Source organism: Helianthus annuus, chromosome 3 (assembly GCF_002127325.2).
Source record: "Helianthus annuus cultivar XRQ/B chromosome 3, HanXRQr2.0-SUNRISE, whole genome shotgun sequence".
In the NCBI taxonomy this organism is placed as follows: Eukaryota; Viridiplantae; Streptophyta; class Magnoliopsida; order Asterales; family Asteraceae; genus Helianthus; species Helianthus annuus.
The window spans coordinates 173,783,932-173,856,020 of NC_035435.2; the positions used below are offsets into that span (position 1 = coordinate 173,783,932).

The 72,089-nt window shown below is 37.1% G+C and overlaps 5 protein-coding genes across 6 annotated transcripts; 1 reads left to right on the forward strand and 4 right to left on the reverse strand.

Annotated features, from left to right (window-relative positions):
- Positions 1-627: 627 nt before the first annotated feature.
- On the reverse strand, positions 628-2,129 carry LOC110930977 (LRR receptor-like serine/threonine-protein kinase GSO1). Its single transcript, XM_022174367.2, has one exon. It carries the CDS (start codon positions 2,042-2,044, stop codon positions 773-775), a length of 1,272 nt encoding a protein of 423 aa, XP_022030059.1. The 5' UTR covers positions 2,045-2,129; the 3' UTR covers positions 628-772.
- An 8,771-nt stretch (positions 2,130-10,900) lies between these two features.
- On the reverse strand, positions 10,901-12,082 carry LOC110932639. Its single transcript, XM_022175960.1, has 3 exons — positions 11,527-12,082; positions 11,345-11,472; positions 10,901-11,203 (listed from the first exon to the last, which is right to left on the reverse strand). The coding sequence occupies exons 1-3, from the start codon at positions 12,080-12,082 to the stop codon at positions 10,901-10,903; spliced, it is 987 nt and encodes a 328-aa protein (XP_022031652.1).
- A 26,311-nt stretch (positions 12,083-38,393) lies between these two features.
- On the forward strand, positions 38,394-44,195 carry LOC110930978 (DNA-directed RNA polymerase V subunit 7). Of its 2 annotated transcripts, XM_022174370.2 has the most exons (3): positions 38,405-38,549; positions 42,790-42,872; positions 43,316-44,195. In XM_022174370.2, exon 3 carries the CDS (start codon positions 43,335-43,337, stop codon positions 43,863-43,865), a length of 531 nt encoding a protein of 176 aa, XP_022030062.1. In that variant the 5' UTR covers positions 38,405-38,549; positions 42,790-42,872; positions 43,316-43,334; the 3' UTR covers positions 43,866-44,195. The 2 variants fall into 2 exon arrangements, with proteins under 2 accessions (XP_022030060.1, XP_022030062.1); XM_022174368.2 differs by lacking the exon at positions 42,790-42,872 and having other exon boundaries at positions 38,394-38,549.
- Positions 44,196-45,426: 1,231 nt separating this feature from the next.
- Positions 45,427-46,325, reverse strand: LOC110930979 (PRA1 family protein D). Its single transcript, XM_022174371.2, has one exon. The coding sequence runs from the start codon at positions 46,141-46,143 to the stop codon at positions 45,616-45,618; it is 528 nt and encodes a 175-aa protein (XP_022030063.1). The 5' UTR covers positions 46,144-46,325; the 3' UTR covers positions 45,427-45,615.
- Positions 46,326-52,798: 6,473 nt separating this feature from the next.
- LOC110930980 (auxin-responsive protein IAA14) lies at positions 52,799-55,400 on the reverse strand. The gene is made up of 5 exons (XM_022174372.2): positions 55,046-55,400; positions 54,053-54,294; positions 53,433-53,568; positions 53,290-53,351; positions 52,799-53,154 (listed from the first exon to the last, which is right to left on the reverse strand). The coding sequence occupies exons 1-5, from the start codon at positions 55,264-55,266 to the stop codon at positions 53,117-53,119; spliced, it is 699 nt and encodes a 232-aa protein (XP_022030064.1). The 5' UTR covers positions 55,267-55,400; the 3' UTR covers positions 52,799-53,116.
- Positions 55,401-72,089: the final 16,689 nt, after the last annotated feature.

The following is a 72,089-nucleotide window of genomic DNA, read 5'->3' on the forward strand; positions in this document are numbered from 1 at the left end:
TGATCCAAAATCAATCTATTCAGTGGCGGATCTTGCCCGTTGAAGGTATCAGGGCCGAAAGACACGGACACTAAAAAAAGCCCGGGCGTAGTATATATAAAAAAATTCAATTGAAATGTGGAAAATTAGCACTACGACCGACAAATTTGCCCGGGTCGTGGCCCTGCTAGAACCCTTCTAAGAACCGCCCCTGAATCTATTAAAGTATGAATTCTCCCTATATAGCTTTTATTAGGGGTGGGTAAATTAAATGTCAAAACTGATAACCAAACCATAACAGAACCAATTTTAACCAATAACCAACATAACTAATGGTTATGGTTATGAATCTTGTTTAACCGACCAATTAGTTATGGTTATGAAGCTGTAATTAACCAATATAACTGAAACTGAACTGAAGTTATATGTTGAGGCTATGTAATAGAATTTCGTTTAACACTAACCATGTAGAGGTTTTGAACTTTAGTCAAAAGTTAGTTTTAGTTGAAGTTTTTGGTTGTTAACCGAAATAACCATAACCTAATTCATAACCCGATTACCTGTAATCAAAGTTCGACTATGATTAATGATAAAAGCCGAACCAAACCAACCCAGACACACCCCTCGGCCACTTGCCAAAAAAACATCTAACAAAACACACTTCTTAATTAATATAACAATAAAAAACCAAAGCCTAAACAATAACAATAACCAAACACGTATCAAAAGAAATAAAATTATACACTATATATGTATGTTATGTATAAACAAACACCAACACATAATCATAATACTACCCTATCGTATCCCCACTCTTAAACAAATCACACTGTCTTAACGGTCTCGTTACCGGTCCACCTGCACTAACCGGGCACGCCGTTAGCCCCACGGCCGGTGGGACCATACAATTATAACTCAAACACAATGCCACACCATCCGGCAACGCCGTTCCCTCACCGTCCCCCATCGGAAACGCCGTTAAATAATTATGCTGCAAATACAACGTCCTCATCATCCCATCAAACACATTGCTGACGTAACTCTCCGGCACCTTTCCAATAAAATGATTATTATTTAAAAACAACGTTTCAACGCTGTTTAAATAGTTTGGTATGTTTCCGGTGAGGTAGTTGTGGCTGAGATCAACGGTGGATCCGGCACCGTAACCGGAAAATGATAACGGTAGTTGCAACGGTAGCTCGCCGGAGAAATTGTTCCGTTGGAGGTACATTGATGAGGTGCAGGATCTTAGTAATGTGTCCTTTATTGGCCCACTGAATTTGTTCATGCTTAAATCAAGATACACTAAATACGCTGACGTCACCCAGTTCACTGGGCCCCACAGACCGTTACTCGATAACGACAAATAACGAAGTGTCGCCGGAATCTTCTCCGGCAATGTTCCGGTCAACATATTGTTTCTCAAATCCAAGTGCATGAGCTCCGACTCGTCGGAAAATTCTGGGATTTCTCCGGTAAGCTCGTTGTCGGATAGAACCAGTACTCTTAGTTCCGGTAACGCTGACGTCAGCATTGCCGGAATTTTTCCGGTGAGTTTGTTATGACTCAGATCTAAAGTGTGAAGGTTTTGAAGCTCCGATATTGACTCCGGGATAGCTCCGGTGAGTCTGTTGTTAGTGAGTGATATCACACGGAGGTTTTTAAGGCGGTGACCGATTTCCGACGGGATAAATCCGGTAACAATTCCGGGAAACAAAACAAGCTGAGTCAACTCAGTGAGCTCGTATAACCCAGTGTCGGAAATCGTTCCGGCGAGTCCTGGTGAGTCGGAGAGTCCGGTACCGAGATACAGAGACACAACTCGTAAGTTATTATTAACATTGGCGCAAGTAACTCCGGCGAATGAAGAACAGGCATTTTCCGGCGAGGAGAAGTCCCAGGAGGAGAAAAAACCGCCGGTTTTGACGTCGGTGAGTGAGTACATGAGTTGGTGGAGTGCATTGAGATCGGTGGTGGTGAGTTGTTGTTGGGTTGTGGGGGAAATGGTGAGGAGAATGGTTAGGAAGAGTGTAAATGGTTGCCGGAAAATGTGACAGTGTAACATTTTTGACGTTTTTAGATACGGTAAAGATGAAGGGGAACAGAGGGTATGAATATGATGGTAAGAAGAGCGTTTGTCTGTTTGGTCAAAATTGGAAACGGAGAGCCACAATTTTTATTTTGGAAACTAACTAAAATCCAGATCTCTATATGTATATAATAATGACAATTTTTTTTAAGGAGTAAATTTGGATTGTTCACGAACTATGGGAGGATTATACATCATCCGATCATATTCATTCTGTAGGAAACCAAATAAATATGACAAAAACTACGTATGAGAATCGAGCATAGGACCTAATAGTAACTAAGTCTTATTTCAACCATAAGACTTCAATAGGGTTATTTTTTAGATTTGTTTTGAAATTATCTGAAATCTGAATACATGATTTAATAAAATACAGGAGTTATATAGAACAACATAAAATATTCATGAATCAACATCACTATTAATATAACTAGTGTTTTTTAATGACGCGCGTTGCGCGAAAGGTATTGGTGGTTTCGACCGTGGGGTATGATGGGGCGGGGGTTTGAGGCATGGGTTGACACGTGGACTTCGAGCCCTTCCGCTGGTGAGTGACGTGTTGGGTCGGTATGGCGGGGCGTAGCTAGCCCGCGTGGGTTGGTGATGGAGAGTGTGAAACATGAGCCTTAAGTGTATTATCATGTGTGAATTAATGTGTTTTATGTGATTATACGTTTCGAATGTGATTACTGCGAGTGTTTGTGTTATTTCAGGTAAAATGCGTAATTCGGTGAATTTAAAGATGTTAGAGACGATGCGGAACACCCGTGGATGATAAACATAGCGAAAGGCGTTATTCGGAAGTTAATTCGGGTTAGAAAATGGCTTAGAGTCGAAAGAAACGAGAAGGAATGAAGTCCATGGGCCATTTGGTAATTAAATGAAAGTTGCTAAGCATACAAAAATGTAGCTTATGGAATATACGTCGTAAACTACGGCCAAATAATCCAAAAGAGACAGAATGTTTCAACCGTAAGCTACGGGTGAAAACGTACCCTACGGTAGTTATATGGAAGTGTCACGTGAATTATTGAGGGAATTAAAAGAAAAAAAAACAATAATCTAATGGGCCGAGATATGAAGGGCGGCTGACTTCCTCTTAGGGGGTGTGTGGACTTTGACTTCTCAACCTAATCATCATCACACGCATACATATATGCTGGACAAGAGGAGTAACATACACGCAGACTAGGAGAATCACAATTCACAAGGAATCAATCATCATCATTATCTCGACGGCAGGGAGGAAGTCAGCGACTTTCTGAAGGATACGAAGATTATCAGTTAACCCAGATGAGCGGCTAGTCTTTTATGGTTTCCTCTGGATGGAGGGTTTTTGTAAGTTAGTTGAAACTATGTGTTTGACACAATCGTTTTAATTTGGTGATCTAAGCATTCGATGCTTTTCACCATTGATTTGATTTCTTGATTGTAAACAGTTACGTTTATTTAAACCTTAATTTCTAAGCATTCAGTTCCCGAGAGTTCTAGTAATTGGGATATATTTGACATGGGGTTAGGGTTTGTAAATTGTAATTGATAATCATTCGATAACCTCCCGTTATGTATTGACCGGAGTACTTAGTCATTGGTTATCACAATTAATTAATCGAGTTTAATACCTATGTCTATGTAGGTCACGATTAAACACATAGTGGAAATTAACTGTAAAACCTGAAATCTGGAGGAACCATTGTTTCTCTATTGATTCAAACCTTAGTTTTAGTTTGTAATTTTTAGATAATTAATCAAACCCAACAATTGAGTTTTACTTTTTAGCAATAGTTAATTAATACTTAGCATCGTGACACTTTCCACAATCCTCCTCTGGTTCGATATCCGACTTATCCTATCTACGTAGTTTATTTCGGTTTTTGCATGTCACTAACGACAGACATCAAAATGGCGCCGTTGCCGGGGAGGCGTGCGCAACGTGTTTAGTGTTAAGTTTTTAGTAAAATAGAAAGAAAAAAAAATTTTTAAAAAAAAAAAAGAAAAATCCAAAAATAGTATTTTATTCGTCACATATTCCACTGTTTGCTTTTACCTTGGGTATACTAGTTTTGTCTGTGCAGATTTATTGCAGATCTTATTATGGAAAGTGCTTACTGGTCATGCCGAGGTTGTGGTAGTCCATGTCACACGCGTGACGATTGTCCTGTGTTCCGGAAAATGTGTGAGGACGAACAAAGGAGAGCAGATGAGTTGGATTTTTATTCTGATGATGATGTCCACCCATACTATTCTTATTCTGATTCGCAGCGAGTTGCATATGATTACCAATCAGATACAAATTATTGTTATGATGAGCAGACATGGTATGAGAGTAGATATGATCCGGGGATGGTACAAAGCGTGAGTTACCAAGAGGAGTATGACCATTGTTATAATGAATACTCTCAATTTTCTTATGAAGACCATCCGGTACACTATCAGGATGCCTATCATACCCAGTATACAGTTGATCAGGGTGAGTCTGAATGTGCACCCCAGTCAGATAGTTACTATCAATCACCTCAATTTAGAAGTCTTATGGAATATAGGAGAAAAAGAGAGTTGGCATACATTGAAAAGGAATTGGCAAATCCTGACCTGTCAATAGAGGACCAGTTGGAGATGTGGATTACGAAGTATAACCTTTTGATGGCTGAAGTGAAGGATGATGGGCCAAGAATGACTCCAATGGAAAAACGCCAAGCCAGGGATAAATGGGTGTCTCTACAGATGTCTTCTTCTCAAGTAAGGGATGAGGTTGTGGAGGTTAATACCACACCGGTGATTCCCCTAATTGCTGAACAGTCAGATGGGGAGAAAATTGTTGAAGGTGATGAGGTAAAAGAAGACATTCCAAAAAATAAGTGTGGGGATGCACATATAGAGATGAGGAAGGTGAAGGTGAAGGACATCAGACAGATCATCATAAAGTGGTTGTGCAATAATCCAACTTATCTGCTGATATTGAGTAAAAAGAAACGCATGTGGAGAGTTGACTATCGAGTGTATGTTGGGAACTCGATAGGAAAGTGTGGATTGAGGCCGGATTGTAGTGCTTCAGTGGACATCTTGATAAAAATTAGACCCCGCTGGATCAACGATGTCAGGTACTGTGCATTCATGGGAAATACAAGGGGTAAGTGTGCATTGAGACCACCATAGCGCATATCAGGTACGGTCTGGCTGAAGACCTTTAAACTTAGCGCTCTCGGGAGGCAGCCCGAGGATGTAGAGTTTGTACTTTATTTTGGTTTCGTTTTGGTGTGTTTGTGTTTTGACAGGTGCCTACGTTCCATCTTCACGGATGCAATGAATCAAGTGTGGGGATGTTTGGCAACATCCCCCGGTGAGATCTCAAAGAATCCATGAGGGGTGTATGTTCCGGTTAGATCGCAGCAACTACACCGCCACAGACACTCACTTGTTTTCTGATCAGGTGCATGTGTCTATCTATCTTGTGTTTTATTTGTTTTTGTGTATTTGGTGGTGTGAGTTTTTGTGTTGGGAGTGGTTTTTATGTGTTGAGTCATCTAGGTGTTAGCCGTTCATGGTTTGTGGGTGGTATCTCTCGAGTTTAGATTATAAATTGCACTATACATTGGGGACAATGTATCCCAAGTGTGGGGATGCGGTAACTCGAGAGAGGGTTGGTAAGATTGTGATATTAAATGCTTGAATTTGTTGAAATTGGCTAAAATTGAAAAATTTTGAAAATTTTTGTTTCTCGAGTATGCTTGAACTACATGAAACCCAACATTTTCAATCGCTAAAGGGTTCCTACTGATATTAAGCTAAATTAGATCCCTAGTCATGGTTGTCCCTTTAAGTTTCATGAGAGTATTTCTGACAAGTTTTAGAACATAGTTGAGAAGAGATGCCTAACTAGGGGTAACATGCTTTAGGAATTACACATGCTACGTGTCGGTAACCCATATTCCTTTTATTCGGTGAGATATTTGAGCCTACTAGTTGTTAGATGAATTTGCAATAAATGTTCATTTGCTGAGTGTAGGCCATATGTTGCTTTGTATTAGAACTTGTGTGGTTTGATACGTGCTGAGACTGTGCTTTAGCGTTTACACATAAATGATAAAGGCATTAGGATCCATTCATTGTTCTATATGTTGATTGTTGATTCCACCCACCTTAGTTAACCATGTTGAGCCTTTTACCCTTCGTTTGTTACACCTTGTTTAACCCGTTTGATTACCAACCATGAGTGGCAATTGTGTGTTAGATATTTGTTGAAAAAAAAAAGAAAAAAAAAGAAAAAAAATGAAATGAAAAAAAAGAGAGAGAGAGAAAAGAAAGAAAAAAAACAAAAATCATGTTCGTGTTCAATAAATGGGTCGAAAATACCCAAAGTATTAGTAGTTATTGTGAATAAATTTGTCATGGTTTGGTATTCTTTTGTGTTCGCCAAATAAATATAAAAAGCCAAAAATATTTCCCTACCTTTACCTTAACCCAAAACCCGAAAGTCCTTTTGATATGTGTTACGTTATTTGATACGGTGGAGGTTTGATTGCTATACAAGCTTATGATTGCAAAGTAGCGTATTTGGTTTTGAGTGAATTATATACTAGCACATTACACGCTAGTCTTGAAAAAACCGAGAGGAGCGATTATTGTGAGGGGCGTGTGACATGTGTGTAATATCATAAGCATGTTAGTTTTAGTTAGGTAAGTCTTGTTTTAAATGTGTATCACTTGTTCGTCAGATTGTCAATCTCGATTGTGTCAGTCTATGGGAAAGGTATGACTTGGGACCTTAAATTGTTAATTCGGTAAGGGATTTAATGGTGATTTGTTAATAAGGGGAGTAATGTTTGTAATGGTTGCTTGAGGACAATCAAGGTTAAGTGTGGGGATGTGATGGAGAGTGTGAAACATGAGCCTTAAGTGTATTATCATGTGTGAATTAATGTGTTTTATGTGATTATACGTTTCGAATGTGATTACTGCGAGTGTTTGTGTTATTTCAGGTAAAATGCGTAATTCGGTGAATTTAAAGATGTTAGAGACGATGCGGAACACCCGTGGATGATAAACATAGCGAAAGGCTTTATTCGGAAGTTAATTCGGGTTAGAAAATGGCTTAGAGTCGAAAGAAACGAGAAGGAATGAAGTCCATGGGCCATTTGGTAATTAAATGAAAGTTGCTAAGCATACAAAAATGTAGCTTATGGAATATACGTCGTAAACTACGGCCAAATAATCCAAAAGAGACAGAATGTTTCAACCGTAAGCTACGGGTGAAAACGTACCCTACGGTAGTTATATGGAAGTGTCACGTGAATTATTGAGGGAATTAAAAGAAAAAAAAAACAATAATCTAATGGGCCGAGATATGAAGGGCGGCTGACTTCCTCTTAGGGGGTGTGTGGACTTTGACTTCTCAACATAATCATCATCACACGCATACATATATGTTGGACAAGAGGAGTAACATACACGCAGACTAGGAGAATCACAATTCACAAGGAATCAATCATCATCATTATCTCGACGGCAGGGAGGAAGTCAGCGACTTTCTGAAGGATACGAAGATTATCAGTTAACCCAGATGAGCGGCTAGTCTTTTATGGTTTCCTTTGGATGGAGGGTTTTTGTAAGTTAGTTGAAACTATGTGTTTGACACAATCGTTTTAATTTGGTGATCTAAGCATTCGATGCTTTTCACCATTGATTTGATTTCTTGATTGTAAATAGTTACGTTTATTTAAACCTTAATTTCTAAGCATTCAGTTCCCGAGAGTTCTAGTAATTGGGATATATTTGACATGGGGTTAGGGTTTGTAAATTGTAATTGATAATCATTCGATAACCTCCCGTTATGTATTGACCGGAGTACTTAGTCGTTGGTTATCACAATTAATTAATCGAGTTTAATACCTATGTCTATGTAGGTCACGATTAAACACATAGTGGAAATTAACTGCAAAACCTGAAATCTGGAGGAACCATTGTTTCTCTATTGATTCAAACCTTAGTTTTAGTTTGTAATTTTTAGATAATTAATCAAACCCAACAATTGAGTTTTACTTTTTAGCAATAGTTAATTAATACTTAGCATCGTGACACTTTCCACAATCCTCCTCTGGTTCGATATCCGACTTATCCTATCTACGTAGTTTATTTCGGTTTTTGCATGTCACTAACGACAGACATCAGTTGGCCAGTTTTATAAAAATTAAAAAAAAAACCTAAAATTAAAAAATACACACAAAATAAAAAAAAAGCCTAAAATTATTATTAAAAGTCCCTAAAAATTATAAAATTCTAAAAAAAAGGATTACAAAATTAAAAAAAAGCCTAAAGCGTTAGGTAGATTTCGAACAGGGCGATCTTGTCAAACGGCTTCCGCTCCTTACCCCGGAACTCGATGTTGGCCACCGCCACCCGGTCTTCGTGACTTATATCACCGCCCGGGACACTATCGTAGTAGGCTTTAAAACGGTCGAGCTTCGGTTGTAGCTCGCTCCACTTGTGTTGGCACGCGTTTAAATTGTGTCGGTAGCTAATGAAAGCTTCCGGCCACTAACGGGTCTCACCGGGTTGGCGGCCCTTCATCGCGTTGTGCCGGTATCAAGTGTGGGTAGCGGGTTCGGGTACGTGGAGTGAAGGGTTGGGGTAGCGACGTGGACAGGCGGTGGGGTTGGGGGGTTTTTTAGTGACTTGGGTGAACCGTTTGGCTTGGCCAAATAGTTATTTTTTAAAATTTAAACCTAGCCGCTATGGCCTAGCCAACCCAGCCAATAAGAGCCGGCCACGGAGGACCGCTAGGCATGCCCAACGCCCGGGCTGAAACTCCGCCCAAGGGACCACGCCGAAACCCAAGCCCACCCGGAATGGTGACTTGGGCATTTGTACCCAACCCACACCCCAACCCTCGCCTCATACCCCATAGTCTAATAAATGAATATAAGGTATTACACAATATAAAAAAAATCATATAATAAAAAATTAAAAAAATAACAAATCACTGTTCATTGAGTTTTCGTTGAGTTTTCATTTTATCATATAGTAATAATTAGTAAGTATTAACCAACGATGGATATACATGAACTTGGATTACTATTTTGAGGGATTTGAGTTATATTTTTGAATCAACATCAATGTAATTTGTAATTGTTAACAAATGATGGATATACATGAACTTGGATTGCTATTTTGAGGCAGGGGGTGTGGTATAGCGTATCTAGCCATATCATACGTGTTAGCGTCCTATAGCGTCCCCACCCCATTCGCTACGCGCCAGGGGCCAAGGGCGCCATCGATGCTCCGCCATTGCAGTAACGAGCGTTGAAGGGAAAAACAGGTGAGGCCTCATTCTTTTCAACCAACCAAATCTTTTTTTTTAATTTTGTTTAATAGGGACTTTAAACTATTTCATGTAAGTTAAAGGGAGGGGCTTTAAAGCCCCCTGTGTGACATGACGCTTTAAAACCCCTTAGGGGCTTTATATCACACCCTCCAACCTTAGGATCAAATAAAAAGGAAAAATAAATGAGAAAGCTAAGAATGATTTTGGTCAATTGATCTAAAATTTTGAATGGTTGAGATTAGTTTTAAAGAAAAGAAGATAATGGAAAGGTATAAAAAGATTCATACATTTATTTACTTTCTCTCTTCACATGCAAGGCATATGTCAATTCCCCCGTCAATTTAAAACTTTCATAACTTTTTGCATATGATATTTAAAAAAAAAATCCACCATAATAATAAACGTTTTTTTATCTTTAATATGAGTATGATATTGCTATATGATAATAAAACAAAAATTTTCATATTTACTGGGTTTTTTTATCTTTAATATGAGTATGATATTGCTATATGATAATAAAACAAAAATTTTCAATTTTGTTTTTAATCTACTTTTTATTGTTTTTTTAGTTTGATACTCATTTTGTTATACATTATGTCCATTGTGTCTTTTATCTGTTGTCATCGATTGTGTTTTATTTTACTTTCCATTGTGTTTTTAGTTTAATACTTATTATGTTTTACATTATCTTCACTGTGTAATAATTTTGTTTTGAAAACTATAAAAATAGGGTACTCATTTTGAAGATAAAAATACGTTCGATTTTATGGTATAATTTTTTTTAGTAACAAATGATGTATAAAAAGTTACAGACATTTAAAAAGTGATAGGGAAATAGCATGTCCATATTCTTTTTGTTCTCTTAAACAAAATTTCTCTTCACATTTTATGATTATTTCTTACCTTTCTTATTTTTAAATCCTTTGTATTATAACTCAGTGAGATATTTAAGTTTTCTGAAAGGATATAAATGTTTGATTTAAAATATAATTTTATTTTAGTGTTTTTGAACCGTTTATTGAATGACGTATTAAATTGATATCATTAAATGGGGGTGGTATGGAAGTGCTTGAAAACTCGGTCAACTATAAGATCTAAAATCTGACTACATGTAATAATGGGTATGGTTTGAAATTAGTTGACTACATAAGGGTATAAGGAGTGGTTAAACACTTTAAAGTGGCAAAACAAAAAACCGACCAATCAGAGCGTGCCATATCAATTTGGCAAAAGTGTTTAAACTTTGCTGAAAAGTGTTGGCATTGGTTTAAACACTTGCTGAAGTGGTAAACTTTTATTATTATTTTTTTTTGCAATAATTAATTTAATATAAATAAATTAAAAACAATAAAGTTTCATAAATTAAATTAAAAACATCAAAGTTACACTAAATTAAAAAACAATAAAATTACATTAGCATGAAACAATTTAAACTAGTCTTCGTCGGAATCGGCCAAAAGATGGGGTAAATCTTGACTTGCGAGATGATCTATGAGATCGTGTTTGAGTCTTCAATGGGTGTCTTCATTCAACAACTCGCCCAACACCGTATCGTCTAGAGCCGGCTCGACCGGAGGATCCCGAATGTGCACCGGTGCTATCGCCTTTCCATCGTCTTTCAAAATCATGTTGTGTAAAATAATACACGTGTACACGACATTCCTATTTTTTTTAACCGATCTTGCTCGCATCGGTCGACTCAATACACCCCATTTCCCCTTCAAAACACCAAAAGCCCGTTCGACGTCTTTTCTTGCCGCCTCATGTTGCCTCTTGAATTTCTTTTCGTTTACTTCGTGAGGGTAAGGGATCGACTTCACAAACACGGACCACGAAGGGTAGATTCCATCCACGAGCAAATAACCACGTTTGTATAAATGGTTGTTAACGTAAAATGGACATTTTGGCGCGGTTCCATTTCGTTCCGTTAAAAATAACGGAGATTGTTGTAGAACATTGATATCGTTTTGAGAACCCGGTGGACCGGCAAAAGCATGCCAAAACCATAAGTCTTGAGAAGCAACCGCTTCGAGCATAATAGTCGGGTATCTATGATCTCCTCGCATGTATTGGCCTCGATACTCTGTCGGACAAAAACGCCAAACAAAATGGGTGCAATCAAGGCTACCGAACATACCTGGAAGGTGATGTTTTTCCTCATGAGCTTGGTATAAAAGTGCCATGTCGTGGCTTGTCGGTCTACGTAAGAACTCTGGACCATATATTTTGCAAACCGTGTCACAAAAATATTCTAGGCACTCGCGGGAAGTTCTTTTGGCCATATGCAAGTACTCGTCGTTCTCGTCTGGAGTGTTTCCAGTTGCGAGCTGTTTAATAGCCGATGTCACCTTTTGCAAGGGCGTAAAGCCCTTCCTACCTCGCGCATCGGGGGCCTCTACAAACCACGGGTCGTTCTCTTCCACATCGGACACAATTTTTAGAAACAAACGTTTCGACATACGGAACCTATGCCGAAAGATATCTTCGTTGTACTTCGGGTCTTCGACAAAATAATCCGCCATGAGTGTCTCATGCCCCTCCTCACGTTGACGTTCAATATATCTCCTTCGGTTAGATGTGCCGGTATCTTGAAGTTCGGCTTCTTCGATGAGATTTTGAAAAAAAAGAATGCTACTATCGGATGAATCGTCGCTACTCATGGGTGGGAACCATAACGGGAGTTCATCCGCCATTTTGTAAGGTAAACCTTTAGAAGGAATTCGTTTGTATGAGTATAGCTGAATTGGAAAGTATATGGTTAAATGGTTTGTGATATATATATATAGTTTAATTTTAAAAAAAAAATTATTTTTTTTAAACGGTCATATGACCGTTGGAGTGCCCCCCCCCCCTTTTTCCATTTCTTCTTCTCGAGTCGGCAAAGGGTCACCGAGTTCAATGTTTTGCCGCGACCAAACTTGGTCGGCGGCGGTGTTTGCCGCGCGGCAAACGGCTTTGCCGCCTGGATCTCGCACCCACACCGTATCCCCTAACTTAATAAAAATGCCAATGAGTGGTAAGGAGAAGATTTCGTGTTTTAAAGAACCAAGTTCGATTTCTGACCCTCTCCATTATTTTCTGCGACATCTAGTGATGACGGGAGACTAGGCGAAAAGGTGGAGATCGCTAGTTCGATCCTTGAACTGAGTGGATTTTATCTCACTGCATTGTCGTGTCTTCGGGCGAGTGTTCACGGGCTTCGGCCCTAGGTGAGTGTTTTCCCTGGTTCGGAGACGAGTGTATCTCGATATGATGAATTTCACTAGTAACTCATTTGGAGGATTCATTAGCCGTTAAAAAAACATAACATAATAAAATATGAGATTTCTTTAAAACAATGCAGTATATTCATAAATTAATATTAATATTATTATTGATGCCAATGTGGAAAGTAATAGACTAACTCTGATATGATTTAGTCTTTTATTATGTGAGACAAGATTCTTAATTTGTTTTCTTTTAGTATCGGGTCTCTTAACTTGTTGACTGATTCAAATAGTAATAGCTCGAATATGATTTTCAAGACTTGTGTATAGAAGGACTTATTCCCTAGTGGACGTTGATTCATCCATATGGTATTCATAAATAGTAAAACTTATATAGATGGCTGTTCAAGTCTTTTATACATGACTTGTGTCTCAAATAAGGTCATCATTCAGACCCATGTCTAAAACTAGGTATACATGTTTGGAGATGGGTATCTAGTCCTTGTGGTTCGAGGATCATTTTACCTTGAGGTAGTGAGTCAAAATTGTACCTAAACGTATGCCTAAGAAGCAAGTATTTGCCTCCTATATATAGGTTAGTATCCAACCCTTAGACTTGAAAAGTGTTATTGGGATGTGATTGCTTAGGTTAGAGCCCACATGTATATAAAAAATATCTAAAGATAGACTCAGAAATGCAACAATTACTCCGAGATAGGTGCTTAATCCCCTGGTCTTGAAGGTCATTCCATTGGAAATTGCAGCTTAGGTTGAAGTGTTGGATCAGTTCTGTTTAAATGTAATGGAAAACATGAATTAACATACCTGTTACAGCAGACAGGCCAGCAGAGAATCCAGTCAGAGATGCAGCCATAGAGTTCGACATGATTGTCAGGATGATTTGGTTCCTCCTTAGGGTGTAAGTTAATGATGGTGATGAACCGAAAGTAGGGTAGTTTCGGTTATGGGGAGAGAGAGACGAAATATTGATGTTATGAGGGTTTTTGATTGTGTAATGTGTGTAACCCTTTAACTCTCTAATAAGCCCCTTATTTATACACCCAAGAGGAAACCCAATTAGTTAATAAGGGTAATATGGTCCATCAACAATTACCAACTAATTATTAATGGGTTATTAATATATTTTGATCTAATATAATATAAATGATTATATAGGCTACAAGATTAAATATTACATTTATATATTTAATCTCACATTCTCCCACTTAGCCAAGTAATCATTTATCATGAGTATTAGGTAAGCCTGGCCAGGAGTTAACACTCATTTTAGCTTTAAACCAAGAACTATAGCAGAGAAATACAGCCGTTGAATCATCATTCGACTCAGGACCCCCATTAATCATACTATAGCCTCAATTTAAAACCTAATAGTTACGATCAAAATATGTATAAGCCATTTAGCGTCTGATTTGTATTTATATTTGTCTATATGTCATTACACCGGCAGAACATATGTTAGAGACATACAAAATCAAACTGAGGAAATTTTATTAATTAAAACATAAGCTAGTACAATATGCCATTAAATAAGGTCTTTAGTAAGTCCCATATTCGATACATGTTCTTCAAAAACTTTAGGTAGGAGACCTTTAGTCATCGGATCCGCTAGCATATCTTTAGTACTAATATACTCAATACAAAGATTATTTTCCTCAACTCGTTCACGTACGAACAAGTATTTTGTATCGAGATATAAACCAGCTCCAGTCGAACTGTTACTGTTCGAGAAACTAACGGCAGCTGAGTTATCACAGTAAAGCTTCAATGGTCTAGAAATGGAATTAACGATTTTGAGTCCAGTGATCAGATTTCTAAGCAACATTCCATGACAGGTTGCTTTGTAAACAGCAATGTATTCTGCCATCAATGTGGAAGTTGTAGTTAACTGTTGTTTATGACTCTTCCATGAGATAGGTCCGCCTGCTAACATAAAGATGTAGCCCGAAGTGGATTTCTTGTCATCTTTGCATTTGGCAAAGTCAGAATCAGAATAACCTACCACTTCTAAGTGATCACTTTTTCTTTAAGTCAGTTTATAGTCTTTCGTCCCTTGCAGATATCTGAGGACCTTCTTAGCTGCTTTCCAGTGATCTAGGCCAGGATTAGTCTGATAACGGCCTAGCATTCCAGCAATATAAGCGATATCTGGGCGAGTACAGACTTGAGCATACATCAGGCTCCCGACTACTGACGCGTAAGGTATCTGGCTCATTTGCTCCTTTTCAACCTCTGTTGTCGGACACTGGAATGAACCGAAAACATCTCCCTTAACTACTGGAGCGACGGAGGGTTTACACTGTTGCATGTTGTAACGTGTAAGGACACGATCTATGTAAGTCTTTTGAGACAATCCTAAGATCCCTTTGTGTCTATCTCGGTGAATTTCGATGCCAATGACGTAAGAAGCATCTCCGAGATCCTTCATGTCGAAGTTATGCGAGAGTAACCGCTTCGACTCATGCAACATGTCTAAACTATTACTTGCCAATAGAATATCATCTACATAAAGGATAAGTATAGTAAAATTACTCCCATCTTGAGGTAGGTGCATTGATCCACTTGATTCTTCATAAAACCTTGCCTCTTCATGACTTCATCAAACTTGAGGTACCATTGACGTGATGCTTGTTTTAACCCATAAATGGATTTCTTCAACTTACAGACTAGATGCTCCTGACCTTCAGGTTTAAAGCCTTCAGGTTGTTTCATGTAAACATCTTCGTCTAAGTCTCCGTTAAGGAAAGCAGTTTTGACGTCCATCTGATGCAACTCTAAGTCAAAATGAGCTACTAGGGCCATAACGATCCTTAATGAATCTTTACGAGAGACAGGTGAAAAAGTCGCTTGATAATCAATTCCCTCTTTATGAGTGTAGCCCTTTGCAACCAATCTCGCTTTGTAGCGTTCAACGTTCCCATTCGGATCTAGTTTTGTTTTGAACACCCATTTACAACCTACAGGTTTGACACCGTTGGGTAATTCTACCAAATCCCAAACGTCATTTTTCTTCATGGATTCAAGCTCATCAATCATTGCTTTGTTCCATTCAGAAGACTGATCACTGCTAATGGCTTCATTATAAGAGATATGATCATTGAGCTTTCCAGCATCCATTTCAGTCAGGTAGGTAACGTAATCATCCCAATTAGTAGGCCGTTTCTGCCTAGATGACCTCCTGAGCTGATTTGCGGGTTCAGCGTTGTCTTGGTTTTGAGCATTTGATGTGCCTTCGTTATGAGGTATGATGGGTTCTGGTTGTGGAGATGGAGTTTGTGTAGTGGCTTCAGGGGCAGTTGCATGGGGTACAAGAGGAGTAAATGGAGTAATGGTAAGCGACGAGTCTCTCCCCCCCGCGTCTTGTACTTCTTGCAATTCTTCGTAAGGGTTGGTACTGCTCCCACTGACCTTGAAATCCTCCAGGAACGCAACACGCTTGGTTTCAACAATACGAGTGACATGGGAAGGACAATAGAAACGATAACCCTTTGAATGATCAGGATACCCGATAAAGAAGCAGGTAACTGTTTTAGGGTCATGTTTCCTTAGGAAAGGATTATATAATTTTGCTTCAGCAATGCAGCCCCATACTTTCATATATTTAAGACTCGGTTTCCTTCCTGTCCAAAGTTCATAAGGAGTTTTAGAGACAGACTTAGAAGGAACTCTATTAGTGTTGGCTAACATACTGCGCACCATGTTCATAAGGGTACGATTTCTTCGTTCAGCGACACCATTCTGCTGAGGTGTACCAGGCATGGTGTATTGGTTCACAATCCCCTGGCCCTTACAAAACTCATAAAATGGACCATGAGCTTGACCCACATCAGTATGTCTTCCATAATATTCACCGCCTCTGTCTGATCTCACAACTTTAATCTGACGATCTAATTGCTTTTCAACTTCAGCTTTATAATCTTTAAAAGTTGTTAGAGATTCAGACTTTTCCTTTATAAGATACAAGTACATGTAACGAGAATAACCATCAATGAAAGTGATAAATGAAGCATGTCCTGTGATGCCAGCGATTTGATAGGGACCACTAATGTCAGTGTGAATGAGTTCTAATAAATTAGAGCTCCTAGTGGCACCTTTCTTATTCGCTGATGTCATTTTGCCTTTAAGACATTTGACACATGTTCCAAAATCAGTGAAATCGAGAGGAGGTAAGACTTCATCCTTTACGAGACAATTTAATCGTTCTCTTGAGATGTGGCCTAAACGTTGATGCCACAACATAGATGAAGTCTCTAAGTCTCGAATTTGTTTCTTTTCCATCTTTGTGAGTGATTCATTTATATTATATGACAACAAAGATTTGGAAAAATTATCATCTAGTTCTACTCTATAGAGACCACCATCCAGAATGCCATTACCATAAACAACGGAATCATAGAGAATAGAGAGTTTGCGATGACCATGAGAAACGACAACACCGTCCATGTCTAACTTTGGTCCTGATACAATGTTCCGAGTTACCTCAGGAACATATAAGGTATCATAAAGTTTAATACATAAACCAGTTTTCAAAAATAATTGTAATGTTCCTATGGCCTTCACTTCTAATTCTCGATCATCCCCAACTTTAAGTGTTCTTTGGTTTCTTCCCAGCTTCCGGATTGTAAGGAATCCCTGAAGTGAATTGGTAACATGAACCATAGAACCAGAATCAAACCACCAAGAATTAGCAGGAACATTTAAATTAAAGGACTCAAGTATCATGAAAAAATCGTTACCTTTCTTAGCCAGCCACTCCTTGAAGTCAGGGCATTCCTTTTGCTTATGTCCTGTTTTCTTACAGAACTTGCAATAGGGTTTGCCTAAGGAGTTCTTAGAGCTGGAAGGTGCACTTGTATTAGGATTTGGATTTGGCTTTTGAACCTTAGAAGCATCCTTTCTTTGATAAGAGTTCTTCCTCTTCTTTGAGCTGGAGGTGGTGAAGTTAGCAACATCAGTAGTGCGATCCATCTTCATACGCTCTTCCTCCTGCACGCACATAGCGATCAGCTCACTCATCGTCCATTTGTCCTTCTGAGTGTTGTAATTGATCTTGAATGCTTCATAGGATGAAGGAAGCGAAGTGATGATGAAGTGAACAAGAAAACCATCACTGATTTCCATCTCAAGGCCCTTCAGCTTATTGGCCATGTCATGCATCATCATGATGTGTTCGCGAATGCCGCTCCTCCCATCATATTTAGTTGTCACCAGCTTGAGGATAAGAGTGCTTGCGTGTGCCTTTGATGTTCCCTTGAATTGATTCTCCACAGAAGCCAAATAGGTTTTAGCATCTTCAGAATCAGGAATGGCCCCTCTGATTGAGTTATGAATAGACTGCTTCATGAACATGAGAGACATGCGGTTACACCTAGTCCATTTATCATGGACTATCTACTCAGCAGCAGTACTTGTAGCGGTAAGGTCCGCTGGCTTATTCTCTCTTAAATCATAATCAAAGTCTAGCAATCCTAGAGTAAGCATGAGAGCATCCTTCCATTCAGCAAAGTTATCACCAGTTAAAGGTGGAATCCCGCAATTGGTGCTGATAGAGGAAATAAGATGAGCAAGTTATGATACAAAAGAAGAAGTCCTAATGTGATCTAATGGGCTTGTTATACTAAGGCAGGCATAAATAATGACCATTTTAATTATGAAGCTGTGATAATGTCTATTACTAACATCAAAATAATAGACTTAGTTAAAATTCTACTTAAACGAAGACAAATCAGCTTTGGCCAGAAGTGTAATCATTTAAGTATGTGTGCAAAGTAATCGTGACAAATCAGCTTTGGCCTGAAATGAGACAATCACTTTAGTTATGCACTTGTCAAGCATGCTAAACATAAATGAATTAAATCAGCTTTGGCCAGAATTAAGACATTTCAGGTTTGTAATGAATACTCAACATGGCTTTCATAATACTTGAACAATAAATAGATGTATTAAATCAGCTTTGGCCAGAATTAATACATCAGAAGCTCATTCAAGTAAAGCTATTTTGGTTTTGCAAAAAATTATCTGATTCTGATAAATTAATTAAGTGTTAACAAAACCAAGTATTTAATAGCAAACCACCTGTTAGCGCGGATCGAACTCCGTGGTGAGTTCGCTGGGGGGTGCGGGGGACAGCGTGCCCCCGCCCGGGTCATGGTCTCGAGTCATGGTTTCGACTGAGTTTTGAGATCTCGAGTTAGTTATGAGGTCACCAGTCGCAACCTTAGTCTCGAGTTGTAGCCTTATTATCTCGAGTAGCAACCTTGGTTTCGAGTAGCAACCTTGGTCTCGAGTAGCAACCTTGGTCTCGAGTAGCAACCTTATGGTCTCGAGTTATGACCTTATGGTCTCGAGTAGCAACCTTATGGTCTCGAGTAGCAACCTTGTTAACAGCTGTTTTGTGATGATAACTGAAAACTCGAGATTTTAGGGATTGTGGGATAATGTTTCCTGTTTTAATGCTGATCTAAACTTATCAAAAGATTTCGAAAATAATAACTGATTATCTTTTAACAGTTTCCGAAATTTTTAGTAGATAAAATTCAGATCAAAACCAGTAAAACACCCACTAATCCGAATTATATTCCAAAACTTAATGAATTTTTCGAGTTTTCTTAGAACATTATGATGAACCCTAAAAAAATATAAACATAATCCTGGGTTTCGAAATCTAGATTTTAAGACTTCAGTTAACAGATTTCGGATATTATTATCCCGTTTATGGTTTCGAGTCAAGAATTATTAAACTTATTTTCCGAAAGCAGGGATTTCGGCTCATTAGGACTCGAAACAGTTTTGATTTTAATGACTTAAAAACTTCCGTTTTCCAGATTTTTGATCCCAGAATAATGGATACGAAAACAGAATTGATTTATCAACATATGCTCTGATATCACATGTTGGATCAGTTCTGTTTAAATGTAATGGAAAACATGAATTAACATACCTGTTACAGCAGACAGGCCAACAGAGAATCCAGTCAGAGATGCAGCCATAGAGTTCGACATGATTGTCAGGATGATTTGGTTCCTCCTTAGGGTTAAGTTAATGATGGTGATGAACCGAAAGTAGGGTAGTTTCGGTTATGGGGAGAGAGAGACGAAATATTGATGTTATGAGGGTTTTTGATTGTGTAATGTGTGTAACCCTTTAACTCTCTAATAAGCCCCTTATTTATACACCCAAGAGGAAACCCAATTAGTTAATAAGGGTAATATGGTCCATCAACAATTACCAACTAATTATTAATAGGTTATTAATATATTTTGATCTAATATAATATAAATGATTATATAGGCTACAAGATTAAATATTACATTTATATATTTAATCTCACGTGAAGTCCAAATGCATATACCACATGTCTGGAAATAGGCACTCAAGTCGCGAGACTTGCAATTATAACACATGTTCGAATATAGGTGCTTAATTGTTGAGGCTTAAATGCGATTTCCCTAAGAGGTGGTGGCTTACCGGCGGCTTGATCCCAAAGTTTATAATACGTGTCCATAGAAATCAAGCCTTGGGTGTATGCATCTCAAGAATGTGATAGTATATTACCGACATGATGGGTCCCAAATGATAGTGGCGATGTACCAAACTACCCCACAACTTAATCCTAGCTATTAATAGAGGTAATTTCTTAGAGTTGCTGACCCATTCCTTTTCTACCCTCACTGGAGTGTCATCGTGACTAAATTAAGTCATACCTCAAAAGCATTGACAAACTCTTAGGCCATCCGTAGTCATAAAGCCCCTTGTGGGGCGTTATGCGACACGTGTCGTGCCACGTCACACAAGGGCTTTATGGGGCGTTATAACACTAGAGCCCGTAGTCATAAAGCACCTACCCATCATTACATAATTATTAATTTTTGTTTTTATTAATTAATTATAAAAACCATTCTTTATTTTGATTGGTCAATGGTTGAAAAGGAAAGGAGATAACGCCGTGAAATATATAGCGCCGGCCCCCATTTTTTCCCCCATAGCGCCGGGGGGGGCGGTGTTCAAGGCGCCATAATGGCGCTATGTCCATTTCTCGCGCCCCATAACATATGACCTTATATTTGGCATGGGTGTTCTTGAAGTATGCAATTGCGAATCACCTTTTCTTTCTTTATCTAACTTTTCAAGAGTGAACGGCGAATGAATAATCGTCAACAATCATTTCATTTGACATAAACAATGGTTGGCAAATCGAGCTCTCAAATATTAACATCCCGAGACAACCAAACTTACACAACTGATAATTTATGGAAAACATATAATAATATATTGTTAAGGATACCCATAAACATTCTGAGAAGTCTAAAGAGAGAAATCAATTCAAATACTAAGTATAAAAGGGTTGGAGTTAAATGTCATTTTAGTCTCTGTGGTTTGGGTCATTTTGCTAGTTTAGTCCAAAGGTTTCATTTTTCTCTGTTGGTCCAAAAAGGTTTCACCGTTGCCATTTTAGTCTACTGGGTTAACTTCATCTATTTTTTCTGTTAACGAGAAGGGCAATTCGGTCATTTTATATGTAATTCTGTTAACTAGAAGGGCAATTCTGTTGGATATAATGTTCAATTGTTGATTATAATTCAACGTTGCCGTCAAGGTACGACCCAAAGAGTTACACTTTGGGCAACGAACATTTAACGATGTTTTAATCGTTAATCACCGGATCACGAAATAATAAGCGTAATAAATGAAACGGGTAATTATTTAGAATAATTACGGACAGCCGGATTAATATTATAATTAATTTGTTAATTATCATATATATATATTATTAATTATTAGATAATTAAGTATAACTATAAGATAATGATGAAAAGATTTGTAATTGGATTACAATTCTTTTTGTTTAGTTTTAATAGTAAAAGATATATATGCATATCTTGAATAACTTCTTTGAAGGAATGCCTCCATGTATATCTGATATACGGCACATGGATTCCAAAAGACTTTTGGTCTGCTAAGGTTTTTAAAAAGCAAAAATAGCTTGCATATTTTGAGAGAGACGACAAAAACAAGGAAAAAAAAGTTGAAAAACTTGTTTCCCTCTCATACCCATAAGTCGGAGATTCAAGATTCTGGTGACGAGCAGAAGCAAGTTTTTGTTTCTTCGTTTACGCAAAAAGGTAAGTAAAGTTTTGAATTTTATTTTCTTTAGATTAAGGTTTCGTTTGAAATCGTTTCAAACGAACATTTATGATTTCGTGGTCAACGATCATCTAGCGAGATCGTTCGTTGAACCAAGGTGTCTTTCTTGGATGTCACATTCTTTAATTTTATTATAACCTATTTTGATTGTAAAGAGATCACTGGTGGAAATGGTTTAGAACCGAACCTCGTGTACATGTTTTCCGCTGCGTTCAGTTTGTTTGACAAATTGACTAAAATTTTATTTTCTAAAAGTTACACGAAAATTCCAACAGTGGTATCAGAGCCACCTTACAAATCAAGTAGGTTATTTTATAAAAGTGTTATAAAGTAGTTTATAGAATTGCATGCTTAAAATCGAGTAGATTTGGCATAGGAATTTGTCACGCATAATAGTTATAGGCAAGTTTTTATTAAGGCCAAACATGAACACTTGTCAAAGTCCACTTTGACAAAATAATTTTTGGCCTTAACCTATTTTGTTTAGCTTAATGATCGTACTATGCAAATCCGGGTCTAGAATCGGTTTTAATATAACACGCGTACTAAATAAATTTTTGGAGCTACGCGCGTTACACACAAAAAATAAAACCGATAATATTAAAATAATGATTTTAATATGAAAATTTATATTATTATTATTTGTTTTTAAATTATCAATAATATTTAGATTGATATTAAAAAAAACGAAAAATTAGTATTTCGTAACAAACTTTTATTTTGAAGATAAAGTTAAAAGTTTGTTCCGTTTTTTTTTTTGTTAGAATATTTAAAGGGTATTAAGGTTTTCTTGATATTAAAGTTTATTTTTTTAATTGGATTGGATCTAAAATTAAGTGGGAGCACAAAAGGGTTTGTACTACACTTAATAGGCTCGGTTCATGTTCTTGGGCTCGAACGAACCGAACATATTCTGAACCCTGAATTGCATATTTATTTATTTTGCGTTTTGCCATGAGATGTTTATTACGCCATAAAATTAATAACTAATACACGATCATTAAAACGACAATTTTAATAAAAGGTTTATTAAGTATTGGATAGGTAATTAAAATAAACAGTTTATTTTAAAATACAAAAATCAAAATTGGTTTTTCAAAAATTAAAAGTTAATTTGAAAATCGTAATTAATAAACGTTATTAATTAAAATAAATTTGCGACACGACCAACTTAGATTAAACAGGGTATTTAAAATTAATCGGTCGAGTGATTGAAAAGTGTTTCAAGTCGTCACAAATTAAAACGTAAAATTGATTTTTACAAAGGAATTGTATAGCCTATGTTCATGCCATAGGCCGTACAAGTATTTTAAAACGACCCAAACTGGTAATTTTAAAATATAACCCAAATTAAAATCGATATTCTACACCACCCTAAATTAAGAACACTCGAACTGATCTATCCGAACCCCTGGTGCTAGTGTTTACCCTGCATCCAGGCCTACGGTTTTGGTTAGGGGTAGTTCCGCGATTTCCATGCTTACATGGGCCGGGCTACAGTTCTGATTTGAGGACAAATATCACCTTTGCGACACGAGAGCGAATGTTAGTGTTTACCCTGCATTCGTCTTCTACGGTTGTGAAAGTGGGTGTAGTTGGGGTTAACGCACCAATGCTTGACAACACTCGTCATGCGACCCCAAACCGAGAATTGTGTAGTTGACACAATTGGTGATCGTCACCTACCCTTCAATCTATGCCAGTGAAGAGTGCTAAGTCCATTCACTGTGTTATGGGGAGATGGGATCTCATCCTAATTCCTAAAATTTTGTATATCTTGGGTCAAAATTGAATTAGGTTAAATGCATGAAAATTACTAATAAAATTTTTTTCTAAATTCTACAGATGTCTACAAACAATTCTGATAACACCAAATTCTCGCTTAAGTCCATCCTTGAAAATGCTAAACTTGATAATTCTAACTTCATGGATTGGTACCGCAACCTGAAAATTGTTCTCAGGGCGGAGAAAAAGGCTTATGTCCTTGAAGGACCAATTCCCGAAGCACCTGCTGCTAATACGGGTCCAGCCCGCAGGACATGGGAAAAACATGTTGATGATTCCCAAGATGTGACATGTCTTATGCTTGCTATGATGATTCCAGAACTTCAGAAGAATCTGGAAAACTTAGGCGCATATGAGATGAGTGAGCAGCTGAAAAACATGTTTCAGCAGCAAGCTCGTCATGAGCGTTTTGAGGTGATGAGATCTCTCATTACATGTCGCATGCAGGAAGGTACTTCGGTCAGTGCTCATGTACTGAAAATGAAGTCTTTCGTTGATCAACTGGAGCGTCTGAACGCACCCCTTAGTAATGAGTTAGCTACGGATGTGATCCTTAACTCGCTACCCAATTCATATCATCAGTTTGTAATGAACTATAACATGAATGGGTGGGAAAGAACAATCCCAAAGTTGCATCAGATGCTAAAAACTGCTGAGACAAACATCCCAACTAAGGGCAATCCAGTGCTGGCGATCAGGGAAGGAAGAATTACCAAGAAGAAGCAATCCAAGGGAAAAGGTAAGGCGAGTAAGCAAGACAAGGGCAAAGGCAAAAAGGTTGCCACTCCGAAGGCAAAGCCTCATAAAGATGCCAAGTGTTTTCACTGTGATGAGATCGGGCATTGGAAGAGGAATTGTCCCAAGTACCTGGCTGAGTTGAAGCTTAAGAAGCTACAAATAGGAGAATCCTCAGGTATACATGTTATTGATCTATTTTCCTTTTCGAGCAAATCTTGGGTGTTTGACACTGGATGTGGTTTTCACATTTGTAATGATTTGCAGGGACTAAAAAGGATTAGGAAGCTGAAGCAGGGTGACTTAGAGCTGCACGTTGGGAACGGGCAGAATGTTGCTGTGAAGGCAGTTGGAGAATTTATTCTTGAATTACCTTCTGGATTGTTTATTACTTTAGACAATGTTTTTTATGTTCCTAGTTTGACTAAGAATATTATTTCTGTTTCTGCTTTAAGAGAACAAGGTTTTAATTATGCTTTTGATATTGTTAATGGTAACATTTCTGCATTTTTAAATGGTGTGTTCTATTTTGAGGCTAAGCCTCACAATGGTGTCTATGAAATAGATACTTCTAACAATAGATCAAATAATATGGTATGCTCTCTTTCCTCTAAACGTGTTAAAACTAGCTTTAATCAAACATATCGTTGGCATTGTCGTCTTGGCTATATTAACATCAATCGCATGAGGAAGCTCCAGACCGCAGGGATTCTAGAATCCACGGGTCAGGAGACTTATGATTTATGCGAATGTTGTCTAAGTGGCAAGATGACTAAGGCCCCTTTTACCGGAACTAGTGAAAGGGCCAAAGACCTGTTAGGACTCATACATACTGATGTATGTGGTCCATTCAGGACTATGTCAAGGAACGGGGAAAGATACTTCGTTACATTTACTGATAATTATAGTAGATATGGATATGTTTATCTTATGAAGTTTAAACATGAAACCTTTGAAAAGTTCAAAGAATTCCAAAATGAAGTACAAAATCAACTAGGGAAAACGATTAAGGCACTTCGATCCGATCGAGGTGGTGAATACATTAATCAAGAGTTTGATGAACATCTCAAGAAGTGTGGGATTATATCCCAACTAACTCCACCCGGAACACCACAACTCAATGGTGTGTCTGAGAGGAGAAATCGAACCTTATTAGATATGGTTCGATCAATGATGTGTCGTACAAACTTACCACACTCCTTTTGGAGTTATGCTCTTGAAACTGCTACACGTCTTGTAAATATTGCTCCTACTAAAAAGGTAGAAAAGACACCATATGAGATGTGGCATGGTAAACGACCTAAAGTCTCTTACCTTCGCATATGGGGATGTAACGCTTATGTTACCAGTGAGTCTTCGGACAAACTTGATCCTCGCGGTGAAAAAGTTGTTTTCATTGGATATGCATATCCGGTTGGTTATTATTTCTATAATCCTGCTGAAAATAGAGTTTTCACTAAGCGTCGAGGAACATTCCTAGAGGATGAGCTTATGGCGCGAGGAATTGGAGATAATCTTGTGGATCTTGAGGAAATTCGAGAACCACAAATTAATCAACCAATAGTCGAATCTGCCTCTCAACAAAATGTTGTTGGACCTGAACCTGATAGGATTCAGGAATCTGATGTAACACTAGGCGTCCGCAGAAGTATGAGGGATCGTCATGAACCTAATCGGTATTCACCTGATAGGTACGTCTTGATAATTGATCAAGAAGAGCCCTCAACCAACAAAGCTGTGATTTTCAGGTAATGAATCTGAAAAATGGCTCGAAGCCATGGGCGTCGAGATGCAATCCATGTATGACAACCAAGTCTGGGATTTGGTTGAACTTCCTCCCGAATGTCGGACTGTAGGAAGTAAATGGGTTTTCAAGTTGAAAACAGACATGGATGGAAATGTGCAAACCTATAAGGCTCGATTGGTTGCTAAAGGTTTTACTCAGACTCAAGGAGTTGATTATGAGGAAACCTTCTCGCCAGTAGCCATGCTTAAGTCTATTAGGATTCTACTTGCCATAGCCGCGTATTATGACTATGAGATATGGCAAATGGATGTCAAGACCGCGTTCCTAAATGGACACCTTACAGAAGATGTCTATATGGAGCAGCCTGAAGGTTTTGTAAATCCTAAGAATCCTCATAAAGTTTGCAAGTTGAATAATGTCACGGCCCCCGACCCGGTTTGACCCGTTTCAGGAGCCGCGGGACAGAAATCCTGCGGTATTTAATTTAGGCGACAACGGAAGTCTTTTTAAAACAGGATCTTTAGTATTAAAACTACTCGTTACATAATTTAGGGATAAAATCCCAGTAATTTACAATAATGTGATTTCAATGGAAATCTTTATTTTCAAAACATGTTTCTTTATTTATTTACACTGAGCCACTTTTCTAAGCTGGTAGTGCTTTCTGGCACTTTTCTTTGCTCACAACAGATTACCTGAAACATGTTTGAAAAAAGGTTTTGTCAGCGGGGAAATACTGAGTGAGTTCATTCAGTTTTTAGGAAATGACCCATAGTTATAAATTACAGCATAAGAGCGATTACAATGGTTCATATCTTATTTTTATCTGGCTTTCTGTCACAATGGTGACAAGTCACAATGGTGACGATGGTCATACCACTATTAGGTCAATGAACTCTAATAGTGATGTTTCTCCCTAGTAGGTCAATGAACCTAACTGGGAGAAATAGTAATGTGCACAATACCCCACTAACCAATAAATCAAGATATCCACGACTTAGTCCTTGTAATTATAACACTTTGAAAATAATTTGAAGTATTGTAAAACAGTTTGATAAAAAAGAGAATGACTCACATTGCAGATTTAACGAGCAGTGTATAAGCCTACTGATTAGCCTTGATTATTCCTAATTTAACAATAATGCACACAAAACAGGGTTAGTGATCAATACAGCAGTTACGATAACTCACAAGATCAAATTCTCACAATGAATGACAAAGTGCAATACTTCAACTCATTTATCGTATTAACGACAAACGACAAAGTATAATACTTCAACTCATTTATCGAATTATCGACAAACGACAAAGTATAATGCTTCAACTCATTTATCAAATTATCGACAAACGACAAAGCATAACCCAATGTGGGCGGCACTTAGACATTCTTTGGATATATTGATCCCGGAAATGAATCGTAATAGCGATCGAGTTATTACCCTGATTGCGGCAGCGTTTCGTGATCGGTGTGTGTTGTGTGGTAAACGAACGATATCTCTGTGTATATTTTGAGTTTTTACGTCGAATTAACGGCAAACTTCAAGTGCCACTGCCCCCTATTTATAGCTGAAAAATGTCCTCCCTCGCGTGTCACGACAGGGAAACCTAGTCCTGGCGCGTGGCGCGAGAGGTCACTTTTAATATGAGGTAGCCACGCGTCTCAGTAGCTTGGGTGAGTCGACGGTTTGTTAAAATTCAATTTCTATCGAAAACAGTTTGGATAATACTAACTAGGAAATACCCCCCCTGAGTTTTAGGGGCCCTGATCCTGATTCTGAAAATTCTGAAAATTTTAGGGTTTGTGTGGAATCACTTGGGTGTCTCAATTAGGGTTTTCTTAATAGATAATTAACATTCTAATTATTAATTTTTATGAGAGTTGTTACATCCTCCCCACCTTAAGAAAAATCTCGTCCTCGAGATTCACTGAAATAGATGAGGGTGCTTTCACTTCATCTTTGATTTCAGTTCCCAAGTGTACTCTGGTCCTCTCCTGGATTCCTATTTGACTTTTACTAGTACTAGTCGTTTTTGTTTGAGAACTTAATCTTCCGATCTTCTATTTGTAGGGGTTTCTCTATGAATTTTAGCTTTTCATTTACCTCTATATCTTGAAGAGGTATTTATCAGGGATTCGTCTGATAGACATTTCTTGAAATTGGATACATGAAACACATCATGTACTCCAGCTAATTCTTCTGGTAGTTGTAAATGATAAGCTACTGGTCCTATGCGTTGGATTACTGGAAATGGTCCTACGTATCAGAGACTTAGCTTCTTCTCTTACCGAACTTATAAATTCCTTTCCAAGGAAATACTTTCAATAGCATTTTGTCTCCAACTCGAACTTTGACGGCTTTTGTTTATTATTTGTATAGTTCTTCTAACCGTCTTCAGCCTTTCCTTCGTGATACTAAATATCACAGTCGTAATCACCGAGGATTTCCTTTTCCTCATGTTTAATTCTTGTTGCTCAAATATGTATCTTAAATTCTTATGACCCGTATGGATAGTAAGCTTGCTTAGATAATGTTTCCTAATCTTAAGGGTAACTTGTGGTTTCTAATTTTTTTTTTAAGCTTACAAGTGGTAAGGCTTTCTTCGTGCTTTTGCAATTGCCTTGATGCATACACAATTACCTTTTTGTGTCGCATTACCATACCTCCAAATTCTAACTTTGAAGCATTACCGTATACTTTAAAATCTTCTGTTCCTTCTGGTAAGGCTAGCTAGAGGCTTCTTTTTGTTTGGGTTCTTATTTAGAATTAACTGTTTTAGCTTAGTTAAGGATATACCTATTTAAAAGAATCCTTAATAAACTGTCTATAGTATCCGGCTAAATTTACAAAATTCCTAATTTCCATTTAAAGATTGCGAACTCTTCCATTATTATCTTAGCAGGATCTAAGTGAATATCTTCATGATTTATCATGTGACCTTACGTGGTTTATTTTCTATAATCATAAATACTTCTTCGGCGGGTACCTGGATTTTCTATAAAGTTCTTATCACAGAGAATTCGAGTAGGGTTGGCTACTAACCAATCTATTTCTCACACAAAATCAAACTCGGCGAATTTCATAGGAATTAGGTTAGCGAAGAATTATATGACCTGAGAGTTCTATATTTTCCTTTTTGCCTGTTTTGAGTGTAAAGATTTGTCTAAGTTAAGAGTTTGACAGAATGAAGTATTTATAAAACTTTGGTGTGCATCAGAGTCAGTTAATACTTTTTGTGTAAACGTTGTAACCTAGGACGTACCGGCTATTACATCTGGAATGAGCTCTGCTTCCTGAGCAGTCAATTGAAAGGCTCTTGCATTCCTTTTTGCTTCTTCTGCAGGTTTGGCTTTAGTATCAGATGGTTTGTTTAGTTTTGGACAATTTGGCCTAAGATGTCCAGTTTCTCCACAGTTGTAACAAACTGAAAATTTCTTCCTCCTGCAGTCTTCTTCCTGATGCCCCGGAATTTTGCAAAAATTGCAGTATCCTTTGCATCTTCCAAAATGCTTTCTTTTGCAAAAATTGCAAAATGGACTAGTAGAAGATTGCCCATTCCCTCCTTTCTTAGAATCGTTATGGTTATCCGAACGGATTACCTGGGTAATCTTTTGGGCTACTTCCTTCCTTCTATTTTCTTCTCTTGTCCGTACTAGTTCGTCAGTCAGAGTATTGGCTAAATCCACCGCATCATCAATCGTGCGAGGTTTCGCAGCCTTGACGATGTTACGGATTTCAGAAATCAATCCCCAAATATATCGAGAAATAAGTACTGGTTCTGGCGAAGCCAGGGTTGGTACTACTCGAGCATATTCGAAGAATGTCGTAGTATACTTTCGACAATCTACATCAACCATTCGGTGGGTTAAAAATTTGTTTGTCATTTGTTCCTTTTCATATTCGGGACAGAATTTTCTTTCTACCAAGCTCTTAAATTCTTCCCAGTTCATAGCATACGCCATCCTTCTTCCTTTTGATTGTAACACCGTATTCCACCATTCTAGCGCTCCTTCTTTAAAAAGATTTGACGCGTACATGACCTGATCATCCTGAGCACATTTACTTATGGCAATTACTGCCTCAGTTTTCTCTAACCAACGTAGTGCCGCGGTCGCTCCTTCGTTGCCTGCAAACTCAGATGGTTTACAAGCAAGAAATTCCTTGTAAGTGCAACCAGGCGTTGCAACTTTCATTTTCTTAGGGAGCGGCGCTGGTTGTGGTTCATTGTCATGATTAACATGATCATTGCCTCCGTTTACGCTATTACTGAAGTTATCTTCAGAAATACGTTTGCTAGGAACGAGTTGTTGTGGTTCTATTGGATTTTTAACAGCAGCAACGATGGCTGGAATAGCGTTGGCTATCCCTTGAGCTATCATTGTTGGAATAGTGTTGGCTATCCCTTGAGCAACGATATTTTCTATATCCTGCCTAGTCATATATTGATCCCCCGGTTGTTGCTCAGATTGATTAACCTCATTAATTGGTTCATTATTAGCGTTTTCCATTTGACAACTAATTTATAGATAAATAATTAGTATACAAGAAATAATCCAATATCATACTTAATTGCACATAATCACGTATACGAACAAAATTTATAAATTTTCTAAAATTTCATGCTTCTATATACAACCGTTTTATTATTTATCTTACACATACTGATTTTACTATTACTATTACACAATAACGGTTTCATAAATCCCCTATCCTTTTGTCAACGATTTTCTAGTAACTGTGTTCCCTCTTATCATATTTCCAGGAGATCTGTTTCCCAATTTCTTGGATCCTATTCCCAACATTCATTAGTTTTTGGTAAAAGTGGCGGAGTTCAGTTATATTCTTATTACTTATTGGGAAATTTTGGTAAAGGTTCTAGATGGAACTTGAGGAAAAAGCTTATAGGGATGGTTTTGTAACTGTATTTCATTAATTAACCATTCGGCTATTTGCGAGTGGATTGAAGGGTTTGGAATAGCTGGTTCTAAGTTCATTGGTAGTTGTGTTTCGAGAAAGCGATTAAAAATATTTTCATTAACAGGCTTAATAGTATTATGGCTTGCCATTATAGAATCTAACTTTTCCTGAGATGGTAACTTTTCAATTTGCCTGGAACTTTCCCCAATTTCTATTTCCTTGGGCTTGGGTTTCTTGGGAGGTAAAGCATCGAACTCTATAGGTTCTTCTATATCTGGTATATACCTATTGAAATCTCTAGAAACTTCTACTCTAACTGGATAGAGATTTAAATTCTGAAGAGCCTCAGACAAGTTACTCATGCTGTTTAGCAGAAATAGACATAGTCAGAAATCATAAAATTTATAGAAAACTTTTTAAATATTAGTTCCTACTGGGTACTATTGAAATTTACATCACACGAGGTTTTATTTGTAAATTTTATGATTTTCTTGATAAGACTTCTAGACTGTAGATAATAAAGGTACTAATATTTGAGTCAAATTATTTAAGAATTTACTTACTACATTGACTAGCATATAAAGATCTGCTCATACTGTACAAAATTATTCAGATAATAGAACACATAATCACAAAATAGCAATTAAAAAAATTAAGTATTTTCTAAATACTTAATTGGCTTAAATCAGTGGCTTGAGAAGTGGCTCTGATACCACCTTATTTCTGTCACGGCCCCCGACCCGGTTTGACCCGTTTCAGGAGCCGCGGGACGGAAATCCTGCGGTATTTAATTTAGGCGACAGCGGAAGTCTTTTTAAAACAGGATCTTTAGTATTAAAACTACTCGTTACATAATTTAGGGATAAAATCCCAGTAATTTACAATAATGTGATTTCAATGGAAATCTTTATTTTCAAAACATGTTTCTTTATTTATTTACACTGAGCCACTTTTCTAAGCTGGTAGTGCTTTCTGGCACTTTTATTTGCTCACAACAGATTACCTGAAACATGTTTGAAAAAAGGTTTTGTCAGCGGGGAAATACTGAGTGAGTTCATTCAGTTTTTAGGAAATGACCCATAGTTATAAATTACAGCATTAGAGCGATTACAATGGTTCATATCTTATTTTTATCTGGCTTTCTGTCACAATGGTGACAAGTCACAATGGTGACGATGGTCATACCACTATTAGGTCAATGAACTCTAATAGTGATGTTTCTCCCTAGTAGGTCAATGAACCTAACTGGGAGAAATAGTAATGTGCACAATACCCCACTAACCAATAAATCAAGATATCCACGACTTAGTCCCTGTAATTATAACACTTTGAAAATAATTTGAAGTATTGTAAAACAGTTTGATAAAAAAGAGAATGACTCACATTGCAGATTTAACGAGCAGTGTATAAGCCTACTGATTAGCCTTGATTATTCCTAATTTAACAATAATGCACACAAAACAGGGTTAGTGATCAATACAGCAGTTACGATAACTCACAAGATCAAATTCTCACAATGAATGACAAAGTGCAATACTTCAACTCATTTATCGTATTAACGACAAACGACAAAGTATAATACTTCAACTCATTTATCGAATTATCGACAAACGACAAAGTATAATGCTTCAACTCATTTATCGAATTATCGACAAACGACAAAGCATAACCCAATGTGGGCGGCACTTAGACATTCTTTGGATATATTGATCCCGGAAATGAATCGTAATAGCGATCGAGTTATTACCCTGATTGCGGCAGCGTTTCGTGATCGGTGTGTGTTGTGTGGTAAACGAACGATATCTCTGTGTATATTTTGAGTTTTTACGTCGAATTAACGGCAAACTTCAAGTGCCACTGCCCCCTATTTATAGCTGAAAAATGTCCTCCCTCGCGTGTCACGACAGGGAAACCTGGTCCTGGCGCGTGGCGCGAGAGGTCACTTTTAATATGAGGTAGCCACGCGTCTCAGTAGCTCGGGTGAGTCGACGGTTTGTTAAAATTCAATTTCTATCGAAAACAGTTTGGATAATACTAACTAGGAAATACCCCCCCTGAGTTTTAGGGGCCCTGTTCCTGATTCTGAAAATTCTGAAAATTTTAGGGTTTGTGTGGAATCACTTGGGTGTCTCAATTAGGGTTTTCTTAATAGATAATTAACATTCTAATTATTAATTTTTATGAGAGTTGTTACAAATAAATCCATTTATGGATTGAAACAAGCATCTCGAAGCTGGAATCTTCGTTTTGATCAGAAAATCAAACAGTTTGGTTTCATTAAAAACGAAGATGAGCCGTGTGTTTACAAGAAGGCAAGTGGGAGTTCTATTACTTTTCTAATCCTGTATATAGATGACATACTTCTCATTGGAAACGATATCCCAATGCTGCAGGATGTTAAATCCTGACTTGGTAAATGTTTCTCAATGAAGGATCTTGGAGAAGCTGCTTATATTCTGGGAATTAAGATTTATAGAGATAGATCTAAGCGGCTACTTGGACTTAGTCAAAGTACATATAATGATAAGGTCATTCGACGTTTTTCAATGCAAGATTCCAATAAGGGTCTCTTGCCAATGGCAAGTGGAACCGTACTGAATAGTCATCAGTGTCCCAAATTGGACAAAGATAAAGAGGATATGAAAAAGGTTCCATATGCCTCTGCTATCTGTTCCATCATGTATGCCATGTTATGTACTAGACCGGACGTATCGTTTGCTCTGAGCTTGACTAACAGATATCAACAGAATCCTGGTAAAAGTCACTGGATTGCTGTGAAAAATATCCTAAAGTACTTAAAAAGAACTAAGGATATGTTTCTGATATTTGGCGGTTTGGAAGAAGAGCTGAAAATAAAATGTTACACTGACGCAAGCTTCCAAACGGATCGTGACGATTCACGATCTCAGACAGGGTATGTTTTTACTTTAAATGGTGGTGCTATAACTTGGAAGAGTTCTAAGCAAAGCGTGGTGGCGCAGTCGACCACTGAATTAGAATATATAGCGGCTTCAGAAGCTGCTAAGGAGGCTGTTTGGATGAAAAAGTTCATTGCTGATCTCGAAGTTATACCAAGCATACAGAAGCCTATCGAGATATTTTGCGACAATACAGGTGCGATTGCTCAGGCAAAGGAACCAAGGTCGCATCACAACACGAAGCATATTCTCAGAAAATTCCATTACATACGGGAAGTTTTGGAAAGAGGAGACATCGTAGTAGAGAAAATTGATACTGATCAGAATCTAGCGGACCCGTTTACTAAGCCTATACCTCAAGTGAGACACGAGAAGCATGCTGATTGTATAGGTCTTAGATATGCTAGACAGTGGGTCTGATTTTGTAATTTAGTAATTTGGTGCATTTTGAACTGTAAACAGTATTTTATGTTTATTTGAATTTAATGGTTGAATGTCTTTTAAACTATTATATTTGTGTTCAAATATTAGTACGTTAAGTATCTATGAATATTGTATTCTAAAATGTCCGTAGTCTATCAGATTCGTGAGAACCAATCTGGTAAAAGACTATTGTGAATTAGATGGTTGATCCATATAATGGATACTCAAAGTGTTGAGAACCATATTCACTGATATGATTAGTTGAATCATATTGGGCGTAACTCGTTTCAAAATGATCTTCATGGATCTTAGTCATGAGACATTTTGAATAGGTACGATCATTGTATCCTTAGACCTGCGGTACATACTAGAACTAACTTAAATGAATGGTTGCTCTTTGATTCTATCTAACGCTGTACGTAATTGACAGTAATAAGGATAGTTTTGGGAATGATCTGAAGTTTAGTGGGAGTTGTTTGTAGCCAAAGGGATCTGTGCTTCTATACTTAGGAGAGGAACACTCTGGCGCCTTTCGTTGTTTTGAACTGGTGTTAAACGCGTGGCCACGCTCAAACTAGTAGTAGTTTGATAAACCACTTCAAATCAGGAACGAAATTAGAAATGGTTGAATAATATATGAGAATGAATTGGATCCATGTCTCATGTTCAACAAGTGTTCAATACAGAGGGATAAATGAGTCGATAACCCGGGCTATAGTATTTGCATAACCAGGTTTGATTAGTGCAAAGAATTAGTTGACATAAATTTGTCATACCTTGTCGGGGGCAATATGATGCAACTAGGCACTCACTGTTGTCTACATTGAAACTTAATCGGCCAATCGACCAAGTGGGAGATTGTTGGATATAATGTTCAATTGTCGATTATAATTCAACGTTGCCGTCAAGGTACGACCCAAAGAGTTACACTTTGGGCAACGAACATTTAACGATGTTTTAATCGTTAATCACCGGATCACGAAATAGTAAGCGTAATAAATGAAACGGGTAATTATTTAGAATAATTACGGACAGCCGGATTAATATTATAATTAATTTGTTAATTATCATATATATGTATATTATTAATTATTAGATAATTAAATATAATTATAAGATAATGATAAAAAGATTTGTAATTGGATTACAATTCTTTTTGTTTAGTTTTAATAGTAAAAGATATATATGCATATCTTGAATAACTTCTTTGAAGGAATGCCTCCATGTATATCTGATATACGGCACATGGATTCCAAAAGACTTTTGGTCTGCTAAGGTTTTTAAAAAGCAAAAATAGCTTGCATATTTTGAGAGAGACGACAAAAACAAGGAAAAAAAGTTGAAAAACTTGTTTCCCTCTCATACCCATAAGTCGGAGATTCAAGATTCTGGTGACGAGCAGAAGCAAGTTTTTGTTTCTTCGTTTACGCAAAAAGGTAAGTAAAGTTTTGAACTTTATTTTCTTTAGATTAAGGTTTCGTTTGAAATCGTTTCAAACGAACATTTATGATTTCGTGGTCAACGATCATCTAGCGAGATCGTTCGTTGAACCAAGGTGTCTTTCTTGGATGTCACATTCTTTAATTTTATTATAACCTATTTTGATTGTAAAGAGATCACTGGTGGAAATGGTTTAGAACCGAACCTCGTGTACATGTTTTCCGCTGCGTTCAGTTTGTTTGACAAATTGACTAAAATTTTATTTTCTAAAAGTTACACGAAAATTCCAACAAATTCGGCCATATAAAATGATCATATTGTGCTTCTCGTTGACAGAAAAACGGATAAAGTTAACCCAGTAGACTAAAATGACAATAGTGAAACCTTTTTGAATTCACAGGCTAAAAATGAAACCTTTAAACTAAACTGATAAAATGACCCAAATCACAATGTCTAAAATCACATTTAACTCAAAAAGTAAAAAATATAAACTTTCAATGAATAAAACATGGAATACTTATTGATAACGGTATCAAAAACATATATGTCATGAACATTTTTATCTCAAGTGCTACAAAAATTAAACGGCGAATTAACTGAAATTTACGTTCCTAAAGAGACACTCCGATGTCAAGTTACATACTATTTTAAAAAGAGTAAATTTCAAAGTTCGTCCTTTATGTATGTCAAATATATCAAAGTATGTCCTTTATCTTTAATATCTTCAAGAAACATACCTAATGTTTGCAAAACCAATCAGGTTATGTCCTTTACCCTAAACCTAGTTTGTTTTCCCAGTTAATTCAGATCATGTGAGAAGCACATGAGGGTATATTGGTCATTTTACCCTAAATACTAAAAAAAATTATAAAAAATTCAGATATCTCTCTCTCTCTCTCTCTCTGAACGCAGACAGCTCTCTCTCTCTCTCTAAAAATCCCAACCACCAACCTGCCACCACCCTTCATCACCACCATCCCTCCTCCATTAACTTTTTCGATTTCAAGACCTGCAACTTTTTCAAGTTCAACACCTGCAACACTCCATCCTCTCAAAGGGGATTTCTAAGTGATGGGGATTTTCAAACTGCAAGTGATGTGGATCGGCTAATTTTATAACCCTAGATCATAAACACACATAAAAAGAGTGTGAATGTTTCTGTTTTTCTTATTGGTAAACTTTCCAATTTTAAAACCCGTCAGTCAGTCTGTCACCTAAACCGAAACTAAAAGTATCAACCTAAAGCATGGTGTTTGGTTCTGGTTTCTTTTATTACTGCTCCTAATATGATTAAATGTTTTGTGGCTTTGCATCTGAAATGAAGCAAAAAGTGTTGATTAAAAGATGAAAGCATTGGGTCTAATAAGTATATGTTATTTGCAGAAGCGGAAGAATTTGTAGCTTGTAGGAAAAATGGAATGAAGAAGTTGTTTGGTTAGAGACTATGGTATGGATCCACCCACCTACCAGCCCCCCCCCCCCTCTTCTGTTGGCAAGACTGACCACCACCACCACTGTCGGGTGGTTGTGAGCGACGGATGGATCGGAAGATGGTGAGCAGAGGAGAGAGAGAGAGAGAGAACAATCGAGAAGAGAGAGAGAGAGGGAGAGAGCCGCCGCTCACGGCGGCGGCAGCGACGGAGTCCGGGTTATGGTGTGGCGGTTCAGATCTTCCATCTTTCAGATCTTCAGATCTTCATTTTTCAGATCTTCAGATCTTCATTTTTCAGATCTTCATTTTTCAGATCTTCCATCTTTGCCACCATCTTCCAAAAGCCCGATTCATTTTTCAGATCTTCAATCGGAGATCTGTGGCTTTGGTGTGGCGGTTTTGGTTTCGGAGATCCAGGTTATGGTGTGGGGGTGGTGTGGTCTTCATGGTGGCAGATGAAGATGATGGTGTTAAAGAGAGAGAGAGAGAGTGTGTTTTAGAGAGAGAGACAGAGTGTGTGCAAAGTGTGTGTGAGAGAGAGAGGGGATATATATAATTTATTTATGTTTTTGTTATTAAATTATTTTATTTATTGGGTTTATGATTATTTATTATAATATTTAGGATAAAATGACTAAAATACCCTTATGTGGGGTTGACTTAGTCAACTTTAACCATGAAAACTAATTGTGTTATGACTAAAGGACATAACCTGATTGGTTTTTCAAACATTAGGTATGTTTCTTGAAGATATTAAAGATAAAGGACATACTTTGATATATTTGACATACATAAAGGACGAACTTTGAAATTTACTCTTTTAAAAATATTGCTTGTTGAGGTCACAAATAAAAGTGATACACTTTTTTTTTTTTTAAAGATTGACTTTCTATGTACAGAACCTAGTGGTCACCGGGTTCTTGTTAAAGACAATCCTCGTCAGCCCCGTCTCCGGACGTGATGTTCTATCGGGCCCCGGACGCCGCGCAAACTGACCTTGGCCTGGAAACCATACTGTCCTCACACGAGAACCTCGCTGGGGTAACAACTGGTAAAACCGGGTTGCCCTCCGGATCGAACCATGCCTCGGTAGGAAATGATCTATCATTAAGAAGTCCCGCACCTTTTGCTACAGCCAGGAGTCGAACCGGCGTCTCCAAGGAAAACACCGGCCCAACTGACCAAGTGGTGGGGGATATTTGTGTGTTATGAGTTAAAAAAAACTTTTTACAGCATCATCAGGAATGAAGAAAATCCACTGCTGATTTAACTGATAAATAATCAAAACACACTCCTCCCCGTGACTCGTCGATAAACCCCACCGAAACGGCCACACGCAACCACTACCACACCTGACACCGCCAACCCCGGAGGAACCCGTACAGCCGACGTAACTGTAAGTATCATTTTGTCAGTTCGATTGCTTGATATTCCATTTTTGGCTACTCTACTTGTCAAATTAGGGCAAAAATACTTGTAATCGCTCTATATTCGTTATCTAAAGTAATTTTCTGTTTTTCTGTTATATGTAGACGACCTGCATGCGTGTTCTGTTTATGTGATCATTGAGATGTTAGTTAGTTTTCTTTTGGAATTATTAGGGTTTCAGGAGAAATTTTGTTCAACAGAATTGATAGTGGTTGGGTGGGTATATGGAGTAGATTTATAAGTACAGTTAATTTCTTATAACCTTGTTCAGTTCATATACTGGCTTACGCCCCGCTTGCGGTATGCGCATATAATGTATATGTGTGTGGGGTGTGTGTGTGTGTGTGTGGGGGGGGGGGGTGAAAGTGCACTAATCTTAACTTTATTTTACTAATTTCGTGAAAATAACGTTAAAAAGAGAAGGACGGTTAATCGTGCATCATATGGTGGTGTTGATAGCCGAAAGACAAGGGGGTACATGCACTAATCGGCTTTTGTCCCAATTGCCGAGTGTTATGTGCCTTATGTCCAAGGCTTGATGCAAAACTACTATCGAGCCGTGGGTCTCACTGGAAGCAACCTCTCTATTCCTACGGGGTAGAGGTAAAACTGTCTACATCTTATCCTCCTCCGACCCTACCTTAGCTTTGCTATATATTGTAATATTTTGAAATAGATTCTAAATGGAAAATTTCATTTCTGTTCGAGTAAAGTACACGGAAGGTCCTTGTGGTTTACCAAGATTTTGGATTTAGTCTAACTTTTTAAAAGTACATGGATGGTCCCTGTGGTTTGGCACTTTGTAACACATTTAGTCCACGGTCAACAAATCTAAAGGTTTTAGCAGGTCCAAGTTAGGGATTAAATGCGTTACAAAGTGCAAATCACAGGGGCCATCATGGTTTTAAAAAACGGTTGAGGCGTGCGCCTCGAGGCGCGCCTCAAGGCGAAACGGCCAAAAAACGATTCTGAGGCGCGCCTCAGGGGGGTTTCTACTGTTTGTGCGCCTCAGAGGGGCTGAGGCGCTAAAAAGGCTGCGCCTCAGGTGCGCCTCAGGGGTTTTAGATATTTGTTTTTGATGTTTTTGCGTTTTTATGTCAATTTCAAGCAATTTATGTCTTTTTTATGTGTGTTTTTGATTATTTTGATGAATTTGATGATGAATTTAGTTAGTATTACTATTTTTATAAGGTATATAATATTTATATTTATTTTTTAATTCCGCCTCGGGATTACGCCTCGGTTCGCCTCGAGGCTTACGCCTCGTGAGGCGAAGTGAAAACGCCTCGAAACTCGTTTCCGTTTTTTTAAACCTTGGGGGCCATCCATGTACTTTTGGAAAAAGCTAGGGACTAAATGCGTTACAAATTGTAACCCACAAGGACCATCCGTGTACTTTTGGAAAGCAAGAGACCAAATCCAAAATTTTGGTAAACCACAGGGACCATCCGTGGACTTTACTCTTTCTGTTCTGTTGAAACATTGGAAGTGTAACGAAACGTGCCAGCCGCACTTTGAAGTAATGCAAATTCTAAAAGTCAAGCGATGTGAAATACGATTTTTCATTGTCATAATGTGTATAAAAACACACTGCAACTTTCAGATGATATTAGGAATGAAATCACATGAAAAGAAACTTGAGCATTTAATATCAGCATCCATTGTTCATGTCTCTGTTAATGGTTCTCGTTCTCTACCTGACTTCTAATAGTTTGATGTGTATAGATGGTATAAATTGATGTTGTGCATTAGTTATTCACTTATTCCATTGTCACGCGTAGGGCTGTAACCGAACCGAACGTTCAGCGAACAGTTCGTGAACCGTTCGGCGGGAAGTTCGTTTATGTTCATTCGTTTAATAAACGAACGGACATGAACAAGAAATTTCGTTCGATTAATTAAATGAACGAACATGAACAGAGGTCTCGTTCGTTCGATTGTGTTCGTGAACGTTCGGTAAGGTGTTCGTGAACATTCAATGATTTGCGTTCGTTAATGTTCGTATGTTTGTGTTTTAATTGAAGATCTTTGTACTTTCTTATATTTTATTTGTACTTTTTATATTATTAAACTTTTATTTATTTTATTTCCCTAACAATTAAACTAGGAAACCCACTTTCACCTTGTTTATGCATCATTTCCCTTTCATTTCTCATTATTTACATCCACGAATACAATCGACCTCCGTTCCACAATAAGGGATTCAAGTTCGAGTGCTCTGGGCCATCTATCTTTATCCTTCGTCGCGTTCGCCAAATTTATTTGTGTTTATTTATGTTCGTGAACCGTTCGCGAACACGCTCATTTCCTTAATGAACGAACACGGACATAAAATCTCGTTCGGTAAGTGTTCATGAACCGTTCGTGAAAACATTTATTTCCTTAACGAACGAACACGAACAAGGCCTTGTTCGTGTTCGTTTGGTTCGTTTACAGCCCTACGTGTATAATGCTATCAAAACGGAATCTCTGATGTGTTATAAAACATTTTTGGTTTTATGCAGGCTTGTTATAGGCTATAATATTTATGTATATAACGAGCTAGCAGCCTCTCTTTTCTTTTTTCTATGTTACTACTATTACTAGTATTAGTAGTGGTATAACTACTTTTTGTTATCGGTAGTTTATTAGTATTTTTTTGCGTACTTTTACTTAGCCACACTATATGATATTTGTTATGATATTGGGTTGTGTTTTATCTCAAATGGGTCAAATAGAAAAAAAAATTAGCTAAAAGGGGACGTGTCAAATGGGTCAAACACATTCAGAGTTGTCGTAGGTTTATTTTCAATGCATACAACCTTCTAAATAAATTTGTGTATAACTAACTTAATAATATATTTTAGAGTTAATTACTATTTTCGTCCCTGTGGTTTGTCAAAAATCACTATTTCAGTCCATTAGTTTAAAAATTGCGATTTCAGTCCCTGTGGTTTTACTTTCGTAACCATTTCAGTCCACCTCGTAACCATTTCAGTCCCTGTACTTAACAGAATAAATGGATTGAAATGGTTACAAAAGTGAAACCACAGGGACTGAAATGGTTACGAAAGTGAAACCACAGGGACTGAAATGGTTACGAAAGTGAAACCTCAGGGACTGAAATGGTTACGAAAGTGAAACCTCAGGGTCTGAAATCGCAATTTTTAAACTAATGGACTGAAATAGTGATTTTTGACGAACCACAGGGACGAAAACAGTAATTAACTCTATATTTTAAAATCATAATAATGCTGTAATTATTTATGTTTTTTTTTTGTTTCAAAAATGGCAAAAAGATGTCTACAGTCAACCCAGCTATCCTGATTTGTTTCATTCTATGCTTAAAACGACTCGTTCTAGCTTAGCGTTCAGGACATACCCATCATGCAGTCTAGTATGTTGCTGGTTTTACAAGATAGTAGGTTTGAACAACTTGCTAATGGGCAATGGCTTTGTTATAGCCTTAATAACTCTCTTATAGGTTCAAATTAATCACAATTAAAAAGAACAGTTTATAAAGAAATAGAGTTGCAAACGAGCCGAGCCTGAGCTCGAACAGGCTCGAGCTTGAGCTTGTTTAACTTATGAGAGCTCGAGCTTGGCTCGTTGGTAGTTTCTCGACCTGAAGCTCAGCTCGTTATTTATCTACTAATTAATATATTAAATAAAAATAATATAAATAATAGACTTGTTTAGGCTCGCGAGCTCGATAAGTGAAGCTCGGGCTCGTTTACTAGACAAGCTTATCTTTAGGTTCAGGCTGGGCTCGTAAACAAGTTTAAATAAGCTCGTCTCGGCTCGTTTACTAGAAAACTTTAAATAAGGGGTAAATATTATTAAAATTTAATAAAAACTAATATTACACTAAGGCTCGATGAGCCTGACGAGCTTCACATGCCAGGCTCGAGTTCGGCCTCGATAAACAAACAAGCTTTATGTTAGGCTCAAGCTCGGCTCGGGCTCAATAAGGCTAGGCTCGTTTCGAGCTTTTCCTTGAGCCAATCCCGAGCAGCTCGGCTCGTCTGCACCCCTAGTTGCAATGATGTTGATTCAACCATACCTATTTTCCAGTCCATGTTCTTTATGTCCCTTGTGTCTTTTATTATTTTCATTTAGTGTTGATCAACCGGCCCCCCTTTGTTGCCATACATGTCGTTCGGTAGTCCCCCTATCCTTGCTTAGATCAAGGCTTCATTATTTACTCTCAGCTTTCATTTCAAGCATAGAAACAGCCCCCACCCAGACACACAGACACGCACCGACATACACCAACACACGCTGCCATAATTGACGAAAAACCTCAGTCAAAGTAAGGACAAAAGTTCTCTCTTCTTTGTTCTGCTTTGCTGTTGATTGTTAATGCTCTTTATTGAGTAAATTACGTTTTTGGCCCCTGTGGTTATATCACTTTTACTACATTAGCCTAAAATAAGAATTTTTAACATATCTGCCCCCATGGTCTCTATAACTAACCATTTTGGCCCCTAAGTCTAGAGATCATGGGGGCCAAAATGGTTAGTTATAGAGACCATGTGGGCCAAAATGGTTAGTTATAGAGACCATGGGGGCAGATATGTTAAAAATTCTTATTTTGGGCTAATATAGTAAAAGTGATATAACCACAGGGGCCAAAAACGTAATTTACTCGCTCTTTATTGTATCTCTGAATCACATTAAAAGAGACTTGAGGCCCCCTTTTTATATATGGTATCACTAGGTTTTAATGCCGGTTTCTTGTCTTCATTATAACAGGTGGGGTAAGGCTGAAAAAATGTTTCTCAAGGTACAGTTGAACTGGAACGTGGTCATACCGGCTGAAAATCTCGACATCAAAGGATTGATGTTGCAAAAGGCGATTCTGGTTCGTGTGTTGGATGACTTCTCCGCCAAGAAAGCAACCAAAGATCTCGGATACCTTTTAGCAGTCACCACTCTCGACAAAATCGGAGAAGGGAAGGTAAGAGAACACACGGGTGACGTTTTATTTCCGGTCAACTTCACTTGCTTGAGCTTCAAGGTATTCAGAGGCGAAGTCATAGAAGGAGTGGTTCACAAGATTCTCAAACACGGAGTTTTCTTGAGGTGTGGACCGATTGAGAATCTTTATTTATCTAATCAGAAAATGACTGATTACCAATATCAGATTGCGGAAAACCCGTGTTTTCTGAATGTGAAAACGGGGTCCAGAATTGAGAAGGATGTGACTCTGAGGTGCGTTGTGATCGGGGTCAAGTACATGGAGGCCCAGAAGGAGTTCCAGGCTGTCGTGGGCTTGGAGGGACATTACTTGGGCCCGGTTTAGTATTGCTACCGCATAATTCTAACGTTTGACTTCTCATGACCGGTAAAGTTTGATGTTCTGTTAATGTAAAAAGAACGACGTTGTGATGTGGTAATTCTGGTAGCGGGTTTGTTTTCTTTCATTTCAATGTTATTTTTCGGCAGTTCTTAGTTTCTTTCGTCGACTAGTAGATTCATGCACAACGTTCCTTTAATGTGGTTTACCGAACTTTAGGCTGTGACAGCTTAGCTCATGATGGTAGAACCCGAAATCTGTTTGGCTTATTTCTACTTTGGATTGTTTGAAATCTTTTAGGGAATATTTTTTTTATCAAGTTGTCATTTGTATCTAGTAGAAGTGTAGAACATGCATGCAAGCCACAACAAGAAAATGCTGTCTTTTTATCATTTTGTTCATTTCCCACTTGATATTATTTGCTCACAAGGGTGTCCATCGGGTTGGGACCGGGCGTATACTTGACACACGCTACAAAGTTGGATTCACGCACCATGCCAAACCAGCGAAGAGGGGTGCTAAACACCGCTCGGTCCCCCATCAGGGGCGCCGGACCGTTAACTGACATTAATCCTTTCTAATCGTTGGCAATCGTGTTGAACGAATAGCGAAAAATTTGTTATTCCACATACGGCGTGACAATGACAATGACAATGACGTGATGTACCAGTAACTTTTGCATTTTTTTTATTCCACTACAAATAATCTTATAATTTAAAAACTAAAAACAAAACAACATAAATTCTCAATCCCGCATTGTTATTTTACTACTACACATCACAGTTGTCAATAGTGATCACTACGCTCACTATAGCGAATAGCATATCGTATAGGTCTAGCATCGCTATAGCCTCTGCAGCGAGCGATAGATAGTGATGGTGGCGGTGGCGACATTTAACTTTTTTTTTTCTTTTAATATACAATTAAATATAGTTATATAACAACCGAATTTTAGATTTTTGTTAAATATACATATAAAATAGTGTATATAAAGGTTATCTTGTATAATATACATATATTTTTTCGAGTAAATTACAAATATCGTTCTTTATGTATGTCACTTATTATAAACTGTGTCCTTCGTCTTCAATAAATACAGAAAACGTACTCGATATTTGCAAACCTTTGCAAGTTATGTCCTTTAGCCCTAACTCAGTTAATTTTTTGTGGTTAAATCTGACCAAATGGACCTCACATGAGGATATTTTTGTGGTTAAATCTGACCAAATGGACCCACATGAGAGTAAAATGACCAAAAAACCCTCATGTGGGGTCCATTTGGTCAGATTTAACCACAAAAAATTAACTGCGTTAGGGCTAAAGGACATAACTTGCACAAACATTGAGTACGTTTTCTGTAATTATCGAAGACAAAGGATACAGTTTGCAATATGTGACATACATAAATGACGATTTTTGTAATTTACTCTATTTTTTTTTAGTGTATTGTTATTTATTGCTATTCTATCGCTATTCGCTATGTAGCATAACTTTATCGCTATATGTGCTTCACGTTCAATCAAAACTGGAACACAAATTGAACAAAGTTAAAACCAAATCAAGAACATTAGAGCAAATATCAAGTAATTTCCCAAAGAAAACATGATTATACTTCATAAATCAATCTCGATTTACACATTAACACTATTAGCAATAATCATTAAACACTTAAACTGTTCTAAAACTGTAAATCAAACCAAATCTTCTTCTTCTTCTTCTTCTTTTTCTTTTTCTTCTTCAACAAGTCAACCAAACTTCAAACCTGCATGTAAGCTCCACCTGAAGGTCCATCTTCATCAACAACATTAAGCAAAGCTCCATACGGCGATTCAGAATCATCAGGAGTCATCAATATCGCATGTAAACTTATCACCAGAACCGATATCAAGATCGAAACAAACAGGTTCCACCAAACACTAGCAACAGCAACTGAAACGATTGTGATCACACTTAACGCAATCAGAACCATACGATCGCCGATTTCGAAGTCGAGAACGACTAACGGTGTGTCTCTGGCGACGAGGAGGTAGATCCAGGTGGCGATGAGGATGAGGAAGATGATTGCGGTGATTGGGCGGAAAATTAGGGTTAGGATGAAGATGAGGAGAGAGAGGATGGTGTAATTGGCACGGAAGGTGTAGAGGTTGTTGTTGAAGCGGAGAGAGAGGTCCGGGAGAGAGAGAGGGAGAGAGAAGGAGGAGAGAGAGAGGAAAGAGGACCATGGGCGGATTGAGTGGCGGATCTCGGTGGCGGTGGTGGATTCTGCTGTGGATGATGGCGTCATGGTTTGAATTGGGGGTTAGGGTTTGGTGGTTGAGTGATAGGTTAGGTTGTGGTGATTTGAGGATCAAAAGGAGGAGAGCTGTGTGTTCTCCGTCGTGGTCATGGGTTGTTCCGTCGTGAGTGGTGGTACCGTCGGGTCGGCTGGTTTAAACTTAAGTGTGACAATGACTCCAAGTCAACAACAATATAAAGTCTTCGTCAAATAAAGAAGTTATGAAAATTAGATTTTTATTAGATTTTTATTGCAAATTACAGAGTAAAATGCTAAAGTGGTCTCTGAGTTTAGGCCACATTTGTCACTTCGATCGAAAAATGAAACTTTTTGTTTATGGGTTTTTGAGATTTCATTTTTGTTGCCATTTTTATTCACTTGCAAACTGAGTTAGAATTTTCTATTAACTTCTCCTCTTTGTATTTTTCCTCATTTAAATGAAGGGTATAATCGTCATTTTATGCCATAATGTATTGAGTTAATTACACAAATGGGTCCTGTGGTTTATACCTAATTTCGCCTTTGGGTACTAACTTTATTTTTTAACAGGTTTAGGTTCTATGGTTTCAATTTTGTAACACCTTTGGGTAGTTACACCAAAATTAGTTAATTAATGACTAAAATACCCTTGCATTTTTTTAAGTTTATCAATATAACATATTTGGGTATTAACACCTAATTTTATTTAAGTTTAAATCAATTTTACAAAATTTATTTATTTTTTTTTTATTTTCATCTTTTTATTATATCTCTTAATTAACATAAACTCTATTTATTTTTTTTTATTTTCAAATTTTTATTAAATTTCTTATTTAACATAAAATCTATTTGTTACACCAGTATTTTTTTTAAATAGATATTTTAAATAAAATCTACTAGCTATATAGTTTTATGTAAATTAAATTTCTTACTCGTTTTAAATAATGTAAACCTTACTCGTTTTCAATTTTGGATTGAAATGATTGATAATAATAAATATCTTTCATGTAAAAAAATTTAAGCCTTTTTTAACTCGTTTTTTTTTTCATTTACATTTTACTATTTTAGAAAGATATTTAATTTACATAAAACTATATGACTAGGTATTTTAGATAAAACTATATAGCTAGGCAGAGGCGAAGGATAGTGGGTGCTCGGGGGTGCACCCGCCCACCCCAATATTTCGGTTAGAAGTGTACAAGTTCCGATTTTTCGTTCGAAAATTTTAAAATTATATAGGATCGCCCCCCGATTATTTTTCTTAAATTGTATATCTTAAATATTTATAAACTTTGTATATAAATGATGGGTAGTTTGGTAAATATACACTTTGTTTTATTTGGAACTATTATTAGTTGACCCGATTTGAATCGAATAGCCAACCCGACCCGACCCGACCCGAAACATAACGATATGAAAAAAAATTGGGTCCCATCATTTTACGCCCCCTCGAAACTTTTAGTCAAGCTCCGCCACTGTAGCTAGGTATTTTAGATAAAACTAAAAAAATTTAAGCCTTTTTTTAACTCGTTTTTTTGTAAAAAAGATATTTAATTTACATAAAACTATATAGCTAGTAGATTTTACTGGTGCAACTAGTAGATTTTATGTAAATTAAATATCTTTCTAAAATAGTAAAATGTAAATGAACAAAAAAACAAGTTAAAATGGCTTATTTAAAAAAATCTATTTTAAAAAGATACTGGTGTAACAAGTAGATTTTATGTTAAATAAGAAATTTAATAAAAATATGAAAATAAAAAAATAAATAGACTTTATGTTAATTAATAGATATAATAAAAAGATGAAAATAAAAAAAATAAATAAATTTTGTAAAATTGATTTAAACTTAAATAAAATTAGGTGTTAGTACTCAAATGTGTAACATTGATAAACTTAAAAAAATGCAAGGGTATTTTAGTCATTAATTAACTAATTTTAGTGTTAGTACCCAAAGGTGTTACAAAATTGAAACCATAGAACCTAAACCTGTTAAAAAATAAAGTTAGTACCCAAAGGCGAAATTAGGTATAAACCACAGGACCCATTTGTGTAATTAACTCTAATGTATTTTAATTAAATGTGATAGAAGACAAAAAAGGGAAGAAGTTAATAGAAAATTCTAACCCAGTTTACCAACTGAATGAAAAGGACAACAAAAATAAAACCTTAAAGACCCAGATACAAAACGTTTCACTTTTATCAGAGACCGTTTTGGCCTTTTACTCTAAATTATAAGTTGTTGGTTCCTAAGTTTTATGTATTTTTTATAAATTACATTTTTTGTCCTTTAAGTTTAGACCATTTTTCAACGGATACTATGTCAACCAGGAGCAACCCTGGAGGTGGGCGGTGAGGCCAGGGCCCGAGGTTGCGAAAGGCATGTTTAAAAGAAAATCTTATATATGTTATAATTCTTTTTTAAGAGTATACTAATTATGATGAATGACTTAGTGGGGAAGTTCCCCGCTTCCAAACTTGAAAGCCCGGGTTCGAGTCATGCTTGCTGTAATATTTTTTGAAGGGTTCCATTTAATTTTTTGAAGGGTTTTTTTTTTTTTTTTTTAATCTAAAATAGATGACGTTAGTTTTGATATGTGAATTGATTTAGGTGTGGATTGTGCTGACAAAAGTAAACCATATTTAGAGAAATAGGAAATGTGTTTGCTACTTTCATTGTTTCTTATTGTATCATGTTTTTTTATTATGTGATAAACACATGGCCATAGTATCTCTCTTTGGTCTGAGCGAATACTATGATTTCGTGAACAGTTATATAAAAACTAGTTTACATTTATATATTTCGTTAAAGCAGAAGGACACATTTTTTCAAGCTTGAACAGGGCACACGAATTCTTAGGACCGGTCCTGATGTCAACTGACCCAACTTATAATCCACCAAATCTCTTCCTCTTTGTTGTTGATCTCTTCGTCTACTATTCTGGTCCTACAACTATACCTATCACTCTTGCCTTTACTATGAGTTGTAAACAAATTCACGAGATGTAATGAAGGAGTTTGTATAGATGAAGAGGTGATGATGTACACCAAAAATCTTAGTCACTTGGTGGCCCTTTATTCCCATCCTATCTTTTTTATCTCTGTGTTTACAAGGATGTGATGCCAATCTATAAGTCCCTTGATCCTTAAAAGTTTCACCTCTCTTGACAAAACCTTAACATATTATTTAAATTCAGGGGCGGACCTATCCATAGTCGTGGGTCGGTGGCGGACGTACCCCTTGAAAAAAAAAATTAGTGTATATTTTAGGCAAAAAACCTAACCGTACCTCTTGAAAATATGGTTGAACGTCTCATCTGCATACCCAGCAAATAAGTTCTGGCCCCGCCACTGTTTAAATTGTAACATTCATCCCATGTAACTATCACACCTAAATTAGTAAATTTCATATCATCTTCATATTTGTCAAATCTAATATTTTACATTCTCTTCAATAAACTTGCAAGTTTTTTAATGCTGAAAATGGGTGTTACAACCAAACATGGATCGTGTGGTTCCGATTGTGGGAGTGTGAGTAGGGGTGTAAAAGAGTCGGGCCGAGCCGAGCCCGAGCCTGACTAGGCTCGAGCTCGGCTTGTCATGTTTTTATGAAGCTCAGTCAAAGTAAGGACAAAAGTTCAGGTAATGGCGGTTGACATGTCATACCACCTTGGTTGGATAGATGAATCGATTGTCGAACGAGTTAACAACATTTTAAAACAAGCGAAACTGCCAACTACTCCTCCTGAGATGATGACTGTAGACATGTTTAAATCTGTCATGGAGGTTAGTTAACCCAAAGTTATCTTAAACCTTAAAATACCAAAAGTTTCTTGTTTCAAGTTTCAACTCTTTTTTAATTTCTCATTATTAATTTTGGGAACAAGTTGATAAAAAGGCCCATTAGGAAACTGTGTTTTCACAGGAGATTATGACAGAAAGGCCCTTGATGAAACCCTACATGCATTTTGCAAATCTTGATCATTGGGCCTGTTATTCTGTCTTTACTAATGGCATATGGGCCTAAAGGACCGGGCTTGGGTTAAAGAGCCTAGATTTGGAAGCTGAGGGATTTTGGTTCATGTGATATAGATGACTAGATGAGTGGATTAGTGGTGAGTCTATTGGGCCTGTCTTTCTTGATTTGGTTTATAGCATATGGGCTGTATTTTGAGTCTTTGTTTAAGACACTGTGAAATGTGTATGCTTAATAATCAATAAACCACTGATGATGGTTAAAACATTTACGAGAAATAACCTGACCATGTGTAATGGGCATTATAGGGGTTTGATAACGCCCCCAACACCGCCCCCTTGGGCATTATAAGGGCATGAAGAGGGATGACCATTTCTAGTATACAACCAAATAAGGAGAAAAAAATTGGAAAATAATGATTAAAAGGGCATGCGTTAACCATTACACATTTTTTGAAAGTGGAATTATGATGATGATGTAGCGGAAAATGCCCCTTAGGACTAAAAGGGCAATTTTATATGTAATTTTGTTAACTATAAGCGCAATTCGGTCATTTTATATGTAATTCTATTAATTATAAGGGCAATTCGGCCATATAAAATGACCGAATTGTCCTTCTCGTTAACAGAAAAAATGGATGAAATTAACCCAGTGGACTAAAATGACAACGGTGCAACCTTTTGGCAGGGGCGGACCTAGAGTGAGAAGAGGTAACCTCCGTTTGCTCCGGTGACGCTTCGACGGTAATGTAAATTTTGGAAAAATTTGACGTTTTTTTCGATTTCGTTAACCCTTTTTATTGAAACGTTACCCTATGCGGATTCTCTAGATCCGTCACTGCTTTTTGAACCCACAAACAAAAAATGAAACCTTTGTACTAAACTAGCAAAATAACCCAAACCACAGGGACTAAAATGAAATTTAACTCTTTTAAGGAAAACTCAAATCAATCAGAATCATTTTGAATGATGAAAGAATCATCATGATTTTGAGTGTTTTTGATTGGGTGAGAACTGAGAAGATGACCAATTTTTGTTAGCATTATATTAGACATGTGAATCATTGTAGAAAAATGTGATTAGTTGTTAGCTAGTGATCCCATAAATAATTTTATTAAAGAATTCCAAAGCCAACACACATCGGGACATGCATGTGCTTCTAACCACCATCACATACAAATTAATTTCATCTCTTTAAAACGAAATTTACGTTTAATAAAAATAATTGGAGCTGAACTTTAAAACAAAGCTACGAGTGAACGTACTCTAGTACTTTTAGAGCTTTTAAAACCATTAAGCATTGAAAAACGACGCACCGATATTGGAGTTTATACATCTAAACCTTTAGAATCAAACATATGTGAAATAAAAATGTTTACAAATAATATTTTAAGAATTATAAAACAACTAAATATTTGTTTATTTTGTTTCTAGTTAAAAAAACGAAGATTCATCATTTTGGCATTATAGTGCTACTTTGGGAGTGTGATAAAACTTAGGGACCATTACGTTCTGATTTCGATTCTCACAATAGGGGGGGGGGGCAGATTTATTGGGTTTCTTTATGAATTTTTGTATATGCATTATTGCCTAGTGGAGGTGGATATGATTACTGGTGGCACGATGATACTCCATTGGTTCGTCAATGATTCAAATTGACGTTCAAAATTAAAAAATATCACATCTGCTGGTGACACGATACTACTCCAGTGATTTGTCAGTAATCTAAATTTGCCGTTCAAAAAAATATATATATCACATCTATAACTAACACAACCGTGTTGTCATAGAATTTGGAAGCTTAGTTAGATCAAAGTCCATAATTATACGTGGAATGAAGGTTATAATCCTTAAGTTTAAATTTAATATCTTTTTTCTTAAAGGAGCTTTAGGTTTTTAGAATGATCATGACATGATATTCATAAGTACAAATTGGTTAATTTGGCGAATACACTTTCATATGAACAAACATGTGTCAAGTCATGTTTCTAACCATTTTTGTAGAATTCTCAACAGAAAAAGTTTTAACTTTTGTATATCCGTATACATAAATAGTTCTAATTGGATGGATTTGTTCACATACAAACATAGAAACTCACACAAGTTGACCGACACAAACAAAACACATACATAAATAAATTTTTTCCCTAAAAGTACATACATGCATTAAATTTGAAGCTAAAATGTTAGTTACGTGTTCTTTCATTTCAACAATGAAATAAAATATTCTAAATTTTATACTTACAATATTGTTTTATAAAAACTTTAACATTACTTAAAATATTAAAATATTATAACAAAGTCTTTCCAATTCTTCTATAAATACACACTATAGATAACTAAGAATAACACTTCTACTGAAGCATATTAATTGATCATAATACCCACGAAATTATTTTCAAAAATTATTGTTCTTTTTATTATATATAAAATAAATAAAAAGTAAATGGTCATGGATGAGCATCCCCATAATTCCATAAACATGCACATGCATTTGTTCCCTGCCTACCACTTGGGGCATGGCTATTTATTATTATAAAGCCATGCTTCATTAATAATAATCGTTGATTAAATATTCATTTTATTTAATGTAAAAAATTAGTAATGTGTATACATGAAATTAGATCTATCGACAGAAATTACATAAAATCAAAGGTGCAGTATGCTTGTACGGGATTATGAAAACATACAATTTATGACATGACAGCAATTTAATACACCATGAATAATCACTTTTGTAAACATGAACAACAAATTAAACACTCCAAGTTTCGTGAGGCAACCAAGACGTAGAAGATTATTGTTTTTTATCCATTACAAATGTCCGAAATTCACCTTTTAACAAATTCTATATACTATAAAACTTAATTAAGTTCTTTCCTTAAAAAAACAAAAATGAAAAAAAAAAAAAAAAACAATTTCAAACACATTAAAACATAATATGCTTGATCCCATCCATGTTCTTTGATGATCATACTTAATTTGCCATGAACTTGAATCAAGATTAGGGTTTGCTTTAAACATGAGTTTAGCACCTGTTCTTGCATTTCGCCATCGCTCTCGGTGCTGCAAATTAATATTAATATTAAGATTAATTACATCAAGTTTTTAACATGTTTCCAAGATTAGGGTTTTTAATTACTTCACTACTGAATAATAATTGGAAATAAATGGTTACGTAATCCGGATTTGCTTAATTACCTAGTCCAATTGCGTCTGATCCCTTCATGATTCGAAGTCGCTTGCAAGATTCAACAAACATTCTGGACAAAAGACGAGTTGTGATTATGAGAATCGTTGTTTAATTCGTTAAACGAATTTTGATTACGATGAAGATCACTTACTGCCATGGGACGTCGCCTACGAGCATCCAATCGCCATCCTTATCCTCGTAACTTGGAACGTATTCAGAACTGTTAAGAAGATCCATCAACTTGCTCTCATTCATGAAATCTATCATCCCTTGGGATCCATAATCTCCTGCAATGTTTACAACAACAAAAATTAATTAAATATATCATAACAAGGTGATGATAACTTAACATGATGTATAATAACCTTATAAGTTACTTCAACAATTACTTTAATTATCATATAGTTAAAACTCATGAAATTATAATTTTAAGACACCCATTTTGTAGAGTTAAATGGAAAAATATTTAACAAATTAAGAGATCTTTTTTTACCACTAAATTAGATCTAAAATAACCCAAATATGTTTTGATTAATATTTATGATACAAAACTTAATTGTTATTCAGAAGGAGGTCACGGCGCAGCTTGTTGCCCGTCTACCTGCCATTAGTTTGTAATCGTCGCTGTTTCCGTTTTAGTTTAAATTATATGGTGTTTTTGAAAAAAAAAATATTGTGGGTCGAGATTCTATAAATTGTTAAATTAAATTTTAACTACTAGAACATGCAATTTTATTAATTCAATCAATAATGAAGTAAAGATTAGTGTACCCATGGTGAATGAACTAAACATCTTGGCCAAAGCATCAGATAGTTGTTGATAACTCTCATACAATTTGAGGTCCACCTTGCGAAGATAAGGTGCTCCATCCATGGAAACCTTCACAAACGCCGCAACGCTGCCTCCACCCGCTGTGGCTGCCACCACCTTCTCGGTTTCCTCATTGTTGCTCTTCTGAGCCATCACATTCTTGCGATAGTTTCGAACGGGTGGCCATCCTACCACCTGTGCCCTATTAATCCAAATAATAAAGAAATTAAATAGAAGAAGAACAACAATAAATTAAAGAGTCATAAACACTCAGCTTAATATTAATATAGTATGTGTTACAAGAAAATTCATGTTCTCTTGATATCATATATATAAATTTATATATCCATCAAGACTCCTCTTAAGATCTTTTAATCTCACATCAATATTATCCATTTATATTTATTACTAACTCCGTCCCATTAAAAGTGTCATATTTTGAATTTTCAAAGTCTTTATTTGTAAACTTTGACTTTAATTATATATTTTTTGTGTTATATAAAACTTGATGAAAATTAACCCGATAAAAACACTTGTAAAACACACTCAAATCATATAACTTTCATCAAGTATTATCTAACACAAACAAAATTATTTAAGGTCAAAGTTTACAAATAAAGATTTTGAAAATTCAAAATAAGACACTTTTCATGGGACAGAGGGAGTATGAAAATATAAACTATACGTCTGTAAATTAACAAATCTTTATAAAGTTATTTAAATCTTTAGATTGACACACATATACTTGTATGTATGTATCAATAATTTAACAAATTGTTATATTAGAAAAATAAACATAAGGTATATATATGTAAACATGAAACTTTAATCCACACATGAGTTATAAACTTATATGCTCACACACACACACACACACACACACACACATATATATATATATATATATATGTGTGTGTGTGTGTGTATTGTATAACTTGAAAAAAGCAGCTTACTTGGCTGGTGGTTTGATGGGATCTTTGTTGTTCTTAGTTGAATTCTGCAACTTGTTATCATTGAGATCAGTTGAAGAAGACTGATCATTGGTTTGAAGGTTAAGCATAAGATCAACAGTCTGTGAGTAGCCACGTTTTCCTGTGACCTTTAAAGCTGTATCTGCTTCACACCCTCCTCCAGGCAAGCCAAGGCATAACTCAGTTTCCTTGAGGTGCATCATGCTTTTCTTTTAGATTTAATAATCAAAAGTCTCTTTTCCTACTGCTTCTTGCTTGTACTTTCAAGTCTTTCTTTCTTACTTATGAGAGAAAGAGAGAGAGAGAGATAGAGAGAGAGAGAGAGAGAGAGAGATGCAATAAGAAAGAGGAGTGGAAAGAGGTTCATGTGCATATATAAGAAAGGGTTGTATCTTGGTGCATAATGAACTAATTAACGGATCATATGCAAACACGTGGTGGTATTTGGTCAGGCCCGGTGAATGGTATGGGCAATGGACCCAGGCCCAAAATTTTTAAGGGCCCAGAGTTTTTAAAAAATAAACTATATACTATATGTTTTGTTTTTGTTATTGGGCCTTTAACTGGAAACCTAATTTATTATAATCGATCAACCGGCCTGCATATCTGTGATTGACGTGAAGTTAGAGCGGGAATCCAGAATAGGTTATACGAAGCGACGACGGCAGAGGAACAGGCAGCGCACACAGCCACACACAAAGCGGCCACGAAATCAGTTCACTGTTCAGCAGAGGGAATCCGTGAATAAGTTCACTGTTCAGAGCGGGAATCCGTGAATACGAAGCGATTAGCGACGTCTGTTCGGTTCACTGTTCAGGTTAGTTCTTTGTTCAGCAGTGATGATTTTGTTTATTGTCAAAAACGCAAGTGATTTATTGTCTATTTTTGTCTATTGTCAGCGACGACGATATTGTTTATTGTAAAAAACGTTCGGGCCCATATTTTACTGATATCCATGTAGTGTAGGGCAGATCAAATAGGAATAATAATGTTTTATCTAAGAAGCTGTATGTATGATGTAGCTCACATCATCAATCTCAAATCGAATATGAATCCGAACGACGGTTTCATTGCGTTTTAAATTGTTTCAGTTGTGTATTTTGGAGATACAGTTTTTTTCTAATCTTCGGTATGAGTCGGAGTTCATGGCATCGGTTACATTTATTCTGAATCCCTTACATTGACTTATTATGTGTTCACTTTTATTTGTGATTATCAAGAAGTAAGATAAATTTGATTTAATATTCTTATTTGTCAAATTAATTAATGAATGAATATGAAGTCACATAGTGTAAATTTGATTTAATATTCTTATTATGTGTTCACTCAATGGCTTAGCAATGATATCTATTGAAAACGACATACTAGAGACTATGGATTTCGAAGACTTGATCGAAAGCTTTGCTTCCAGAAATGCTAGGAGAGCCGCACGATTCGCTTAAGTAGGTAAATTTAGATCATTTTGGTACAATACTTTTATTTTGATGATTGTTTTAATAATTAGTGTCATATTATAGTTTTTTTAATATATGATTATTGTGTTTAAATTATATGGGCCCGATTTATTTTTAGTGGCTCCAGGCCCAAAACGTTTTGAGATTTCTCGGAGACGGCACTGTATTTGGTGAGTAAATCATATAGGATCCAGGGCATATTTTTATGTTTATGATAAATAAAATAATTCAAGTGTCACAAATTCTAATAATTACTAGTTTATTAGCCTATTATTTCTTTTGTAAAACAATATTTAGGTCTCATTATTTCATATTAGTTCAAATGATTGATGTTGAGTTAAAATAACCTAAAAATATTAAATTTGAAAGCGCACAATAGATAATAAAGAATCTAAACTAGTTTTTTTAAGAGTAAACTGCACGGATAGTCCCTATGGTTTGGTGAAATTTCACCTTTAGTCCCCAACTTTTCAAAATTACACTCTTAGTCCCTGTGGTTTGACAAGTTGTTACTCGGATAGTCCCCAAAGCGGATGGATGTTAGTTTTTCTGGTTAAGTGGGTGTGAAATGATAAGGACTATCTGAGTAACAACTTGTCAAACCACAGGGACTATCCAAGTAACAACTTGTAAACCACAGGGACTATCCAAGTAACAACTTGTAAACCACAGGGACTATCGAATAACCTTCATCTGCTTTAGGGACTATCCGAGTAACATCTTGTCAAACCACAGGGATTAAGAGTGTAATTCTGAAAAGTTGGGGACTAAAGGTGAAATTTCACCAAACCACAGGGACTATCCGTGCATTTTACTTTTTTTTAACTACATATGGGTAACTTAAAAGAATTAGACATGATTTACACATGATTCCTTTTAAAAAATAAACCTTAGGGAATGTAGATTCTAACGTTTTTTAGTTGTAGTTCTTGATTGGACACGACGATAGGCTTCTCTTAGCCAACATATATCAGACATTGCTCGTAAACATGTATCACACGTTGTCAACAGGCCGGTTTGCCGGGTTTGATAGGATGACCCATGGTCTAATGTGTTAAATACAATAACAATATGGCTAGAGGGGATTCAAGCTAAAGCCGATGGTTGCAAAAGTCTCGCCTAGGCTCCGAGTACGCGCTTCAAGGTAGGTTACGGGGATCCGAGTATTGTTTGTCTAGGCCAATTACTCTCCGAGTATTCTCCGCCTAGGCCGAGTACTCTCAAATCCGACTAGTGGGCATCTAGCGACTTTTGCAACCATGTAAAGCCTATAAGGAACCTACTATAATGACCAAGTTGGTCCTTGTTTTAGGGTATGTAATTAACTTCAATTGAAGGTTTTAACGATTCTTCGGCCAAGTGTGAGTTGAATTTGAGAAAGCCATATGAAATAATGACTTGTATGAATATGTTAAGTACATGGAGATATAAAATAACACTAGATCAAATCTTCTTCTTCTCTCTACTTTTGTCCATATCTCTCCTTTTAAGAGGGAGGTCTATTGAGGGAGAACCAAGGGGTTTGTGCCTTGCATTCATGTGAGGAGATCTTAGTAGTTGAGATGATGTCACAAGATATCCTAAAAAGGTAAAGGAGAAAGTTCATATTTACCAATAGGATGATGGTACAAAAGGCAAAGCTTTAAAACACTTACGTTGGGAAGGGGAATGTCTTGGATTCAAATCCTACAGACGACAGAGATTAAAGAAATTGACCGTTAAAAAAAACAAAAAGTTTATATTCTAGGTATGTCAAGGCGATTTCGATCTATGCACAAGTTCCAAGTTGTCGTATCATCATGATCTGAAAATCTCTTGTCTTCGAGTTTGCAATCCCCTTCTTGTTCGGATGTATGGTTCAAATTATAAAGAGTATGTAAAAACTACTCAAAACGTAGATAACATAAAAACTATTGTAAACATAACAAATGCTTATATCTTGCATTTTGAAACATCAGTTTCTAATAATAAACAAGAATGCACAACATCCATCCATCAAAATGCTAGCTTCTTTGTCTTTTAAGTTACAAAACATGGAAGGTTTTCTTCTAAAAGTGATACTAAACATCCCCTTAAATCTTTTTTATTTGTGTTCGCTCTCTAAAATTATCAAATTAAAAAAAAAAATTAGTTCTTTGCATCTTTTACTTTTTAACACACTCCCTCTCAAGCTTTTTTCACTTAATATACTCCACTTTTGTATGTCTAATCAAATGCTTTTAAATTATTTACCCCAAGCTTTATCTTGATTGTTAAAATCTCAATTCCAATTTACTTTTTGTTTTTGTTTTCAAAATTAATAACTACTTTAATTTAACAAATCTATTCTCAGAAGATTTTCTTTTAAAATACTTTGTGCCTATTAAGAAAGTTCTCTCAGTTGACAGATAAATAAATAATACATTTATTAACTTGTTGCTCGTCTACCTCCCATTAGTTTGCAATCATCTCTGTTTTAAATGATAACATTTCATAACATTTGGTTTTTTTAAAAATTGATTATTTTTTTATAAATTCTTGTACGACGCATCGTCATCGTTTTGCTATATGTAACAGTTATTCTAATGTTTGGATACCTACCTTAATATTTTTAATAAAAAAGATATATGTAATAAGCAATAGTTTAAGTTAGAGAAGAACACTGAATTTGGAAAATGAAGATATCTATTAAATTATTAAAGAAGCTGTACAAGTGCTTTAATTTGGAGAAAAATAATTGAAGATGGCATGATTAGGGGAAGTAGCCAAACGGCACTTGTGGTCCTTTGATCGTTTAAAGACCTATACAATCAATTAAACAACTAGCTACTATATATAGAAAGCTTTTCACTTTTTAATTATTATAGAACTTATGTATAAAATTTGTATTTTAAATTATTTTGAACTAAAAAGCAAAAAAGAGAACTGATCGAAGGTTATAACTTACGCAGATGCTACCTGTGTACCTAATGAAGAAAAAATATATAAGCATAAAACCGCTATTATATACACATTATACACAACCATTATTATATCTTGCCTTTGATGAAAATATAGCAAATATCTTAGTACTGACGATATGCTTGATTCTAGTGTATTATCATAAACGTCTTATTTACATCTATTTCGATGATAAACTGGCAACAAACTATGTCGCTACCCCTTTTGGAATAGCAAAAAAGGCATGACCAATGAATATTAATATTAAAGAGTCTGTTACGTAATGACATAATACGTAATATAAGTGTATAATTTCCAATTTTTCGTCCGAAAATTTAAAAATTATATAGGAACGCTCCTTCAATTATTTTGCCTAAATATGTATATAATATATAAATCAAAGTAAAGTTTGTTATCACTTTAAATCTTAAAGGTCGTTGGTTGAGTTGTAATTCTTCGTTCAGGTTTCATTTATCTTGTACCATTATAAACATATTGGTCTTTTGTCTGTTAAACAATATTTAGTTTTTTTTTTATATAATGGGTCCTTTGAATGAATGATTTTTTTTAGTTTTATTTGGAACTATTATTATTTAACCCGACTTGAATCGAATAGCCGGCCCGACCTGAAACATAACGATAGGAAAAAAAAATTTTGGGTCCCATGACTTTACGCCCCCTCGAAACTTTTGGTCAAGCTCCGCCACTGTTCACATCACAGATCGACGAACACCGCGTACAAGACAACCGCGTTTTATAGACTATAATTCTCATCTACAGAAAATGACTCGTAGCGATTAATATTGTTGGTAAAAATGACGCGTACAAGACAACCGCGTTTTATAGACGAACACCTTCCAATCATACCCTTATATCTACATTTTTGTCCACAATGGAACTTGAACCTTCAACCTTATGAGGAGTGACACCTTTTAATTTCTTCATACCTTCATACCGCTAGGCTTCAAACCCGTGATGTTACTAACAATACGTACTTTAACTAGTTTTTGCCCCGCCCGCGTTGCGGGGCAATAAACCGAATATTTCTCTCTCATAACATGTATGTCTGTATAGAAGGCAAAATCGTAAATATATTTTGAGCTAAAATCATAATTCTAAACTGAGAGCAAAATCATAATTTTGAGCTTGGGGGGGGGGGGGATCATAATTTTATTTTGAACTGTGGGCAAAAACGTAATTTTGAGCTGAGTGCAGAATCGTAATTTTAAGGTAGAGGGAAAACCAAAATTTTATTTTGAACTGGGGGCAAAACCGTAATTTTAAACTAAGGGCAAAACCGTAAATTTAAACTTAGAACAAAATTAAAAATGAGTTTTTGAACCGAGGGCAAAAGCGTAATTTTAAGCTAGGGGCGAAATTATAATTTTATTTTGAACTGGGGGCAAAAACGTATTTTAAAACGAAGGACGAAAGCGTAATTTTAAACTGGAAATAAAATAAAATTAAAAAAAGGTTGGTCCAATGGGGGAGTGCCAGGCAGCTGTCTGGCACTATTCCCCCATCTTGTAATTGTATATGTAGATAATACGTAACGAATCTTCTATCATATTTATAGCGACCTTTTTGATGTTTTTTACAGTTCGATTACATGTTTGAAAGCTTTTCCATCACGTATTTTAATAAGTGAGTGTTGCAGTTACAACTATCTGTATGCAGTATCAGCTGGATACAAGTTGAACAAACAAAATAGTCTAAAATATTCATGATATGATGATTGACAGATCTAAGACTCAAGTTCTTCCCCCTTTTTGAAGTTTCTGACCACCATCCCCTTCTCCCAAATGTTGACTTTCTTGAGGAAACACATTAATTCTTGATACCATACTTAACGCTTTCCCATGTTCTTCTTCGATCAACATGCAGTATGAACAAGACATATTGATCATACGGACCCTATATATAATATGCTTACTCATCATCCCTTTAGTTACATTTCCTTTTCTTTTTGCAAAATATGTATTTCATATGTTGTATTACATTACAATAAGTTACATTATGCAATTCAACCTATAACGTTGTCGAATTTAAAAAAAGGATTACGACACAGTTTGTTGCCCATTTATCTGCAATAAATTGTAACTTTCCTAGGTGTTATAAAGAAATTTTTGAGTATTAAAAAATATATATATTATAATAGGGTAAGGATAGTGTAAAAAGGGCCTAAAGTGTGAGAAGTGTAAGAAGTGTATTATAACACTATATATAATACAATATAACACCATATAAACACCGTATAACAATATGTAACACCATATAATACCATATAACACTATGTAACACTATATATCATTATATAACAAATATAACACTATAGGTTGTCTGATAGCATGTCTATGATAGATGTATAGTGTTATATTTGTTATATAATGATATATAGTGTAACATAGTGTTATATGGTATTATATGTTGTTACATATTGTTATACGGTGTTTATATGGTGTTATATAGTATTATATATAGTGTTATAATACACTTCTTACACTTCTCACACTTTGAGCACTTTTTACAGGATCCTCTACCTATTATAATATATTATATTATTAAACAAAAGAAACAATTAATTTATCTTGTAAGGACCTAAAAATGTAACATGTCATGTGAAGGAGGCTCTTTAGTTCCCTGACAGTCTGTGTAATCAAAGAGGAAGAAGGCCGTTGGGAACATATCACTGTATATACATCAATTTTTCTATGTATGTATGAGTGTATATAACATTTTATGCAATTCAATTAATGAAATAGTATCAAATATAACATATTTTATTAAGGTTCCAAGAATATATATAAACATACTATATTGGAGCCAGCGGAAAGATTAAAACAGTGTCAAAATTAATAAAATTAAAATTTAAAAGAAAATTTAGTGTTATGTGACTTTTTATTTGTGAGAATGGTCTCGTGAGAATTTGGAGAAAACGACGCGTATTTTTCAAGTTTTTTATTTGTGCTCGGGTCTTCGTATTAGCCTCCACAAGTCTAACTTGTTTGGGATTGGGACAGAAGATACCGAAGTGGATAATATGATGGGAGTCTAGGGTTGTAAAGGGGCGCAATTCCGTTTGAATATTTAGGTATTAAAGTGGGAGCAAATATGAACTGAATTAGCAATTGGAATTCGGTGATCGATGTGGTAAAGTCTAGACTTGTGTCTTTGAAATCGAAGAATTTATCAATCGGGGGAAGGGTGTGTCACACCCCTATTTTTCCACGTGTCACCGGTGGGCCCGGTGGGGAGTACCGTGATGTAGTTGATATCATCATAGTCAAACAACACAAATTTAAATGCAGAGCGGAAGCAAAAGATAAATATATTACAATCCGATATGAAGTAATATCCAAGTATTACAAACGAAAAGTAAAACATCCACAGGCGGATCGCAATAAATTAAAACATTGTTCAACAGACTTCAGGCATCCTAAGCTTGCGAGACTTTTATTGATGCTAAGGAGTGACCAGCCTATTACGCGTAGTACCTGCACTTAGCCTTTTTGGAAAATACGTCAGTTTACACTGGTAAATACAATTTAACTGACTCATTTTGAAAATGTTTTAAAAATTGATTTGAATGCCCGCGGCACAAAACTTTTTATAACTTGGGATAATTATTTGCTTAATAATCTTGTAAAAGAATTACATGTCTGTTATGCGTTCAGTTGCCCGGGTCGTACCGGGTTAAAGATTAATAGACGCACCACTTAATATAATTCCGCTGCGAGACTTCTCTCGACCGACGATTATACTTTATTGAAATGCACTACGGGTGTACGCCTACACCCGTGTGCGAAGGTCGTGGCCATTCTTTGAATGATGCCAAGGATATCCGGGACATGGTCATTAAACCCCCAAAGGCGTTAAACAAACAAAACAACATTTTTAAACGGGTTAGTTTGACAACACTTAGCCACCGACTGGTTAAGGTCAATTCCCCGACCAAGCGGTATTTTATATACCGTACCCCAAGCCCGTATAGGGAAAATAAGTTAAATGTATTTACCTGAGCAAATTTATACAATTTATCCCAGCCGTATACCACCAAGCAAGTACGGATAGCTTTTACTGGGCTCCTAAATCTGGAACGAAGGTTTTTAAAATAACCTATTAGATTTCTAACGGGTCTTTAATTAAGCCTAAGCTCAGACCGGTTAGTTTTAACAGAAGAATACGGTTCAAACGCATGACAAAGCGAAGACCGATTTAGAATGTGGTTTTGACCCGACAAGCTTGCATGCTTGTTTAATATGGGTAACTTAAACACATTCTGGAATTTGAGATAAAAACGATATGGTTTGACCCGTTTCGGCTAATATATGCAAACTAGTTACATACGCCGATCCGAACGCGAAAAGTGCGTAACGAGTAACCAAATGAACCATGAACAGGTTTCCTAAGTTAGTATGCCCTAAATATGTTGTGATATCAGCAGGATACCTTCCGTTATGCCCCAAATGGTTTTAAACCCAAATTATGCCTCATAAGGGCATTTTGGTCATTTTAAAGGGTGTAAAAGAGTTTAAATAATAACCTGGGTTACAGGTCTGATTAAATCAGTAAATATACTTAATTTAATAAGTTATAACAGTAGGGTATCATATATATGTGAAATTTATTAATTATAACCATACTATGCACCGTAGGGGCATTTTGGTAATTTCACATAAGCTTAAAAGGTCAAAACTGGAAATCTGAGTTTAAAACTTTTCCTTACTGTTAAAACATATAAATTTACTTAAAATATCAGTAGTCATCAATTCTTATATGTTAAAATGGTTTTAACGCATACTTATGCGTTTAAAATGCTTAAAAAGGCGATTTAGAGCCATTTCCGGGTTTTCAAAGAGAAACTGATATTTTTATTATTTCAGAAGGCTCAAAATATTTTATTTATCATATTAGATCAGAAGAAAAAGGTTTGGGGTCAAAAGGATTTGTAAAATTCATTTTATAGCCCAAAAGGGCAAAACCGGTAATTACCGAATCAAGCTTAAAACCCTATGTTATACTCAACCTAAAAATAATTAAAAATCTTCAAAAATCCCAAAATATTATTTTATATCAGTAAGTAAAAGTTTGATATTAAAAATTGGGTTTTGATAGGCTATATGCTAATTACGCCATTAAATTAATAAAAAGCCTTCAAATTACGCTATTGAGCATAACTCCTAATCTAGACCTCAACTTGATGTCAAATTTTAGGGACAAGTTTACGAATCAGTAGCGAAGGTTTCTATCCTTTCACTTTTTCAAAAATTACATTTTAAGGTCAAAAGGGCATATCGGTCAACAATTCGGCATATAACGGAAACTTGCAAATGAATAGGATAACTAAGGATTCAGGTTGTATAACCTCGGAGGGTTATACTAACCTATAACATGATCCTAAAGGAATTCTAAGGCATATCTAAATAAGTCTAAATCAGGTCAGAACTGAAAGTCAAAGCAAAAGTCAACTTTTGCGACTTTCGGTTCCGAACCGGGTCTATACTTAGAATTGTCGGGTTGAACCATGTTTAAACATGTTCAACTAATATTTACCAAGTTATTAAAGTGGCAAAACTGATTTTATGACTTTTATATTAATAGTTATGAGTTTTATTTAAAACTAACCCGTTTGACTTTAATTTGACCCGACCATTAAACTAAGTAAACGTGGTAATTAGGAGGCGCCCTTTTGAGGGTTAATTACCTACCTAATTACGGTCACGTAGCCATGTTCGTTGCGAACCATGGCTTAGCCGTTTAAAAGTCAAAGCGTTTATCGAAACGCTTGACCTTTCGGCTATAACCGCTAAATAATTAAACTAAACACGAAAGAACACTTACGAATGGTCCAAGGGACTGAATGGAGGTTCCTACAAGCTTAGAACCCTCCTTGAATCAGAGAACCAAGGCAGAAAAAAATGAAGATGTGAGGTGAAAGTGAAAACCCACCTCTTTATATACTTTTCGGGACCTCGTAGGATCGCGACAAGTGTGGGGAGGTATGATCAGATGAAGACAAGTGTAAAACCAGTTTTATAATCAATGGGCAGCCCCTAGAGTCGGTTATGTGAGTATGGAATCCATTTTCAGCAAAACCAGCAGCTTAAAACCAGTTTTCTGCTACTGTACAGCCTTCATGGCCCGCGTAAGAAGGCCTAGGAGGGCTTCGCGGCCCGCATGACAGTCCAAGACAGTAAACATAGTTTCAGCAATTACAGGAATGGCCCCTGTAAGTATATAAGGTCCTTTTTGGCATGTTAAGGGTCCGTTAACCTCATTTCAAGGCTCCACTATGATGTTTAAACATAGGGGACATGAAACATGCTCAAAACATGTCGGATGTCAGTTCGTTTGGCCGTACAGTCACGTTGTGCGTCGAATTACGACGAAACACGGACGGACGCCAAAAACGGTCCAAATTACGCGACGAGTGGAATTTTATCATGCCACACACTAAAATAAAATATTTTAGTGCTTACATAAATTTTTGAGTGTCCGGGGATATTCAGAATGCGAGATATGCGCAAAAGTGCAAACTTGTGCACTTTTTGACACTTTTAGTCCCTACATGACATAAAAGTTTATTTTTGCGCACCAAACACCTCTAAGCCTATATCTAAGCTATAGAAAGAATAAATAGGGTATGTTTAACTTATGGACAGATTCCGGAAGGTCCGTTACCATACGATTCGACCTCCTTTTGCAGTTTGACGCAATTAGTCCCTTACTTGCGCAAAATAGCGCGAAATGCCGTTTAATGATATCTAAGCCTTCCATGGCCCATAATAATCATTCCCAAGCATATATTTAAATATTACTACACTCCCGTTTGCTTAAATAGTCACCGAAGGGCGTATATTCAAAAGTTGACGCTTTAGGCCCCTCTATTGCGCAAACTTGCGCATTTCATCATTTATTAGCATTGAAGCCTCATCTAATCCATATTAGGAATCCTTAAAAGTATTATAAAACATTACGATGCTTTGGGTTCTCTAAAAGGTCATTCAGAGGTATAATTAAACATATTGACACTTTTAGTCCCTCTAACTTGCAAAGTTGCACGTAACTTTACTTATAGGCATAAAAACCTTAGATGGCCAATAATTGGCATTCCCGAGAGTATAATAAAATACCATGAAACTCCCGGTTGGTTAAAAGGTCACTTAGAGGTAAGAATTAACATATTGACGCTTTTAACCCTTTATTGCGCAAACTTTCAATTAATTACGCAAACGGCTACACTTAAACTTCAAGTGGCACATTTGTGAATATAAACATCGTAAGAGGTTATTTAAAAACTTATTTTAGGTATGCTAACACGTTCAAGTGGCCGATTTTGACTGCTAAACGTAGCCCGGCTAATAGTGCTTCATATTCTGCCTCGTTGTTCGTGCTTTTAAAATCGAGGCGGATGGCATATGTAAGCTCTTGGCCGTCAGGGCTGACGAGTCGCAGACCTGCGCCCGCGCCTTCCTCGTTGGATGCACCATCGGTAAATAGTGCCCATACTTCTGAGGATGGTGGTGGGGGTGCAGGATTTTGGGATTCTTCGCATTCTTGGATGCGATCCGCTGGTACTTCAGCGGCGAAATCAGCTAAGATTTGGCCTTTGATGGCAGGGCGCGGTTTGTAATGTATCGTATGTGCGCCCAGCTCAATTGCCCATTTTGCTAATCTCCCAGAGATGTCGGGTTTGGACAGGATCGGGCCGATCCTGTAATTGGTTAGCACTGTGATGATGTGGTTTACAAAGTAGCGTCGTAACCGTCTTGAAGCATGTACCAGTGCTAGTACCAATTTTTCCATTATTGAGTATCTCGTCTCCGGGTCGTTGAGCATTTTGCTGATATAATAGATGGGTGTTTGAACCCCCGCTCTTTCCACTATTAATACCGCGCCCACTGCGTTGTCTGCAGCGGATAGGTATAAGATGAGTGGCTCATCTTTGCATGGTGCGGTTAGTGTTGGGAGTTGTATCAAACACTCCTTCATTTCCCGGAAGGCTTTTTCAGCCTCTGTGGTCCACTGGAATTGTTCTTTCTTTGAACAGCTTCGCAGGGTCTTGATGAAAGGGTATGACTTGGCTGCGTGGTTAGCCAAGAACCTGTTGAGTGCCGCCAGCCTTCCGGCCAGGCGTTGCATATCTTTCATCGATGCAGGCGATGGCATGCGCTCGATCGCCTGCACTTTTTCCGGGTTTACCTTGAATCCATCTTTGGTGACGATGAACCCAAGGAATTTGCCTTCTTCCATTCCAAACGAGCATTTCCCTGGATTGAGCTTCATGTTGACGCTTCGCAGAGTTTGGAATGTTCTTTCTATATCGATGAGCATGGTATCTTCCTCCATGCTCATGACGACCAGGTCGTCCATATAGATTTCGACACTTTTGCTTATTTGACCGCGGAAAGTGTCGTTCATCAGTTTCTGGTAGGTTGAGCCCGCGTTGCGCAACCCAAACGACATTTTTGTATAGCAGTAATTTCCGGTTGTGGTCCGGAATGCCGTTTTGTCTTCATCCTCAAGTGCCATTTGTACCTGGTGGTACCCTTTGTAGCAATCGAGGAAACACTTCCACCGAAATGGCGCGAGGTTATCGACCTTTTCGTCGATTTCTGGAAGCGCGTAACAATCCTTGGGGCAGGCCTTGTTAAGGTCCTTGTAATCGACGCACATGCGCCAGCCCCCGGATGGTTTTTCTACCATGACAGGGTTGGATAACCAAGTCTGGTACTTGACTTCCCGCAGTATACCTGCGGAGAGCAGTTCTTCGATCTACTCTTGCATTGCCTGATTTTTAGCTGACCCAAGGTGGCGTTGGCCTTGGATCACTGGCTTGATACCTGGTTTGGTATTCAAATAGTGCTGCGCTATTTCGCGTGGGACACCTGTCATGTCTGCGGGAGTCCACGCGAAGATGTCTTGGTTCCTGAAGAGGAGCTCCTTCAGGTGCGCTCTGGTGGTCGAGGATAAGGCGTGACCCAATGTGACCTTCTGTTCCGGATGCTTTGGGTTGAGAACCCATTTTTCCGGTTGGCCGACGGGGGTGGGCCTTGCGACCTTTGTCGGACGTGCTTCGTCCGTCATCATGACGTCCTTGCGGGCGTAGATGATTGCAACCCCCGATGCGGTTGGGAAACCAACCGCGGAGTGGGGGACGGATGTGATCATATTGAAATCTCCTTGGGATTCTCTCCCAAGGAGGACGTCATAATTGGAGGTGTGCGGTAAAACCATGAAGTTTACCTCCTCCGTCCGCGTGTGTTTACCATTGGTAAGACGCACGGGAAATGTAATTTGACCTAGGGGAAAGACTGTTTCCCCTGCGAATCCGGCCAGCGGGTAATCTACGGCTTGCAACCGATCTTTGTCCTCTTGGTCAAATTGATTGAAGCATTGCTCGTAGATTATATCGGATGTACTGCCCGGGTCAATGAACAGACGCTCGGTGCAGTAATGGGCCAGCTGGCCTGAAATGACGACGGCGCGTCTGTCACGCGGTCCGCCTCGGACTTTTGGGAAGACGACTTGCTCGTCTTTCCAATCATTGTCCGGTCTTCGTGCCGCTTTGCGCGGCCTACCCTTGCCTCCGTAGATCATGTGGGTGGAAGCCACGTACATGGCTTTCTTTCCGGAGGAGGTACCTTCGTTGTGAGGGGTGATATGCTTGGTGGGCTTTTGTCCACCTGGCAAAAGGTGTTGCAGCTTCCCCTCTTTCAACGCCCGCTCAATCTCCAGCCGGAGACTGATGCAGTTGTTGGTGGTGTGGCCCGAGTCCTTGTGGTACTCACAGTATAGTGTGAGGTCCTGACTTTTCTTGGACTTCATTGGTTGGGCCGGTCGCAAGAATTGTGGGTCTGCGAGGAGGACCTCTCTTGGCGACTGGTTGATCTCGGTCCATTTGCGGTCCCGAGATTCTTTTCTTGGTGCCCGAGTGTCTCGGGCAGGGTTGTAGCATTGTGGGTCAAACGTGTTGGGTTGCGGGAAATACGGTTTAGTAATATCGCGATTGCCCGCATCCCGGTTTCGTTTGTTGTTACGTTTGGACCCTTGGTGGGATGTTTCGGCTTGGGGTTTTGCCTTTTTAACGTGCGGTTCGAGCGACCGCTGTGTCTGGGCATATGTTGTAACACCCCGTGTTTCCCAAAAGTCAAAGTCAAGAGTTGACTGTTATTGGAATTAAAGATTAATAAAGATTAATTTCATTTTAGTTTCATTTTGATTTTCGTATTATTTGGAGTAAGTGTTGTATAATCAAACTAATCGACCGATAATCGAACTGTGAATCAACGACCGACTGTGAATGATAGGAAGTAACAACGCAATAAAGCTAGTCAATCAATAATCAAGCTAATCAAATCAATCATCAAACTCAAGTGTGGGGATTTTAGTACTTTTATACGTGTGTGTGTGCCTTATGTGTTACTTGTGCATGTTTACTTTTATGTTAAAGTGTGTGGTGAATCAATCAAATCAATCAAGACTCAAAGGTGAATCAAACTCAATGGAAATCGAACCCGAAATGGTTGTAAGGATGCTTGTATGTTAGATATAGTAGTTAGGACTAAAAGTAATTTGATTAGGAATTCTATCATTCTCAAATCATCGTTCATCAAACTCGAAATATCAAAAATCGTCGCGAAACACTCAAAACTAGGCAAGCCGTTCGAACAGGGCAACCTGATCGAACAGGCTAGCCGATCGAACAGGGCAACCTGATCGAACAGGCTAGCCGATCGAACAGGCTGTTCGATCGGACAGCTGCTCGATCAGGGATGCTGTTCGATCAGCTGACCCTTTCCTCTTTTGGAAGCCTATAAATAGGGCTGTCTTTGTCAACCTTTCCACTTTTGGAAAAGCTCTGACCGACCAGCCTCTTCTTCTCACTAAATCTCAGATTTCTCTCAAACCGGTAAGTATTTCGTTCTAATCCTTGTACGTTTTTGTTCATTAATCGATTCTCCATCTTTCTACCTTTCAAAATCTGAATTTCATCCATGAAATCACCAAGATCTAGGTGTTCTTGAGTGATGTCATCATGGTGTTCTTGGTGTTCATCAAGAACTTCATGTTCTTGACTTCATTCAACCATGAATAAGCTAGATCTAACCGATTTCCACATCAATAACCTAAAATCTTCCAAGGATCTTAACATTTCATGGTGGAAAAGGATTGGAAAAGGGGTTTTCATCTATCTTTCAACTCTTTTACACTCAAAAAGGTGAAAACGAGACTTGAACCGATTTACAAATCAATCTAAACAAACACAGGGTTCAAGATTCGGGTTCAACCGAGAGATATACCGATTCCGGGTTAAACGTTAAACTTAGGTTCCAAACCGCCTCTGGCCGAGCTTGGGTGATTCCTGCTCGAGTCAGTAGACTAAGTAGGGACTTCAGCTTTGTGGTTCAACTCGTAGTCAAAATATCTCTAAAACATCAACAAATAACGGGAATAACCAAGTGTTAAGTGATAGGTTAACCGAATCGAGAAGCTGGCCGAACGGCTAGGCTGTTCGATCGAACAGCCCAACCGAACGACTACGCCAGCCGATCGGCTAGGCTAACCGATCGACTAGCACTTAGTCCCACAAACTCATGAAGTGTAGTATTGACAAGGGTTCTGTTCGATCGATCGAGCCACTCGATTGTAAACATTACTGCTCGAATCATGAGATACTATACTTCAAAACACTTAGACTTTTTCGAAACATTGGAATGTCACCCGATCGAGCATGTCAGCCGATCGAGTGACATATTTGAAAGCAATGAAATGCTAGCCGATCGGTTGGGCTAACCGATCGAACAGCTGTTCGATCGGCCAACCTGAAAGGTAGTACAAACCATCATACACAAACACATCCTTCACATCAAAGGAAGAAACAATCCACTTGAAGGAACCAGCCGATCGAGCCAGCCAGCCGATCGAATGGATGTTCGAACGGACTTTCAAACCAATCAAACAGCCCACTCGATCGAACTGCTGTCCGATCGAATGGCCTACTCGATCCAAGTGCATTGTTTACTTTTTCCCGCGTTACTCATCGTTGTGTTATCGAACTATTCAGGCTAACCTATTCTCAGTGCTCCCTTCAATCCACAACCAACCACTGTGAGTATACTCGATCCCTTTTTGCTTTCAGCACTTTTGGGTGTTACATACGTAATCTATCAAATTCACAAACAACACAAACTATTTGAACGCTAACCTATTTGCATGTATTACTTGTCTAAATGATTGCTGTTTATTATGATTACACGTGGAGTGCTATCTACCTGCTTTAGCAACATAGTACTATAGTTTGGACTCAGCACCCGTTCACACGGGGGTTGCTAAGGACAATTACTTGCATGGATTACGGTGGTAATCATGTATCGCGAACTGTCTCGGACAGTCAACCCGAAGTCATTGGTATCGATGGTCCCATGTTGATAATTTACATGCATCGTTTGCCCTTGTGTACGTGCTTGGTTATGCGTAAACTATTCGAACTCTATATGCTATATCAAACTTGTGTACTCACCTTTACATTATATGTATTGACTTTTATTTTAACGTATGTGACAGGTGTTTAAGCTACTAGCGTGCTAGGGAAGCGAGGCAATAATAAGCTTCTAGGAGCCTGTGACCTTAGGACAGTGTCCATATACCTG

Bases quoted from the DNA above. Each gene is read 5' to 3' on its own strand.
- LOC110930978 (XM_022174368.2), top strand. From the start codon at position 43,335: ATGTTTCTCAAGGTACAGTTGAACTGGAACGTGGTCATACCGGCTGAA.
- LOC110932639 (XM_022175960.1), bottom strand. From the start codon at position 12,082: ATGGCGGATGAACTCCCGTTATGGTTCCCACCCATGAGTAGCGACGAT. The intron at 11,473-11,526 runs GTATGTTCGGTA...TTTGTCCGACAG, and splicing joins GGAAAAACATCACCTTCCAG to AGTATCGAGGCCAATACATG. The intron at 11,204-11,344 runs GTTCTACAACAA...GTGTTTGTGAAG, and splicing joins GTTCTCAAAACGATATCAAT to TCGATCCCTTACCCTCACGA.
- LOC110930977 (XM_022174367.2), bottom strand. From the start codon at position 2,044: ATGTTACACTGTCACATTTTCCGGCAACCATTTACACTCTTCCTAACC.
- LOC110930979 (XM_022174371.2), bottom strand. From the start codon at position 46,143: ATGACGCCATCATCCACAGCAGAATCCACCACCGCCACCGAGATCCGC.
- LOC110930980 (XM_022174372.2), bottom strand. From the start codon at position 55,266: ATGATGCACCTCAAGGAAACTGAGTTATGCCTTGGCTTGCCTGGAGGA. The intron at 54,295-55,045 runs GTAAGCTGCTTT...TTGGATTAATAG, and splicing joins CCCATCAAACCACCAGCCAA to GGCACAGGTGGTAGGATGGC. The intron at 53,352-53,432 runs GTAAGTGATCTT...TCTTTTGTCCAG, and splicing joins GTAGGCGACGTCCCATGGCA to AATGTTTGTTGAATCTTGCA.